At 49.4% G+C, this 72,089-nt stretch overlaps 1 protein-coding gene across 1 annotated transcript; it reads left to right on the forward strand.

The window, feature by feature from the left end:
* The first annotated feature begins 33,084 nt into the window (after window positions 1-33,084).
* Window positions 33,085-35,465, forward strand: LOC143773549 (uncharacterized). The gene is made up of 2 exons (XM_077260958.1): window positions 33,085-34,917; window positions 35,150-35,465. The coding sequence occupies exon 1, from the start codon at window positions 33,606-33,608 to the stop codon at window positions 34,818-34,820; it is 1,215 nt and encodes a 404-aa protein (XP_077117073.1). The 5' UTR covers window positions 33,085-33,605; the 3' UTR covers window positions 34,821-34,917; window positions 35,150-35,465.
* Window positions 35,466-72,089: the final 36,624 nt, after the last annotated feature.

The following is a 72,089-nucleotide window of genomic DNA, read 5'->3' on the forward strand; positions in this document are numbered from 1 at the left end:
TAAGTATTTGATACACTGCCAATTTAGCAAATTTTCCCACCTACAAAAAATTGAGAGGTCTGTAATTTTTATCTTGGATGCATTTCAACTGTGAGAGACAGACTCTTAAAAAACAATCTGAAAATCATATTGTACAATTTTTACTTAATTAATTTGCATTATATTGAATTAAATAAGTATTTGATACAACAGAAAAACAGAAATTAATGTTTGGTACAAAAATCTTTATTTGCAATTATAGAGGTCGTATGTTTCCTGTAGTTCTTGGCCAAGTTTGCACACATATCAACAGGGATTTTAGTCCACTCCTCCATACAGATCCTCTCTAGATCTTTCAGTTTTCATTGCTGTTGGTGGTCAACATTAAGTTTCAGCTCTCTCCAAAGATTTTCTACTGGGTTCAGGTCTGGAGACTGGATAGGCCACTCCAGGACCTTGAAATGTTTCTTACGGAGCCACTTGTTAGTTGATCTAGCTGTGTATTTTGAGTCATTGCCAAGTTACTATATGTAGAGTGGCCTAGTAATGGTTCTTCTAACCTGTACAGCGTATGGATGGGGTATGACACCCAATTATCAAATCCTATACGAGCAAAAAGCCACAAATAGACATGAAATGGAACCTCGCATGATCACTACTCACTTCGTCCACACTTCTTGTGATCATTTTGACCCCACGGGTTAAGATCTTGCGTGGAGCCCCAGATCGAGGGAGATTATCAGTGGTCTTGTATGTCTTCCATTTTCTTATTATTGCTTCCACAGTTGATTTCATCACACCAAGCTGCTTGCCTGTTGCAGATTCAGTCTTCCCAGCCTGGTGCAGGGCTACAATTTTGTTTCTGGTGTCCTTCGACAGCTCTTTGGTCTTCACCATAATGGAGTTTGGAGTGTGACTGTTTGAGGTTGTGGACAGTTGTCTTTTATACTGATAACAAGTTCAAACAGGTGCCATTACTACAGGTTATGAGTGGAGGACAGAGGGGCCTCTTAAAGAAGAAGTTACAGGTCTGTGAGAGCCAGAAATCTTGCATGTTTTTAGGTGACCAAATACTTATTTTCCACCATAACTTGCTAAATAAATCTTGCCAAATCAGATTAGGTGATTTTCTGTATTTGTTTTCTCATTTTGACTCCCATAGTTGTGGTCTATCTATGATGTCAATTACAGGCCTCTCTCATCTTTTTAAGTGGGAGAACTTGCACAATTAGTGGTTGACTAAATATTTTTTTCCCCACTGTAAAATTAGGGAAATATAGAAAACATACTTTAGAATGCACATGCCACTTTAAATGATTTGTTTGTTAGGGACCAGACACATATGGTTGTGCACTACTCCAAAATGGACAATAGATTGTGTTACAAGTTACCTTCTGCTGCGTATAGTTTGCCCATCTATCTACCCTCTTTCAGCATGGAGGTTTTGGCGCATGCACATGCCCTCTGCCGTAGTGTTCATGGTGCATCTCTTGCGGTGTTCAGAATTGACATGGCCGGGTTCTTGATGTCACAAGAGATTTCCCTCTTACCGGCCCCGTCACTTGAGAGGCCGCGTGAGTTGCATTTTCCGGGATCTGCGACACAGCACCATTTACAGCACTGATTATTCTGAACACTTGTCACATTTGTTCACAAACACCCAAGGGACACATATAGTCACAGCCCCCCGAGGAAGCCCAAGTGAAATGCGCATCGGGGCTGCACTGGACACACATTGGCAGGCAGTATTATGGGTAAGCTGAGCATCTTCTTTGGTCTATTTCCCCTGGGTTCTGAGACATTTGGAAACTAGCATTTTCTCTTGTATCTTTACCCATGCTGTATCTCCTTTTTGACCTGGGGTTGTTCTATATATACTGCACTTTAGATGCACTATGCATGTTTGAGTATGTTTATACTCTGAATTTTTTTGAGGTATAGTTTGCTCAGACGTGTCTATTGCACCCTTCCTGTGATATAACCAATGTTTGCTGTCCTTCACACATGAGCCTTCTATGTGCCTTTGTCATTCTAGCTGTTTACTATTATATGTGTTCTGTTTTGTAATTTATTCTTTAATAAAATTTGTTCAATTTTTTATTATGGCTTTTTGGACAATGACACTGTGAGTTCGTGTAGGATTTTTAATTTTTGGAGTGCCCTTATATACTATACTTGGTCCTTGAGATAGGCATATGGCCATTTTAATCAACTTTTAGTATGTATCAGTGGATCTTGCTCTCAATATATAGTAATATAACTTTATTCTTTCATGAGTTATTTACAAGTTTATGACCACTTATAAAATGTGTTCAAAGTGCTGCCCATTGTGTTGGATTGTCAATGCAACCCTCTTCTCCCACTCTTGATACACTGATGGCAACACTGCAGAAGAAATACTAGCACAGGCTTCCAGTATCCATTGTTGCAGATGCTGCACATCTCGTATCTTCACAGCAGAGACCATTGCCTTCAGATGACCCCAAAGATAAAAGCCTAAGGGGGTCAGATCAGGAGACCTTGGTGGCCATTCAACTGGCCCACGATGGCCAATCCACTTTCCAGGAAACTGTTCATGTAGGAATGCTCGGACCTGACACTCATAATATCTATGCTGCGAAGATACAAGATGTGCAGCAGTTGTTTTGGTCAGTTTTGCATTTTGTCATTGCTCTCACCCCCAGAGGTACTGTACAGTAGCATGAGGCGGTGTCTACAACCCACAGAAGTTGATCAGGCAGTGCAGCTCATCTAGGATGCATATCAATACAAGCTGAGGCAAGAAGGGTAGCTGTGTCTGTCAGCACAATGTCCTGAGCATGGAGCAGATACCTGAAGATGTGGAGGGGGCTGAAGAAGGGCAGCAACCCAACAACAGGACCGTTATCTCCTCCTTTTTGCAAGGAGGGACAGGAGGAACAGTGCCAGAGCCCTGCAAAATGACTCCAGCAGGACACTAACATCCATTTGTCCACTCAAACTGTCAGAAACAGACTCCATGAGGGTGTTGGGATTACAGCCTAAAACTGTGCAGGACGATTGGCATATACCAGAGAACACCAAGATTGGCGTCCTGTGCTCATCACAGATGAGAGCAGATTCACACTGAGCATTTGTGACAGAGTCTGGAGACGCTGTGGAGAACATTCTGCAGCCTGCACCATCCTGCTGCATGATTGGATTGACACATGGTCAGTAATGGTGTGGGGAGGCATTTCATTGGAGGGTCGCAAAGCTCTCCATGTGCTACACAGAGGTAGCCTGACTGCCATTCTGTACTGGGATGAGATCCTCAGACCCATAGTGACACCATATGCAGGTGCCCTGGGTTCTGTCTGATGCATGACGATGCCAGCCTTTATGTGGCTGAAGTGTGTCATCAGTTCCTGCATGATGAAGGCATTGATGCTATGGACTGGCCTGCCCATTCCCCAGACTTGAATTCAATCGAGCATATCTGGGTCACCATGTCTCTTTCCATCCACCAACGCCATGCTGCACCACAGACTGTCCTGGAATTGACTGATTCTTTATTCTAGATCTGAGAGGAGATACCACAAAAGGACTTCCGCTGCATCATCAAGATCATGGCCAGGCATTGTAGGGAGGTAATACAGGCATGTGGAGGCCACACACTACTGAGCGTCTTTTACTTGTCTTGAAGCATTTCCACTAAAGTTGGATCAGCTTGTAATTTGATTTTCCACTTTGATTTTGAGTATCATTCGAAATCCAGAGCTCCATGGAATTTATATTTTTATTTACATTGATCTTTTTTTGTTTCATTGTTCTCAACACATTACACTATGTAATGAACATAGATTTGCTATTGAAGTATTTCATTCACTGATTTCTAGGATGTGGTATTTTAGTGTTCCTTTAATTTTTTTGAGCAGTGTATATTATATATGTTATAAGTAATATATTGTATTTACCAAAAATGCTATAAACAATGTTTTATCAAACCTTATCTTATCTAACTAATTTATTAAACAGTTGTGGTTGACTACTGCTAAATAACTCTTGTAGAAATAAGGTTAAAAACAGAAATAAATTGCATGTTGCTCATTTCTTTACCTATTACACCTTGGAACTCTAAATAAAAGTACAGTTGTCGGCTGGAGGATAGGACTTTGGAGAAATCTTATTTACACAATACTAGTATAAACAGTCCTCAGTGTTTCAGGTGTCCTTTAAAACCTTAATGTCCTGTGACTTCATCCATTATTTAAGATCCCAAGATGAGTTATGCTCTTCTTGTCTTCCCAGATGGCCTATGAGCATCTGCTGCTGACATATCATTTATAACCTCAAATATTTGAAAACTACTTTATCTGTCCCTGCAATGAAGCTGTGGCCACCTGGCATTTTAGTACACGGCAGCTTCAGACCATATAATATAACAAGGACTAGTAAGTACAACAGCAAAAGCAGCCAAAGTTTAAGAAGTTAAAGGTGAATTCATTTTTTTCACTGCATTAAACAGTGTTTAATCACACTTTATGTTCCTCATGTAGTCATGTTATATCCTATGAAGTGGGATTACAGTTCAAGGGCAGCATTCATGTCTCAATGAGGAATGTTTATTTGGGAGAAGAACAAACAGTGTGCAGTGAAGATTCAGCATATGTTTACATTAAGTTAAGGCTAGATTCTCCTATTAGTTAGAGGAGGGGTGGGGAACCTTTTTTTCTGGTAGGGGCCATATGGATATTTTTTACCATCACATGTGGGAGCCATACAAAATCATTAACTTTACATTTATCCTGCTATATTTGGTCAAACATTTAATTAACTCAACCCAATGTGATGGCTGGAGCTGCTCGTTGTTGGTGCACCTGTGATGTTAGGTGGTAATGATAATACTACTTGTAACTGCTTTTCCAGAATTGCATTGGCCTGAAGTGCAATCGACTCTTTGCAATGATAGTTTTTCAAAAAGCATAAGCAAACATTTTAAACAGGTAACGCCAATTATTGACATTTTACATTTTTAGTCCCTGTAATGGGCTGGGATCTGACCTCGGGTACCACGGGTTGATATACGCAGCACAGGCACTGAGGGTGATCTGACCAGATTCACTAGGCTTGCTATCACTGGTTTTATGCACTCTCTTATGGCTACACTACTGGGGATTCTAGGTAGCACAGGTGTACCTGATCTCCTAAGAGTACTGCTGCTCACTGTGGGCATGACAGATTCACCGATAGCAGGGGGTGGATTCTCTTGCTCTACTGCTGGTGTGACGTCTGCTGCTAGAGCCCGCTGGTGTAGAGTCTCTTCTGTTTCAGGATGGTTTTGAGTCACATCTCCTTCTGGTATTTCCAACTGGGGAAAGGTCAAAACAGGCACCACTATCGCTTGATTTACCTGAGTTCATGACTAGGGAAAGTCTCCAAGAACAGTAAGGGATTCTCTTTTCCTCTTCTTCCGTGGGTTGAGAAGTACCTGGGTCTTTCTCCTTGTCTCTCAGTTTGTCAGGGCACACTTTAAGATGATCCCTTGATACCGCAGTCGAGGTTTCTCCTCCATCTTTTCTTATGAGACACACTTTAGTGTTGTTGAAGTTCGAGGTTAGAATGGTATATGATTCTGCTTCCCACTGGTCATCAAGTTTGTGCATTCTCCTTTTCCTCTTTAGAACTTTTTCACCTAGTGACAAGGGAATTGCAGGGGCACGTTGATTATAGTTTCTTTCTTGTCTTTTCTTGCCTGGGACAGGCTTCTTTCCACGCATTCTTGTACTTGACGATATTTCTGCTGCCGCTCAGTATCCCAATCTGCATCTAGTGAGGTTGTTTATGGTGTTAGGACTCCCATATCAAGGTCAACAGGTAATTTGCTAGGTCTTCCTCTCATTAAGTAAGCTGGAGTGCAGTTGGTGGAATTCACTAGGATATGATTGTACAGATCTACCAAGTCCGGCAACTTCTCTGGCCACATGTTTCTTTCCTCCAAAGGCAAGGTCTTCAACAGGTCAATTACCACCTGGTTCATCTTCTGACAGTTGTCTGTGGGTGGTACGGTGTTGTCCTGATCTTTTTACATCAATACAGGTAACAATACTCCTGGAATACTTCTGCCTCAAAGGCTGGGGCTTGGTTGGTGAGTTCCTTTTCAAGGTAACCATGTGGTCACAAAAGTGTTGTTGGAATGCCCTGGCTGCCATCTTTACTTTCTGGTCCTTAACAGGCACGACTACTAGGAATCTGGAGTAGTGATCCACTATGGTCAAAGCATAAACATAGCCTGACCACCTTGAGGTTAGCTTCACATGATCCAGAGCGACCAATTCAAGTGTATGTTTGGTGACTATGGGCTGTAGAGGAGCCCTCTGGCTGTCATGGCCCTTTCTGTGCAGGTTGCATGGGCCACACTCTCAGCACCACTTTTTAATGGCTCTTCTCATGCCAATCCAATAGAACCTCCCATGAAGTAGGACCTCTAACTTCTTCCATCCGAAGTGTTCTGCTCCATCGTGGTACGCTTCCAAGACCATTGATGCATCTTGTCTCGGGACTACCACCTGCCAGACTAGCTCGTGAGTGCTTGGGTCGATATTCCTCCGACACAGCTTAAAATCATAGATAAACAATTTGCCCTTCTCCTTCCTCAACTGCTGAGTGTCTTGTGGAGCATCTGGACCAGGGTGTGAGTCAGCCTGTGTCAACAGTTCTTTTACCAAATGGACTGCTAGGTCGCTAACCTGCACCTCTGCCCATCCATGGTAGGGCAATGTGTTCAGTGTGGCTTTACGCTTGTCATTGCGCTTATTCTTCACATATTGGGAGTACTGGGTCGCCTCGGGGTGATGGAAGGCTGGTAACTGAATTTCTTCGAGTGCTTCCAGATTTTCTCCCACCTCTGGTTATTGGGGCATCTTGGACAGCGCATCGGCATTTGCATTCTTGTGCCCTGCACGGTAATTAATGGTGAACTCGTAGTTGGACACCTGGGCCATCCATAGCTTCTCCAATGCACATAGTTTTGCCGTCTCCATGTGAGTCAGCGGATTGTTGTCCATGTAAATTGTGAACTTTGCTGAGGCCAGGTAGTGTTTGATCCATTCTGTTACCGCCTAGACTATGGCGAGGAACTCCAGCTTGAAGGAACTGTAGTTTTCGGGGGTTTCTTTCAGTGGGACGAAGTTTCCTGCTGGTGTAGGCAATTACTCTTTCCCTGCCTTTCTGTACCTGGGACAACACCGCTCCCAGTCCCACATTGCTGGAGTCTGTGTAGAGCACAAATGGTTGATCATAGTCAGGGTAGGCCAGTACCTGATCTCCAGTGAGAGCCAACTTCATCAGAGTGAAGAATCCTTCCAGCCTGCTGTTCCACTCAAATGGAGGACCCTTGTTCTTGGTCTTCTTGGATTGGCCCACTAACTAGTGTTGAGCATTCCGATAATGCAAATATCGGGTATCGGCCGATATTCGCTGTATCGGAATTCCGATACCAAGTTCCGATATTTTTGTGATATCGGAAATCGGAATCGAAAGTTCCTATAAGTTCCCAGGCGTGTGCGGTGCGTATGGTTCCCAGGGTCTGGAGGAGAGGAGACTCTCCTTCAGGCCCTGGGATCCATATTCATGTAAAAAACAAAGAATAAAAATAAAAAATATGGATATACTCACCCCTCCGACGGACCCTGGACCTCACCGGTTCAATCATCTGCCTCCGTTTCTAAGAATGCAGTGAGTGTAGGACCTGCGATGACGTCGCGGTCTTGTGATTGGTCTCATGTGACCGCTCACGTGACCGCGACGTCATCGAAGGTCCTTCACTCTCTACATTCTTAGGAACGGAGGCAGACGCTTGCAGCGGTGACAGCCTGGGTTCGTCGGAGGGGTGAGTATATCCATATTTTTTATTTTTATTCTTTATTTTTTACATGAATATGGATCCCAGGGCCTGAAGGAGAGTCTCCTCTCCTTCAGACCCTGGGAACCATCAAGGATAGCTTCCGATATTTGTGTCCCATTGACTTGTATTGGTATTGGGTATCGGTATCGGCGATATCCGATATTTTTTGGATATCGGCTGATCCAATTCGATACCGATACTTTCAAATATCGGACGGTATCGCTCAACACTAGGGTTGAGCGAAACGGGTCGATCATTTTCAAAAGTCGCCGACTTTTGGCTAAGTCGGCGTCTCATGAAACCCGATCCGACCCCTGTGCTTGTCGGCCATGCGGTACGCGACTTTCGCGCCAAAGTCGCGTTTCAATGACGCGAAAAGCGCCATTTCTCAGCCAATGAAGGTGAACGCAGAGTGTGGGCAGCGTGATGACATAGATCCTGGTCCCCACCATCTTAGAGAAGGGCATTGCAGTGATTGGCTTGCTGTCTGCGGCGTCACAGGGGCTATAAAGGGGCGTTCCCGCCGACCGCCATCTTACTGCTGCTGATCTGAGCTTAGGGAGAGGTTGCTGCCGCTTCGTCAGAAGCAGGGAGAGCGTTAGGCAGGGTCCACTAACCACCAAACCGCTTGTGCTGCAGCGATTTCCACTGTCCAACACCACCTTCGGTGTGCAGGGACTGTGGAAGCTATTTTTTTTTTTTTTCCCCTCAGCGCTGTAGCTCATTGGGCTGCCCTAGAAGGCTCCGTGATAGCTGTATTGCTGTGTGTACGCCACTGTGGAAACCAACTGCTTTTTTCAAAGCACATATCCTCTTGTTCCTTCCTTTCTGCACAGCTATCTTTTTTGTTTGTCCACACTTTTTATTTAATTTGTGCATCAGTCCACTCCTATTGCTGCCTGCCATACCTGGCTTACATTACTGCAGGGAGATAGTAATTGTAGGACAGTTTTTTTTTTTTTTTTGTTTTTTTTTTGTGGGAGATTAAGATTGGCATTTCTGCTACAGTGCCATCCCTGTGTGTGCCATCTCTCACTGAGTGGGCCATAGAAAGCCTATTTATTTTTTCCGTGATTTGTGTTCTAAAATCTACCTCAACACAGAAACACTACATCAATCAGTGGGAGAAAAATATTGGCCTCAGTCAGGGCTTGTGTGCCACTGCTGTGTGTGCGCTATCTCTCATTCAGTGGGCTATAGCAAGCCTATATTTTTTTTTTTTTTTTTTTTTTAATATTATTTGGTTTCAAAAGTCTCCCTGAAAAAAAAAAAAAACCTAAAAAAACAGTGGGAGAGTAATATTGCCCTTTCAGCTTGTGTGCCAGTCTTGACTCCTGGGTGTGCCACCTCTCTCCCTCTCATTCAGTGGGCCATAGAAAGCCTATTTATTTTTTTTTTTAAATATTATTGGGTTTCTAAAGTCTCCCTGAAAAAAACAAAAAATACATAAAAAAACAGTGGGAGAGTAATATTGCCCTTTCAGCTTGTGTGCCAGTCTTGACTCCTGGGTGTGCCACCTCTCTCCCTTTCATTCAGTGGGCCATAGAAAGCCTATTTATTTTTTTTTTTAAATATTATTGGGTTTCTAAAGTCTCCCTGAAAAAACAAAAAAAACCTAAAAAAACAGTGGGAGAGTAATATTGCCCTTTCAGCTTGTGTGCCAGTCTTGACTCCTGGGTGTGCCACCTCTCTCCCTCTCATTCAGTGGGCCATAGAAAGCCTATTTATTTTTTTTTTAAATATTATTGGGTTTCTAAAGTCTCCCTGAAAAAAACAAAAAATACATAAAAAAACAGTGGGAGAGTAATATTGCCCTTTCAGCTTGTGTGCCAGTCTTGACTCCTGGGTGTGCCACCTCTCTCCCTCTCATTCAGTGGGCCATAGAAAGCCTTTTTTTTTTTTGGTTTTTTTAATATTATTTGGTTTCTAAAGTCTCCCTGAAAAAAACAAAAAAAAACATAAAAAACAGTGGGAGAGTAATATTGCCCTTTCAGCTTGTGCGCCAGTCTTGACTCCTGGTTGTGCCACCTCTCTCTCTCTAATTGTGGGCCATAGAAAGCCTTTTTTTTTTTAAAAATATTATTGGGTTTCTAAAGTCTCCCTGAAAAAACAAAAAATACATAAAAAAACAGTGGGAGAGTAATATTGCCCTTTCAGCTTGTGTGCCAGTCTTGACTCCTGGGTGTGCCACCTCTCTCCCTTTCATTCAGTGGGCCATAGAAAGCCTATTTATTTTTTCCGTGATTTGTGTTCTAAATTCTACCTCAACACAAAAACACTACATCAATCAGTGGGAGAAAAATATTGGCCTCAGTAAGGGCTTGTGTGCCACTGCTGTGTGTGCTATCTCTCATTCAGTGGGCTATAGCAAGCCTATTTTTTTTTTTTTTTTTTTTTTTTTAATATTATTTGGTTTCTAAAGTCTCCCTGAAAAAAAAAAAAAACCTAAAAAAACAGTGGGAGAGTAATATTGCCCTTTCAGCTTGTGTGCCAGTCTTGACTCCTGGGTGTGCCACCTCTCTCCCTCTCATTCAGTGGGCCATAGAAAGCCTATTTATTTTTTTTTTTAAATATTATTGGGTTTCTAAAGTCTCCCTGAAAAAACAAAAAATACATAAAAAAACAGTGGGAGAGTAATATTGCCCTTTCAGCTTGTGTGCCAGTCTTGACTCCTGGGTGTGCCACCTCTCTCCCTTTCATTCAGTGGGCCATAGAAAGCCTATTTTTTTTTTTTTAATATTATTTGGTTTCTAATTCTCCCTGAAAAAAAAAAAAAAACCTAAAAAAACAGTGGGAGAGTAATATTGCCCTTTCAGCTTGTGTGCCAGTCTTGACTCCTGGGTGTGCCACCTCTCTCCCTCTCATTCAGTGGGCCATAGAAAGCCTATTTATTTTTTTTTTTAAATATTATTGGGTTTCTAAAGTCTCCCTGAAAAAACAAAAAATACATAAAAAAACAGTGGGAGAGTAATATTGCCCTTTCAGCTTGTGTGCCAGTCTTGACTCCTGGGTGTGCCACCTCTCTCCCTTTCATTCAGTGGGCCATAGAAAGCCTATTTTTTTTTTTTTTTTAATATTATTTGGTTTCTAATTCTCCCTGAAAAAAAAAAAAAAACCTAAAAAAACAGTGGGAGAGTAATATTGCCCTTTCAGCTTGTGTGCCAGTCTTGACTCCTGGGTGTGTCACCTCTCTCCCTCTCATTCAGTGGGCCATAGAAAGCCTATTTATTTTTTTTTTTAAATATTATTGGGTTTCTAAAGTCTCCCTGAAAAAACAAAAAATACATAAAAAAACAGTGGGAGAGTAATATTGCCCTTTCAGCTTGTGTGCCAGTCTTGACTCCTGGGTGTGCCACCTCTCTCCCTCTCATTCAGTGGGCCATAGAAAGCCTTTTTTTTTTTTGGTTTTTTTAATATTATTTGGTTTCTAAAGTCTCCCTGAAAAAAACAAAAAAAACATAAAAAACAGTGGGAGAGTAATATTGCCCTTTCAGCTTGTGTGCCAGTCTTGACTCCTGGGTGTGCCACCTCTCTCCCTCTCATTCAGTGGGCCATAGAAAGCCTTTTTTTTTTTTGGTTTTTTTAATATTATTTGGTTTCTAAAGTCTCCCTGAAAAAAACAAAAAAAACATAAAAAACAGTGGGAGAGTAATATTGCCCTTTCAGCTTGTGCGCCAGTCTTGACTCCTGGTTGTGCCACCTCTCTCTCTCTAATTGTGGGCCATAGAAAGCCTTTTTTTTTTTTTTTTTTAATATTATTTGGTTTCTAAAGTCTCCCTGAGAAAAAAAAATAAATAAATTAGGTGGGAGATTAATATTGACATTAGTGCTTGAGTGACAGTCCTGCGTGTGTGTCATCTCTGTGATTTTGTGCCACAGAAAACAGAGTGTGTAACATTGTGCCTGATTTTCCTTGTGGTCTCACCAACCTGTTAAGGGATATTGAAATCATACTGAAGTTATAGCTCACCGTGTAAGTTGTTTGATAGCAACAAATAAAGTTACTTTGGTTAAGATTTTAAAACAATGAGGAAGTCTGGTGCAAGAGGTCGTCGTGGGCGTTCATTGTCAGCTGGTAATGATGGTAGTGGTAGTGGAGCATCAGGTGGTCGTGGGGATAAAAATATTCCACCTAAGTCTGGAGCTGTGGAGCCAGTTTCGTCGTCAGGCTACACAAGGCCTCGAACGCTCTCTTTTCTGGGAGTAGGAAAACCGCTTTTAAAGGCGGAGCAGCAACAGCAAGTTTTGGCTTACATTGCAGACTCAGCCTCTAGCTCTTTTGCCTCCTCTTCCGAAACTGGTAAATGTAAAAGCAGCGCGTCGCTTGTGGATGTTCACGGTCAGGGACAAGTCGCTTCCTTGTCCTCCTCAGCAAAAACTACAACAAGAGAGAAGGATGCAGCAGGCGACACAACGGGTCACTCCATGGAGCTCTTTACACATACCGTCCCTGGCTTAGAAAGTGAAACATTTAACAGGCCATGCCCATTACAAGTATATTCTGACATGGAGTGCACTGATGCACAGCCACAGCCAGAGTACTATGCTGCTCCTTTGACTCAGACCACCACATTGCCCTCTCAGGGTACAGATCCACAATCAGACCCTGATGAGACTATGTTGCCCCGCCACGAACGCTATACCACCGACCGACACAGTGACACAGACGAAGTTGCACACGAGCTCGAAGAGGAGGTAATAGATGACCCAGTTATTGACCCCGATTGGCAGCCATTGGGGGAACAGGGTGCAGGCGGCAGTAGTTCAGAAGCGGAGGTGGAGGAGGGGCCGCAGCAGGCATCAACATCGCAACAGGTTCCATCTGCCGGGCCCGTATCTGGACCAAAACGCGTGTCAAAGCCAAAACCTGTTGGAGCACAGCGTTGCCATCCGGTTAAAGCTCAGTCTGCAATCCCTGAAAAGGGATCAGAGTCTAGGAAGAGTGCAGTCTGGCATTTTTTTAAACAACATCCAACTGATCAGCGCAAAGTCATCTGTCAAAAATGTTCAACTAGCTTAAGCAGAGGTCAGAATCTGAAAAGTCTAAATACTAGTTGCATGCATAGACACTTAACCACCATGCATTCTCAAGCCTGGACTAACTACCAAACGTCCCTCAAGGTTGTAGCACCCTCGGCCAATGAAGCTAGTCAGCAACGCAACATCCCTTCCGTCACTGTAAGGCCACCATTTTCCGCACCACCGGCAGTATCTGTGCAGGTTTCTTTGCCAGCCAAAAGCAGTCAGGGTCAGGGAATCACCAGTTTTGTAGGAGGAAATATTGCATGTAGGGCACCGGCGGAAACAATACCGTCTCCAACCGTCTCTCAGTCTGCCATGTCCACCGGCACACCCGAAAGTTCCACGATCTACAGCTCTCCAGTCCAGCTCACCCTACATGAGACTCTGGTTAGAAAAAGGAAGTACTTATCCTCGCATCCGCGTACACAGGGTTTTAACGCCCACATAGCTAGACTAATCTCGTTAGAGATGATGCCCTACCGGTTAGTTGAAAGCGAAGCTTTCAAAGCCCTGATGGAGTACGCTGAACCACGATACGAGCTACCCAGTCGACACTTTTTTTCCAGAAAAGCCATCCCAGCCCTGCACCAGCATGTTAAACAGCGCATCGTCCATGCACTTAGGCAATCTGTGAGTACAAAGGTGCACCTGACTACAGATGCATGGACCAGTAGGCATGGCCAGGGACGTTATGTGTCCATCACGGCACACTGGGTGAATGTGGTGGATGCAGGGTCCACAGGCGACATCAATTTAGGGACAGTTGTGCCTAGCCCACGGTCTAGGAAACAGTTGGCTGTAGGCGTTCGCACCCCCTCCTCCTCCTCCTCGTCCTCCTGCAGAAGCTACAGCTCTTCCACAGAACGCAGTCGGCCAACCACTCCATCGGCAGATGACACTGTTGCACACCAGTTGTCCCATTATGGGCCAGCTACTGCCAAGCGTCAGCAGGCTGTATTGGCTATGAAGTGTTTGGGCGACAACAGACACACCGCGGAAGTTCTGTCCGAGTTCTTGCAACAAGAAACGCAGTCGTGGCTGGGCACAGTAGATCTTGAGGCAGGCAAGGTAGTGAGTGATAACGGAAGGAATTTCATGGCTGCCATCTCCCTTTCCCAACTGAAACACATTCCTTGCCTGGCTCACACCTTAAACCTGGTGGTGCAGTGCTTATTGAAAACTTATCCTGGGTTCTCCGACCTGCTCCTCAAAGTGCGTGCACTTTGCTCACATATCCGACGTTCGCCTGTACACGCCAGCCGTATGCAGACCTATCAGCGGTCTTTGAACCTTCCCCAGCATCGCCTAATCATAGACGTTGCAACAAGGTGGAACTCAACACTGCACATGCTTCAGAGACTGTGCGAACAGAGGCGTGCTGTTATTTATTTGTGGGAGGATACACGGGCAGGCAGTAGGATGGCAGACATGGAGTTGTCAGGTGTGCAGTGGTCGAAGATACAAGACATGTGTCAAGTCCTTCAGTGTTTTGAGGAATGCACACGGCTGGTTAGTGCAGACAACGCCGTAATAAGCATGAGCATCCCCCTAATGCGTCTGCTGATGCAAAGTTTGACGCACATAAAGGAGCAGGCGTCTGCACCAGAGGAAGAGGGAAGCCTTGATGACAGTCAGCCATTGTCTGGTCAGGGCAGTGTACAGGACGAGGTAGCGGGCGAAGAGGAGGTGGAGGACGAGGAGGATGATGGGGATGAGTATATTTTTAATGCGGAAACTTTCACGGGGGCACAGGAAATTGGTTGCGTGTCACGGCCGGGTTCTGGTTTTTTGAGGGACACAAGTGACGTAGATTTGCCTGCAACTGCCCCTCAACCAATCACAACCGGAGATTTGACAAGTGGAACTTTGGCCCACATGGCGGATTATGCCTTACGTATCCTACAAAGGGACACACGCATTACGAAAATGATGAACGATGACGATTACTGGTTGGCCTGCCTCCTTGATCCACGCTATAAAGGCAAATTGCAAAATATTATGCCACATGAGAACTTGGAACTAATATTAGCAACCAAACAATCAACTCTTGTTGACCGTTTGCTTCAGGCATTCCCAGCACACAGCGCACGTGATCGTTCTCACACGAGCTCCAGGGGGCAGCAGACTAGGAGTGTTAGGGGTGCACACATCAGAAGTGGCGTTGGACAGAGGGGTTTTCTGACCAGGTTGTGGAGTGATTTTGCTATGACCGCAGACAGGACAGGTACTGCTGCATCAATTGAAAGTGACAGGAGACAACATTTGTCCAGTATGGTTACTAACTATTTTTCATCCCTTATCGATGTTCTCCCTCAACCGTCATTCCCATTTGATTACTGGGCCTCCAAATTAGACACCTGGCCAGAATTGGCAGAATATGCATTGCAGGAGCTTGCTTGCCCGGCAGCAAGTGTCCTATCAGAAAGAGTATTCAGTGCTGCAGGGTCAATATTAACCGAAAAAAGGACTCGTCTGGCTACCCAAAATGTTGACGATCTAACATTCATTAAAATGAACCACAACTGGATTTCAAAATCTTTTGCCCCACCTTGCCCGGCCGACACCTAGCTTTCCTATGAAAAGCTCTTGCCTGTGAATTACTTTTCTAATGTCTAATTTGCTGCTGCAGATTGTACAGCATACGACATGTTTACACCTCCCTAAATGGCCAAACTCCCCACACGGGGCCGTGGTATCGCGACTTGGCGCAAGCACCCGTGAGACTGCTGTTTGTCTGAAGAGGTGGGTGTGCTCGCTTTTGGTTGACGGCATTGCTACTGGGTCCCTCATAGTACAATGTAGTGTCTCTGGCGGTGGTGGTGCGCACCCAACGTCAGACACACCGTTGTAACATGAGTGGCCCTGGGGCGGTCCCGCCGGCCTCAAGAGAGTTCCCCCCTACCCCAGCTCAAACTGGGCTCTACTACGTGCAAAATTATGTCGCACAGCTCCACCAATCTTTAGTCTATTCGCTGACATCATTCAATGTCTGGCACTGACAATACAAATTTGTAGACATCTATGATGCAACTTAAAGTAGTCTGTGTCTGTGTCCTATATTGGCACCATTAAATAGTTACTGCCAAATTACTATGTCAGAAACACAGCAGATGAGCCCACCCCTGTACCTAAGTATGCCATCTTTTTTTTTGTTTTGGTTGTTTTGCGAGACATTAACATCTATTTATATTTTGGGAGTACTGGGACAGACACTCCTTGCACTACTCCTCCACTCAGCACCAAGCTGCCTGCCCGTGTATCCATGTAACCGCTGTAAAACTGCCATGAGCCTATTGTTTGTTATTTTAGGCCTTTGATAGCCTGTCTGCGGTCCCTACTCCTCCACTGACCACCAAGCTGCCTGCCCGTGTATCCATGTAACCGCTGTAAAACTGCCATGAGCCTATTGTTTGTTATTTTAGGCCTTTGAAGCCTTTCTGCGCTCCCTCCTTCCACTAGTCCTCCACTGACCAGACCACTGCTGCCCGTGTACCCCTGGAACCAATTTTAAAGTGCCTACAGCCAGCCCATTTTATTGTGTTAGGCCTTCGAAGCCTGTCTGCGGTCCCTCCTTCCACTAGGCCTCCACTGACCAGACCACTGCTGCCCGTGTACCCCTGGAACCAATTTTAAAGTGCCTACAGCCAGCCCATTTTATTGTGTTAGGCCTTCGAAGCCTGTCTGCGGTCCATACTTCCACTAGTCCTCCACTGACCAGACCACTGCTGCCCGTGTACCCCTGGAACCAATTTTAAAGTGCCTACAGTCAGCCCATTTTATTGTGTTAGGCCTTCGAAGCCTGTCTGCGGTCCATACTTCCACTAGGCCTCCACTGACCAGACCACTGCTGCCCGTGTACCCCTGGAACCAATTTTAAAGTGCCTACAGCCAGCCCATTTTATTGTGTTAGGCCTTCGAAGCCTGTCTGCGGTCCATACTTCCACTAGTCCTCCACTGACCAGACCACTGCTGCCCGTGTACCCCTGGAACCAATTTTAAAGTGCCTACAGCCAGCCCATTTTATTGTGTTAGGCCTTCGAAGCCTGTCTGCGGTCCCTCCTTCCACTAGGCCTCCACTGACCAGACCACTGCTGCCCGTGTACCCCTGGAACCAATTTTAAAGTGCCTACAGCCAGCCCATTTTATTGTGTTAGGCCTTCGAAGCCTGTCTGCGGTCCATACTTCCACTAGGCCTCCACTGACCAGACCACTGCTGCCCGTGTACCCCTGGAACCAATTTTAAAGTGCCTACAGCCAGCCCATTTTATTGTGTTAGGCCTTCGAAGCCTGTCTGCGGTCCATACTTCCACTAGTCCTCCACTGACCAGACCACTGCTGCCCGTGTACCCCTGGAACCAATTTTAAAGTGCCTACAGCCAGCCCATTTTATTGTGTTAGGCCTTCGAAGCCTGTCTGCGGTCCCTCCTTCCACTAGGCCTCCACTGACCAGACCACTGCTGCCCGTGTACCCCTGGAACCAATTTTAAAGTGCCTACAGCCAGCCCATTTTATTGTGTTAGGCCTTCGAAGCCTGTCTGCGGTCCATACTTCCACTAGTCCTCCACTGACCAGACCACTGCTGCCCGTGTACCCCTGGAACCAATTTTAAAGTGCCTACAGCCAGCCCATTTTATTGTGTTAGGCCTTCGAAGCCTGTCTGCGGTCCCTCCTTCCACTAGGCCTCCACTGACCAGACCACTGCTGCCCGTGTACCCCTGGAACCAATTTTAAAGTGCCTACAGCCAGCCCATTTTATTGTGTTAGGCCTTCGAAGCCTGTCTGCGGTCCATACTTCCACTAGGCCTCCACTGACCAGACCACTGCTGCCCGTGTACCCCTGGAACCAATTTTAAAGTGCCTACAGCCAGCCCATTTTATTGTGTTAGGCCTTCGAAGCCTGTCTGCGGTCCATACTTCCACTAGTCCTCCACTGACCAGACCACTGCTGCCCGTGTACCCCTGGAACCAATTTTAAAGTGCCTACAGCCAGCCCATTTTATTGTGTTAGGCCTTCGAAGCCTGTCTGCGGTCCCTCCTTCCACTAGGCCTCCACTGACCAGACCACTGCTGCCCGTGTACCCCTGGAACCAATTTTAAAGTGCCTACAGCCAGCCCATTTTATTGTGTTAGGCCTTCGAAGCCTGTCTGCGGTCCATACTTCCACTAGGCCTCCACTGACCAGACCACTGCTGCCCGTGTACCCCTGGAACCAATTTTAAAGTGCCTACAGCCAGCCCATTTTATTGTGTTAGGCCTTCGAAGCCTGTCTGCGGTCCATACTTTAAATACTCCTCCACTCACCACCAAGCTGCCTGCCCGTGTATCCATGTAACCGCTGTAAAACTGCCATGAGCCTATTGTTTGTTATGTTAGGCCTTTGATAGCCTGTCTGCGGTCCTTACTTTAAATACTCCTCCACTCACCACCTAGCTGCCTGTGTATCCATGTAACCGATGTAAAACTGCCATGACTGCCTACTGTTTGTTATTTTAGGCCTTTGATAGCCTGTCTGCGGCCCCTACTTGCAATACTCCTCCACTGACCACAATGCTGCCTGGAGTGCCTGCCTGTGTATCCATGTAACCGATGTAAAACTGCCATGACTGCCTACTGTTTGTTATTTTAGGCCTTTGATAGCCTGTCTGCGGCCCCTACTTGCAATACTCCTCCACTGAGCACAATGCTGCCTGGAGTGCCTGCCTGTGTATCCATGTAACCGATGTAAAACTGCCATGACTGCCTACTGTTTGTTATTTTAGGCCTTTGATAGCCTGTCTGCAGCCCCTACTTGCAATACTCCTCCACTGACCACACCAATGCTGCCCGTGTACCCCTGGAACCTATTTAAAAGTTCATAGAGCCTAGTTATATATTTTATTTACTATTAATAAGGCCATGATGGACTACGCTGTACCACGCTACAAGCTAACCAGTCGACACTTCTTTTGCGAGAAAAGCCATCCCAACCCTCCACCAGCATGTAGAAGACCGCATTGTCCATGCACTCTGGCAATCTGTGAGTACAAAGGTGCACCTGACAACAGACGCATGGACCTGTAGGCATGGCCACGGAAGATTACTTGTCCATTACGGCGCAATGGGTTAATGTGGTGGATGCATGGTCCACAGGGGACAGCCTACTAAGTCTGTCTGCAGTCCCTAATTCAAATTGTCCTCCACTGTCTAAATCGGAACTTCCACCTTCTGGCTTTCGGCCTATAGTATCAGAAATTAAACTGCATTTGGCCTTCAACTTTGGTTAGGGCCTACTAACGGCTTCTGCCCCTCCCTGGTGTTGCCCTCAACTAAATAAAGCTGAGCTTCAACCTTCCGGCTCTCATTATGTGGTTTTAAAAAAAAAAATGGTGGTTAGGGCCTACTAACGGCTTCTGCCCCTCCCTGGTGTTGTCCTCAACTAAATAAAGCTGAGCTTCAACCTTCCGGCTCTCATTATGTGGTTTAAAAAAAAAAAATGGTGGTTAGGGCCTACTAACGGCTTCTGCCCCTCCCTGGTGTTGTCCTCAACTAAATAAAGCTGAGCTTCAACCTTCCGGCTCTCATTAAGTGGTTTTAAAAAAAAAAAAAAATGGTGGTTAGGGCCTACTAACGGCTTCTGCCCCTCCCTGGTGTTGTCCTCAACTAAATAAAGCTGAGCTTCAACCTTCCGGCTCTCATTAAGTGGTTTTAAAAAAAAAAAAAATGGTGGTTAGGGCCTACTAACGGCTTCTGCCCCTCCCTGGTGTTGTCCTCAACTAAATAAAGCTGAGCTTCAACCTTCCGGCTCTCATTAAGTGGTTTTAAAAAAAAAAAAATTGGTGGTTAGGGCCTACTAACGGCTTCTGCCCCTCCCTGGTGTTGTCCTCAACTAAATAAAGCTGAGCTTCAACCTTCCGGCTCTCATTATGTGGTTTAAAAAAAAAAAATGGTGGTTAGGGCCTACTAACGGCTTCTGCCCCTCCCTGGTGTTGTCCTCAACTAAATAAAGCTGAGCTTCAACCTTCCGGCTCTCATTAAGTGGTTTTAAAAAAAAAATGGTGGTTAGGGCCTACTAACGGCTTCTGCCCCTCCCTGGTGTTGTCCTCAACTAAATAAAGCTGAGCTTCAACCTTCCGGCTCTCATTAAGTGGTTTTAAAAAAAAAATGGTGGTTAGGGCCTACTAACGGCTTCTGCCCCTCCCTGGTGTTGTCCTCAACTAAATAAAGCTGAGCTTCAACCTTCCGGCTCTCATTATGTGGTTTTAAAAAAAAAAAAAATGGTGGTTAGGGCCTACTAACGGCTTCTGCCCCTCCCTGGTGTTGTCCTCAACTAAATAAAGCTGAGCTTCAACCTTCCGGCTCTCATTAAGTGGTTTTAAAAAAAAAATGGTGGTTAGGGCCTACTAACGGCTTCTGCCCCTCCCTGGTGTTGTCCTCAACTAAATAAAGCTGAGCTTCAACCTTCCGGCTCTCATTATGTGGTTTTAAAAAAAAAATGGTGGTTAGGGCCTACTAACGGCTTCTGCCCCTCCCTGGTGTTGTCCTCAACTAAATAAAGCTGAGCTTCAACCTTCCGGCTCTCATTAAGTGGTTTTAAAAAAAAAATGGTGGTTAGGGCCTACTAACGGCTTCTGCCCCTCCCTGGTGTTGTCCTCAACTAAATAAAGCTGAGCTTCAACCTTCCGGCTCTCATTATGTGGTTTTAAAAAAAAAATGGTGGTTAGGGCCTACTAACGGCTTCTGCCCCTCCCTGGTGTTGTCCTCAACTAAATAAAGCTGAGCTTCAACCTTCCGGCTCTCATTAAGTGGTTTTAAAAAAAAAAAAAATGGTGGTTAGGGCCTACTAACGGCTTCTGCCCCTCCCTGGTGTTGCCCTCAACTAAATAAAGCTGAGCTTCAACCTTCTGCTCCAAATTACCATTTTAAAAAATGCAATAGGCTTTTCCGGCCTACTAAAGGTGTCTGCCCCTCCCTGGTGTTGTCCTCAACTGAACAAAGCTGAGCTTCCACATTCTGGCTTTCGCCCTATACTATCAGATATTAAACTGCATTTGGCCTACTAGTGTGGTTAGGCCCTTGAAACAGTGTCTGCTGCTCTTGGGTTTGCTACTCCACTGAACAAAGCAATGCCGCCTGTTTAGTCCTGTTACCAATTTTGAACTGCATGTAGCCTACTTTATTCTTTGGCCCTATATCTGTTTCCTCCTCATCCTGCCCATTGCCCAGCCACTGCTAAATGAGTCTGCTGGTACATTGACCTAGACCACTACATTCCCCTTGTACTCTACACAGCCAGAATCTGTCCCTGCTGAAAGTAAGGTTCCCCTTCCCGCATGTTATACCACCTTACACAGGGACAAAGAGGAAGGTGCAGATGAAAGTGCAGGTTCCTTCATCAGGTGGGGGGGCATACTCGTTGGCGACGTCACTGGCACAGGGCCCCTCAGAGTACGCAAAAGTGTCGCTGCTGGTGGGAGGCGCCCCCGCCATGCAAACACACCGCCGTACTTTGAGGGGCCCTGTGCCAGTGGCAATGCGAACGAGTGGGCCCCCCCCCTGCTTGCTCAGGATCACAGCACTTGCAACTTTTAAATACTTACCTTTCCCTGCAACACCGCCGTGACGTAGTCCGCATTTCCTGGGCCCACGAAAAACTTGAGCCAGCCCTACTCCCCCCACAACTTTCACCCAATTCCCTATGCCCAACTATTATTATACAGTTAATTAAGATTGGCAAGCTTCAGAAACAAGAATGGATGTTTTTGGCATTAAAATGGGCACTGTAGGTGTTTTCCTGGCCTCCACTCACTGCCGACTATGCTTCCCCATTGACTTGCATTGGGTTTCGTGTTTCGGTCGATCCCCGACTTTTAGCGATAATCGGCCGACTGCACTCGACTCGACTCTGGACAAAATCGGGTTTCCCAAAACCCTACTCGATCTTAAAAAAATGAAAGTCGCTCAACCCTACTCAACACTACCACTAACAGGTCTTGAGGGGTGCGGCTATCTTAGTGAAGTCCTTAATGAACCTTCGGTAGTAGCCTACCTACCTGAGGAACTGCCAGACTTTGTGGATGTTGCTGGGTTTTGGCCAGTCCCTGATTACTGTGACCTTGTCAGGGTCTGGTGCCACTCCTTCATTGCTTACCACATGGCCCAGGTACTGTACTTTGGGCTTTAACAGGTGGCACTTGGATGGCTTTACCTTCACCCCAAAGTTAGACAGAGATTCAAACACCTCTTCCAGGTGCTTCAGGGGGTCTTTATATGTCTTGGAGAAGATGATGACATCATCCAGGTACAACAGGACGGTTTCAAAATCCTTGTGCCCGAGACAGCACTCCATCATCCTCTGGAACATCCCTGGTGTGTTACAAAGTCCAAACGGCATATAGTTGGTTTCGGAGAGGCCCATTGGTGTTGTGAAGGCAGTCTTTTCCTTATCCGCCTCTGCCATGGGAACCTGCCAATACCCACTAGTGAGATCTAATGTGGAGAAATAGTTAGCAGATTTTAAAGCAGCTAATGATTCTTCAATTCTGGGCAATGGGTAGGCATCCTTGTGTGTTAATGTTATCGAAGCAAGCATATTGGAATAGCATACATAAATACAACTCCACAAAAATGGGGCTAATCAATATAGAATATGCGTAAAGGACCAATAGGGGCCAGATACCAAGCATAGCTCAAAAGACAAAAAGAAAGACAAAGCAGCCATAAAGTCCCATATAAAATACCAAATTTTATTAAATAGTGTTAAAACCACCAGATGCAGTACAGTACAGTGATGCATAAAGGGAGGATAGGTGTGATCCTAACAGCCAAAACGGACAAGATCACCCATACTCAGCCTGCCTGAGTGTCACAATATGCCTCTATAATGGGAGAAACCTAGCTGCTAGACATGACAAAATTGGAACAGTGCGACAGCATAGGACACGGTAACACCTCAGCATGAGAACATACCTGGCATATGCAAGACCGACAGGGTGGATGGGTGACCGAGCCCGACCCATGTTTCGGAGTGGGCAGCTCCTTCCTCAGGGGGTAGCTGCCCGCTCCGAAACGCGCGTCGGCGTCAGGCTCGGTCACCCATCCACCCTGTCGGTCTTGCATATGCCAGGTAAGTTCTCATGCTGAGGTGTTACCGTGTCCTATGCTGTTGCACTGTTCCAATATTGTCATGTCTAGCAGCTAGGTTTCTCCCATTATGGAGGCATATTGTGACACTCAGGCAGGCTGATGATCTTGCCTGTTTTGGCTGTTAGGATCACACCTATCCTCCCTTTATGCATCACTGTACTGTATCTGGTGGTTTTAACACTATTTAATAAAATTTGGTATTTTATATGGGACTTTATGGCTGCTTTGTCTTTCTTTTTGTCTTTTGATCCTTGTGTGTTATATGGTTTATCTGTCTGTAGCCAACACACATCCTCATTGTACCATCCTTCTTTCTAACTAGGACTAACTGAGCTACCCAGGGGCTACAACTGTCTCTGATTACCACAGCCTCCTTCATCTCTCGTAACATACCCTTGGCACATTGGTAGTGAGCTGGAGGTACAGGCCAGTAACTCTCTTTAATGGGCGGATTACCTCCAGTGGGGATATGACATTGAACCCATTTTACCTGCCCAAAATCTAGTGGGTGTTTGCTGAATACCCGCTCATACACATGGACCCCCTGTTTTTGGTGTGAAGGGGTAGAGTAAGTGCCCACATGTTACTTCTGGCACCAGTCCTCCAACTGTTCTGTATTACCAGTGAACAGTTTAGCAAGTGTGGCATATCTGAGTAATTGGGCCTATTTCTCCCCACAATTAAGGACACGCACTGGTACCCTCCCCTTGTGGACATCAACCACCCCTCTGGCTATCAGGATGGTGGGCCTATTATCTGAATACACAGGTTCTACCAGGGCCTGGTAGTCTTTACCTCTGAGGCCTATGGCTGCCCAACACCAGATTAACATTTTACTCCTGGGGGGTACTGCAATGGTGATCGGATCACTCACTGTGACACGGCCAACTTCTCCACCAGACAATTCTACCTATTGTCTCTGCATCAGGGCTCTGATTTCATTTTGCTGGACACGTTGCTCACTGGAACAGCAGTTTTGGCCACCTGTTGTAACAAGACAATACCCTCAGCAAGACAGTTTTCTATGATATTAGTACCTAAGGTCATCATGGGGTTACATTCTCGCCGGCCAATATCAACAATCACCAGTCCTTGGGCCTTCAATTCTACCCGCCCCACCTTAATGGTTACCTCCTTGTACGCCACCTGTGGCAAAGGCTGACCATTACTGGCTACTATTATCAAACCACTATCTGGGTCATGGGTAATATCAGGGTCAACTCAGTACCATTTGTAAAGAATGTAAGGAATAGTCATCACCTGAGAGCCGATGTCCAGTAAAGCATTGATCGGGATACCGTTGATCACAATGGGGAGGACCTGTCATCCTCCGATATACTTGGCTTGCCAGTTTTGTGGGCCTCCTGGTCGTCTTACTCCTGGGGGTTTGCACTCATTTAAATGACAGAACCTTGCGATGTGTCCCGCCTGGTTGCAGTGGTGACAGATTGCTCATCCATCCTGATGAAAGCGGTCGCTGTCTCCTAATCTGATCGGTGGGATCCTCTTTTGTTGGAAGCCAGCTCCTTTAGGGATTTCTGCAGGAACTGCACGGTTCTGGCTAGTGCAGCTACATTTTTAGTCAGTTCCTGGACCTGGATGCACAGTTCTGTTGAGGGATCATCATCCAGGATCTGTGTGTCAGCATCAACGGTGGCCTGATGAAAGGATGCCACCTCCTGGTGGTCCGTGATTGCTGGACGCCTAGGAGGTATTTTGCGGCTGGGCGGTGGTTCATGCAGCACCCGGATGGCCCTGTCTTTAAAATCTTCAAAGTCCAGGTCAGAGTTTTCCAAGAAGTGTAGCAAAAAACTCGGCACTCAAACTTAGCTTTATAAGTGGTTTAATTGTATCCACGTTTAGTTGCAAGAAAAGTTTCGGTCCTATTAGCCGGACCTTCATCAGTCACAGCGGTAAGTTGTGAGTAAAAACAGATGGACCCAGAGGATTGTGGGTTCTCAGTAAAGTCGTAGCAGAAGGTGGACGCAGTCCATGTCTCTGTCTTGGAGTGTAGCCAAATCCGGCAGATAACCTTAGAAGATCTAGAGTCTGCGTGTCTGGTCTGAAGGGGATGCGGCATCCACCGCAAGTCCATCATGGTAAGTTTTAGTGCTGAGTTTTTTGCTACACTTCATGGTATTGGTACCTACTCTGGCACCTTATATACGGCTGTGCATGCGCTTATCTTTCTAATAGGGTTTTCCAAGGCCAGGATGAACAACTGTGTCCTGTGGGTGCTGGTCAGGAGTCCCTCAATGAACTGCTTCTTTAATAGCTATTCCCCATCCTGCACGCTGTTAGGGTCAACCTGTTTAATGGTCCGTAGTGCCTCCTGGAGATTAAGGGCATAGTCCCATATGCTATCCTGTGCTCTTTGTTTGCACCCAAAAAACCCCATTTTGATTTCTGCCGCAGTGCGGGTGTCAAAAATGTTTTTAACTTTGGCAAGTTTCTGCTTAATAGTTCATTTTTCAATGTCCGGCCAGGATTTCACTTCTCCTTGTGCTGTGCCAATTAATTGTCCAGTTAGAATATTGACCTTTTGATGTTCAGTCATTCAGCACATGGGACTCCCTGAATATTGTGGTAGCCAGGCTGCACCCGGTATATAGGGCATGGGAGCGGCATTATTGGAGCTGTGGTGGGGTCTGGCCAGTTCATAGAGGCTACGGCCACCGCTGGGTCTGGTGGCATCATGGGGCCTACGGCTGCGTCCGTTGCTGGGCCTGGTAGCATCGTGGGGGCTGCAGCTGTGACCCCCGCCAAATCCCCTTACTGGTCAGACATATCCCTTTCCCCCATGCTAACCTCAATCAGGCCTGACGTCTCACCACCGGAGTCTGCAGCGGTTCCTCCTGCGCTTGGCAAGGTGCTCCTCCCGGGGCTTCCGGCTTCCTCACCTGCGGATCTCTCTGCTCAGCGTCCACTTCCTCTTCGTGCTCTTTTTCCAGGCTCCGCCCATGAAGGTATGCCCCCTTCTTTTCCTCACACTCTACACGGCGCAGCAATGGTGGCTCACATACAAATTCAATTCAGTCTATGGTACACAGTACCCGGTGACGTCGGGGCATGAATCCTGTTCGTGACTCCATGTTGGAATGCCCGCCAGGGCCATGGGGTACTCAGTACCGGGTCTGGTCGTTATTAAAGGGGTGGTCACGGTGGCAGTGACCTGGTCCCTGGCCCTGGGATCCCAAGTAAAAGGGATAGTCTTTAAAGGGATTTGAATAAAGATTGTTGAAATAGGAAATGTTTGTGACGCCATCTGTGGTACTTGGTCAGGAGTGACCGATGCTGCTTAAAGGGGTCCTCTGGGGGTGATAGTACTGCAGCAAAGATGGTATTGCTTCCCACAGGTGAAGCTGGGTCCCCAGGGCTCCCGCTGTGTTTGGACAAGGATGGTGTGGTGCCGGAAGTAAACGGAGGACACAGGGTTGCAGTCTCTGTACCTCGTTTACTGTTGGTAGACAGTCTCAGTCCAGGGTACTGGCAACAGGTGATGGTGAAGTCCAGGCAGCCTGGAAACTAATTGAACCCCCTTTGTCAGGTCAGATTTGGATCCTTCCACTATGCGCTGAATGTTAGTCCCTTGCTGCCTGTGGTTTCCTGAAAAGGTCCTCTTTCTCTCTTGTCCTGGGACAGTACCTACACAGTAGACAACTCGAGCCTTTTTCCTTGGGGTCTCTATCCACAGTGTCTCTGGGCTCTGTTTGTTGCTGTACCTCAGCGTTTAATGTGGACAAGTCACTTTCAGCTTCCTGCCCTCCGGTTCTGCCATGGGACATGTAGTTCCACACAGCATCGGGCTCCCGATGCCCGGTTTCTGCACTCTAGCTTAGAGGGAGCCCACTCGCAGCTCTCCTCTAGCTCCTGACTTCTCCTGTACTCCTTCACTATTCCTTGTCTGCACCAGACTTCTAGCTTCTACTCCAGACCATAATGTATATTATCTAGGGAAGCTCCCCTGAAAACTGGGTTCAGAGCTCCCCCTTCTGGCCTGGAGTCAGAAAGTGTTGCATGTACAGATTACCTGCCATAGGGATCCTCCTCGTTTCCAGGCATAGCATCACCCTCACAAGAGGAAAGCAGTACCACTGTGGTACCTGAACTCCTGGGGTGCCACAGATTTCTCAGACAATCTCTGGATATGACGCTGAGCATGTGCGCTCAACTTGTCTGGTCAACCATGGCAAGGCCATTTCTGAGTGGAACCTGCCTTGTTATGTTCTTGACCACGGTGCTGCACCTCTGTTTCAGGGTTTTAGCAATCTCCTTATAGCTTAGACCATACTTATGTAAAGCAACAATTTTTTTTTCAGAGCCATAGAGAGTTCTTTGCCATGAGGTGCCATGTTGAATTTCCAGACACCAGTTTAACCCCTTAATGACAGCCAATACGTCTTTTAACTGACCTGAGATATAAGAGAATAGCATCCCCATATAGGTGACAATCCAGCAGCTGTCGACTGTACACTATAGCTGACAACTTGCTGCATTAGCCACAATCAGTGTTTGCCCCGTCCAAATCTGTTTAACCCCTTAGATGCTGCTGTCAATAGTGACTACATCATTATAAATGGTTAACAGAGTGTGGGGGCTTCCTCTTTATCCCAATTGGTGCCCTCCGATCATGATTTTGTGATCCTGATGTTTGAGATGGCAATTCACGACCAAATAGCGGCCTTAGAGTCTGACGGCTGTTGTAACCTGTTCAGAAGTTAGAGGCATTTAGGTGGTAAAAATACACTTTTTCATTTCTATCATACCACTTTGCATTAATTCCTGTAAAGCACCTGAAGGATTAATAAACTACCTGAAAGCTGTTTTCAATATGTCAGGGGATGCTGTTTTTAAAATGGTATCACTTTTGGGGGTTTCCCAATATATGGGACCCCTAAAGTCACTTCAAACATGGATAGGTCCCTAAAAGCATAAATTTTGTAAATTTCCTTGAAAAAATGAAAAATTACTGCTACATTTTTAAACCTCCTAAAATGCTAACAAAATAAAATAACATTTTACAAATGGTGCTGATGTAAAGCAGACACGAGGGAAATGTTATTTATTAATGTTTTGCTGTGGTATGACTATCTGGATTAAAGGGATAATCATTCAAAGTTTGAAAATTGCAAATTTTTTTACATTTTTCTCAAATTTCTGATATTTTTCATAAATAAACACAAAACATATCTACCTAAATTTACCATTATCATAAAGTATAATGTGTCACGAAAAAACAATCTCAAAATCACTGGGATTTGTTGACGTAATCCAGAGTTATTACCACATAAATTGACACTGGTCAGATTTCAAAAATTTGGCTCCGTCACTACGGGGTTAAGAGACTGATTGCAATAGCACCAAATTTACCACACGTGCTTAACATTCACATCTGAGACCTTGTAACAGTAATGAGTCACATGACACCGGGGAGGGAAAATGGCTAATTTGGCACATTTTGGCCACTTTGACTTAGAGGTGTACTCACGTTCATTGCCAATGGTTTAGACATTAATGGCTGTGTGTTGAGTTATTTAGAGGGATGAACACTGACTACTTTACATTGCATCAGTGTCATATCTTTAGTGTTGTCATGAAAAGATATAATAAAACATTTACAAAGTTGTAAGGGGTGTACTTAGCTTTGTGATGTACTGTATATCACAGGACATATTGGGGCTGCAGAATATACATCACATAGTAGACGCTTATACATATACATCACTAGAGGCGCAGCAATACATATATCACAGGAGTCATTGCAACTAGCAGCACATATCACAGGACACACTGGGACTGGGTCATGTGCGTCACAGGAGACACTAGAGCATATACATCACAGGAGATTCTGCAACACATAAATCACAAAAGACTGCAACACATACATCAGAGGAGATGCTGGGGCTCTTTCATATACATCACAATAGACACTGGGGCATATACATCACAGGAAATTCTGAAGCATACAGTATATGTAAGTTACCCAGGGTGGTAGTCACTGGCGAGCTGCTGCTTCTCTGGCACCCCACAAACAGAGTTCCAATCCATTAGGGTCATGCTTCGTACAGTGCATTGTACTCACTTGCAGGCCGGAGGTCTTCACTGTCTCAATGTCTTTAAGTCAAGGATCAGCTTCATACACATCAGGGGACACCCAGTTCAATATAAAAAGTTCAATTTTACTGGACAGTTTAAGTACATCAATCTTTAACATGCAGTATCAGGCACAGCACCCTCCAGTTCCATTTTCATCATCACAGTATATTTCAAGATCTTGATTACATTCAGCGTGAATTATACCTATGCTTGATCCTCCTGTCTGCCCCAAGGATTTCCTGTTCAGTACCACAGCACTTTCGAGATCCGTTTCATTTCTCTAATGCGGTTCCACATCCAGCTTCCATGAAAAGGATTAAGGCACACTCCCCAATGACTAATTTGGTCATAGGCTACAGACATTATAGTAATGTCTGCAGGAAATCTGGTATGACCTCATGCTGCCAGAATGATATGTACTCCACATGCCTCCAGTCCACTGCGCCTTGAACTTCCACTTATCAAGAACCTCACACCTTTACTAAGTGTCTAGCTTACTAAAGGTACCTTCACACGAAACGACTTTGTAACAATATCGCTAGCGATCCGTGACGTTGCAGCGTCCTGGCTAGCGATATCGTTTAGTTTGACACGCAGCAGCGATCAGGATCCTGCTGTGATGTCGCTGTTCGCTGAATAAAGTTCAGAACTTTATTTGGTCGTCCGATCGCCGTGTATCGTTGTGTTTGACAGCAAAAGCAACGATACCAGCGATATTTTACACTGGTAACCAGGGTAAATATCGGGTTACTAAGCGCAGGGCCGCGCTTAGTAACCTGATGTTTACCCTAGTTACCAGTGTAAAATGTAAAAAAAACTAACAGTACATACTTACATTCGCATCCCCCGCCGTCTGCTTCCCACACTGACTGAGCGCCGCAAAGTGAAAGGTAAAGCACAGCACAGCGGTGACGTCACCGCTGTGCCCTGCTACTGCCGGCGCTCAGTCAGTCAGTCAGTGCAGGAAGCGGACGCCGGGGGACGCGAATGTAAGTATGTACTGTTTGGTTTTTTTACATTTTACGCTGGTAACCAGGGTAAACATCGGGTTACTAAGCGCGGTCCTGCGCTTAGCAACTCGATGTTTACCCTAGTTACCCAGGGACCTCGGCATCGTTGGTCGCTGGAGAGCAGTCTGTGTGACAGCTCTCCAGCGATCAAACAGCGACGCTGCAGCGATCGGCATCGTTGTCGCTATCGCTGCAGCGTCGTTTCGTGTGAAGGTACCTTAAAACCAGGAAGTGTTTTCCCTTTTGAGCCCCTCCAATGCTGGGCTAGTGCCAAATATTTATCTATATCCTACACTATTCTTTTTTACTGTATACTAATAAGGTCTTCCACTGCCTTATCATAGAATCGTAGAATGTTAGATCTGTAAGGGACCTCCAGGGTCATCATGTAAAATCCCCTGCTCATCATGTCCAATCCCCTGTTCAATGCAGGATTCACTAAACCATCTCAGACATCTACAACAGAAAAATGCGGCAGCACTCACCCAATTGTGGTCCAGTTCTTTATTTAGAACATGAGTAAATACAGCTTTTCGGTCCGATGGAGTGCAGTTGGATGGGAGGTGAGCAGGTGAATGACGACAGCTGTTTCGCGCTGATCCAAGCGCTTCTACAGGTCTGGAGACAGGGGAAGTGACGCCGGCTTAAGACAGGTGAGTTAGAACAACCCACTCCTGCCTCGCTGTACGCCCACAAACCCTGTTCCAATAGAAACAGGTGCATATTAAACAACATGTGAATTAAAATAAAACAAAATGCAAATACAAAAACCCTGGATGACGGACCCTAGGACGAGCCCCAGGAAGGACAAAACATCATATCTATCAAACTTTTGTTCTAAACACATATTCCACTTTATCAGGATTAATATCCACTACCTAAACACAGAAATAACCAATTATATAGACATATTGGTGTCCCTGATACTCACGGCAGCAGATCTCTCCAAAGAGAAAGAAAGGGAGACATAGCACCAAAATGACAGAGTACTCCAGACTCCTGCGATAAAATACAGGGGAGGGGGGATTTTACAAGAACACAGCCATATCGATTCTGTCATTGAAGCCAGCAGGGCCGGTCGCGTTAGTGCGCATGATCCACCTGGCTTCTGCTCTCAATAACAGTTTATGCAAATCCCCTCCTCCCGCTGGTAATACCACTCGCTCTATACCAGCAAACGTGAGGACATCCGCATTACCTTCGTGTATTTCCCTTACATGATTGATAAGTCTGGGGACGCCTTTTCCTGTCTGAATGGAGCGGACATGTTCCCTAAACCGCACGTACATCTGACGTATTGTTTTGCCAATATAAAATCTTCTGCAAGGACAGAAGACGACATAAACTACATAGTCAGTCTTACAGGAAATAAACTGGCTTATCGTGTGTGTAATGGGACCTATATTCATCCTCCGTCCAATGACATGTCGTGCACAAAAGTGACAATGGCCACAACGGTAATTACCTTTCAGAGTCGATTTCTCTAACCAATTATTCTGCGTACCTACTAACCTATTGCGAACCAGAATATCTCTGATCCGTGTGCTCCTCCTATTCGAAATTAACGGCCCTCCCGACGCCTTGCCTGTGAGATCTCTATCCCTTTCAAGAACGTGCCAATGACGTCTCAATGATGCACGGATCTCCTGGTCTAACGGACCATATTTAAAGCAAAAGGTAAAACGGGGTTCAACTGGACTCTGTCTACTTCTATTGCACTCATCAGTAGTGGAGCTCACTCTTTCCATGGCTGTATCTAGCAGAGTTTTCGGATACCCCCTCTCCATCAGACGTTGGCGGAGTTCCCCAGCTTGTCTTGTAAATCCCCTCTGAGTATTGTTCACCCTTCGTGTGCGTAATAACTGACTATAAGGGAGTGAGCGTTTGACATGTTTCGGATGGAAGCTATTGAAGTGCAGAATCGAATTTGTGGCAGTGGGTTTGCGATAAACCGATGTACAGATATCACCTTCCTCAATAGTGACCAGCACGTCCAAAAACTCTAACCGACTTCCCCCAAATACTGAAGTGAATGACATGCCCATCTGATTAGTAGTGTTAAGATGACTAAACAGAACCAGTAATAACAAAAAACGTAGATTTAGAAAACGTAATCAACGCCGCCAAGGTGATTATCTAACCACCGACTCTGATTCCAGCTTAAGTGAGGGAGGAGGCATGAACCTCGAACCAGCGGAGGGATCAACATCTGAATCCTCTTTAGCAATGGCACCCCCTTTAGGAGAAGAACTCGTAGGGGGAAGAGTAAGCGGAGGTCAGACCCCCAGCTGGGGACGCAAGAGGAAGAGCGTCTCTTGGAGGCAGGGGCACTAACCTCTATCGCACCTGAAGAATTTGTCATTAATTTAACCAACCGGGTGTTAAAACCAGCACACCTAAACCTACTAGCAAAGGGCCTTAATTATTGCATTCCGGAGGACTTTGATTTTACAGAATTTCGGACTGATTTATTTAAGTCAATAAGGAAAATCCATCTATACAAGACGTTTTCATCGGATTCTACCACAGTGACTCCCCTGGAAGGCGAACGTCCCTGCCGTATTGGATCTTTGGGCTTTTTGGCCGGTTCATCAGGAGAAACGTTGGCGGACTACCGTGATGATGCCGCTTTATTGTTGAGCCTGACTGATGTTGATTGTTCACCTAACGTTAGAGTACCATCTGAGTTCACCCCCTTCATGGGAGGGGTTTCATCTTCTTACATACCACCCGTCTCACCAGGGAACATGATAGATTTGTTCGAGACCCTCGTGTTAAGGGACGTGGAAGCCCTTATTTATAAGAAGGCTCCCTCTAATCTAGCTAACTCCGAGAGGATGGCGTTGAGAGAAATGGCGGGGTGGTCTGATGTAATTCTGCGTCCAGCGGATAAAGGTGGAAAAACAGTTTTGTTGTCTAGGGAGGCGTACGAGAGGGAAGCGTTACGGCAGCTTTCGGATGGGGGCACATATCGGAGATTGTTGAAAGATCCCACTAATAAATTTAAGAATGAATTGCAGTCATTTTTGAGGGTTTCAGTTTTGAAAGGAGTGATTACTCAGAAAAAAGCAGAAAAACTTTTTCCACCCTTTCCTACCAAACCTCATTGGTATTATCTTCCCAAAGTTCATAAATCGGTCACCCAGCCTCCTGGAAGACCGATTGTCTCAGGGGTTGGGTCACTAACTGAACCCCTCTCGCAATACCTGGAATGGCTGCTACATCCCTTACTTGCCTCTGTCCCTTCCCACACCCGGGACACCAAGTCGTTTTTGCAAAGCATTCATGGGTTTGCATGGCAGCCGGGGTTCTCCTTGGCGTCCATTGACGTGGTCAATCTGTATACCAGTATCCCCCAATCACTTGGGGTCGACTGCATCAGGCGTGTTTTAGACACTACTGATAGGAGCCGGCCCTTTGTTGATTTTGTGTGCGATGGGTTGAGTTTTATACTCACCCATAACGCCTTCACTTTTTTGGACACATGGTATCAGCAGACCACTGGGACCGCCATGGGGACCCCGGTTGCATGCACTTTCGCCAATTTGTTTTTGGCGGTGTTTGAGGAGAATTATGTATACTCGGCTAAAAACGCCTTCCTCAAACACATTAGACTATTTTTGAGATATGTCGACGATGTGTTCCTGGTGTGGGACGGCACAGAGGAGGAGTTTGAGGATTTTGTTAGTCATCTTAACACTACTAATCAGATGGGCATGTCATTCACTTCAGTATTTGGGGGAAGTCGGTTAGAGTTTTTGGACGTGCTGGTCACTATTGAGGAAGGTGATATCTGTACATCGGTTTATCGCAAACCCACTGCCACAAATTCGATTCTGCACTTCAATAGCTTCCATCCGAAACATGTCAAACGCTCACTCCCTTATAGTCAGTTATTACGCACACGAAGGGTGAACAATACTCAGAGGGGATTTACAAGACAAGCTGGGGAACTCCGCCAACGTCTGATGGAGAGGGGGTATCCGAAAACTCTGCTAGATACAGCCATGGAAAGAGTGAGCTCCACTACTGATGAGTGCAATAGAAGTAGACAGAGTCCAGTTGAACCCCGTTTTACCTTTTGCTTTAAATATGGTCCGTTAGACCAGGAGATCCGTGCATCATTGAGACGTCATTGGCACGTTCTTGAAAGGGATAGAGATCTCACAGGCAAGGCGTCGGGAGGGCCGTTAATTTCGAATAGGAGGAGCACACGGATCAGAGATATTCTGGTTCGCAATAGGTTAGTAGGTACGCAGAATAATTGGTTAGAGAAATCGACTCTGAAAGGTAATTACCGTTGTGGCCATTGTCACTTTTGTGCACGACATGTCATTGGACGGAGGATGAATATAGGTCCCATTACACACACGATAAGCCAGTTTATTTCCTGTAAGACTGACTATGTAGTTTATGTCGTCTTCTGTCCTTGCAGAAGATTTTATATTGGCAAAACAATACGTCAGATGTACGTGCGGTTTAGGGAACATGTCCGCTCCATTCAGACAGGAAAAGGCGTCCCCAGACTTATCAATCATGTAAGGGAAATACACGAAGGTAATGCGGATGTCCTCACGTTTGCTGGTATAGAGCGAGTGGTATTACCAGCGGGAGGAGGGGATTTGCATAAACTGTTATTGAGAGCAGAAGCCAGGTGGATCATGCGCACTAACGCGACCGGCCCTGCTGGCTTCAATGACAGAATCGATATGGCTGTGTTCTTGTAAAATCCCCCCTCCCCTGTATTTTATCGCAGGAGTCTGGAGTACTCTGTCATTTTGGTGCTATGTCTCCCTTTCTTTCTCTTTGGAGAGATCTGCTGCCGTGAGTATCAGGGACACCAATATGTCTATATAATTGGTTATTTCTGTGTTTAGGTAGTGGATATTAATCCTGATAAAGTGGAATATGTGTTTAGAACAAAAGTTTGATAGATATGATGTTTTGTCCTTCCTGGGGCTCGTCCTAGGGTCCGTCATCCAGGGTTTTTGTATTTGCATTTTGTTTTATTTTAATTCACATGTTGTTTAATATGCACCTGTTTCTATTGGAACAGGGTTTGTGGGCGTACAGCGAGGCAGGAGTGGGTTGTTCTAACTCACCTGTCTTAAGCCGGCGTCACTTCCCCTGTCTCCAGACCTGTAGAAGCGCTTGGATCAGCGCGAAACAGCTGTCGTCATTCACCTGCTCACCTCCCATCCAACTGCACTCCATCGGACCGAAAAGCTGTATTTACTCATGTTCTAAATAAAGAACTGGACCACAATTGGGTGAGTGCTGCCGCATTTTTCTGTTGTTGATCTTCTGGATTGCTTCTATTTTCTCATGCGAGCACCTCCTATATTTCATTCAGCTTGTCACCACTCACCGCTGTCGACCTTCGGTCTGCACACACAGGCTGTGCAGCTTACTTTTTTCTTTTTGTATCGGACATCTCAGACATCTGTTTGAAGAATTCCATTGAGGGAGAACTCAGAACCTCTTGTGGCAGCCTGTTCCACTCATTGATCACCCTCACTGTCAAAAAGTTTTTTTTTTTAATATCTAAACTGTATCTTTTCCCTTTCAGTTTCATTCCATTGCTTCTCGTATTACCATGTGCAAATGAGAGTAAGGATGATCCCTCTACACTGTTACATCCCTTCAGATATAATAGCTATTAGGTCTCCTCTTAGCCTTCTTTTTTGCAAGCTAAACATTCCCAGATCCTTTAACTGTTCCTTGTAGGACATACTTTGTAGTCCACACTTACCATCATGGTAGCCCTTCTCGTTGTGCTCAAAATGTGTAGCTGCTACACATGATTGTGTGAACATTTTATGCCTTTTTACTTTTATCCGTGATTCAAAAAATGTTGGACTTTTTTGGAAGCTGGAGCAATTTTTTATTTTCTATATACATCAGGGGAGGCACTGAAGCTAGGGCATATACATATCACATGAGATGCTGATGCTGAGATGAGATGAAAGTATCAGTATCAGAAAGTATCGGCCGATACCGTCAAAGTATCGGATCTAATCCGATACCGATACCCGATCCCAATGCAAGTCAATGGGACGAAAATATCGGAATTAAAATAAACCCTTTCTTTCCTTGTAGGTTCATTCTACATGAAGGAAAACAACTAAGAATAATGTAGGATGTATTGGGGGAGGTGGCGGAGACATTAAAGGCACAGAGGTTTAGCCCAATCAAATAGAATAGCAGGAATTTTATTTTTTTTTATGACGTTCGGCGTTAGAAAGATTTTGACTATGTTATTTTTTTTTTTTTGTCAGATATTGATGTTTCACTACTTCCACGCCCTTCACCTTCTTTTTTACTTCTCCCACACTTTCTTCTTCATTATCCTCATCATCAGCTTCTTTGACATCAACTTCTTCACCTTATTCATCTTCTTCTTCATCTTCTACCTATTATTTTTTTTGTTACATTGTTCATATTCTTTTTATTTTACTATTATCTTCTTCATATTCAACTTCTTCATCATATTCTTATTTGTGACAGGCATTCCCGTAGTTGTTATCTATAAAAGTTTGAAGATTACACCTTCCGTTCTGCCTGTCACAAAAGAGTTACATTTGTCCGCGTTCAGTTTGGCCTGCAGCATCAGGCTTTATCCAGGGGCACCACGAGGAGGAACGGACTCACCCCCATACACTGCTTAGCCTTCTTCTGCTTATAATTTAGATAATATCTTTTGCTCTGATATTTAGTCTTATGCTTAATGTTCTTCTGCTCTTTGTTCTGCAGCCTCTTGTTCTTCTGCTTCTCGGTCTTCCAGGTCGTCGTCGTCTCCAGGGTCGTCGTCTCCGGGGTCGTCGTCATCGGGGTGGTCTTCAGGGTCATCGTCTCCAGGGTCGTCGTCATCTCAGTGGTTGTCGTCTCTGGTGTCGTCGTCATCTTAGGGGTGGTCTTCCGGGTCATCGTCTTTAGTCTCTTGAACTTGGAAATGTAGCAGAAGGTACAAGAAGGCTGAGAAAATGCCGAGAAACAGCTGATGGAACTGGAACTCGGATGGCTACCCGAAGGTCCAAGAGCCAATGGAACTACCGAGGACCAGCTGACGTTACTGGAACCCGGTTACTAAGCAGGAGGTACCCGTGCCTGAAAGCACTACCAAGGACCACCTGACGTTGGTGGAACTCGGATACCCAGAGGGAGGCACCTAAGCCAAAGGCTCTGCCCAGAACCAGCTGACGGTACTGGAACCAGGATGGGGAGCAGAAGGTACAAGAGCAAAAGACACTGCCGAGAACCAGCTGACGGTACTGGAACCCGGATGGGTAGCCGAAGGTCCAAGAGCCAATGGAACTACCGAGGACCAGCTGACGTTACTGGAACCCGGTTACTAAGCAGGAGGTACCCGTGCCTGAAAGCACTACCAAGAACCACCTGACGGTGGAACTCGGATACCCAGAGGGAGGCACCTAAGCCAAAGACTCTGCCCGGAACCAGCTGACTGTGCTGGAACCAGGATGGGGACCTATTCAAGCTTGTCTTCCTAGAGCCCCAACTAGCAGTGTTGGAGCAAAGGGTCAGCAGGAGGAGCAGAGTGTAGGCCAAAGCCTGCACTGGCGGCAGCTTTGGGTCTGTTGTGTCTGCGTGGCAGTTGCAGGACACGTTGCCGGCTACACAGCAGGGGAACAGCTGGCGGTGCTGAACCCCACTGAAAGAGTTGCGGGTGTTTTGCTCTGTGCAGCCAGCACTTCCGGACAGCAACTAGCGGTGTTGGAGCCCAGGGTCAGCAGGAGGAGGAGAGGGAGCAGAGTGTAGGCTGAAGCCTAATTGAACCAATTTCAATGGTAACCTTTAACCCCCCCTCAGGTATTACAAACTAGAAGAGCCACACCTTATGCAGCAGTAGTGCTGCACAAGTCAAAGGTTGCTCTTTTAATTTTTCTCCTTGCACACGCTGAATGAAACACGTATAACATTTAGCCCTTTATACAGTCAAACTGTGTTGGAGGCGAGAGTTCCCTTCGTAATGAGACGCAGCACAGCTGTCAAAAATCCCACCTTGGTGCTGGGCGCGGCCTCCTGAGCGTCGTTATTTGCTGCACAGGAGTCTGCGCTGTCGTGTTATCCCTTGGCCTTGCGCTGTTAGCGCTGCCCGTCTTCTGACATCATTTCATGTCGGCCGGTGCGGTTCGCGATGACCATGAATCCCAGCCCCGCAGTGTCTTTACATTGTTAAAACACTGCGGGGCTGGAATTCATGGCCTGGCGCAGTACATATGTTCGCCTCTCACACTCGGGTCCTTACACCTGCTTCAGACTGTGCGGCGTCAGCTGATCCCTTATCGCATGCCACGGCCATGAAGCCGCACAGTCTGAAGAAGGCAGATGGAGATGAGGGACAGGCGAACATATGCACTGCTCATGCCCATCAATCACACCCTCGCAGTCAAAATAAATAAGACACTGAGGGGCGTTGTGTGGGCCATGGCGGCCGCAGAGACGCAGCCAGCCAAACAATGATGCCAGAAGACGGGCAGCGCTACCAAGGGGGTTAGAGCGTGTCATTACAAAGGAAAGTCACACCTCAGGGACGGTTTAATGGTCACAGAGGACACATTTTAGATGTGTTCAGTTCCACATGTGCAAGGGGAATAAGTTTATGAGCCACCTTGCACACATGCAGCATTACTGCTGTACAAGGTGGCTGTGAAACATACAAACGCTTGGGGGAGGGGGGACAGGTTCCCTTCAATTTCAGTTCTTGTGTCTGCGTGGCTGTTGCAGGACATGATGCTGGCTACACAGCAGGGGAACAGCTGGCGGTGCTGAACCCCACTGACACATTGGCTGGTGTTTTTCTCTGTGCAGCTAGCACATCTGGGCCCCAACTGGCGGTGTTAGAGCCCAGGGGCAGCAGGAGGAGCAGGGGGAGCGGAGTGTAGGCCGAAGCCTGCACTGGCGGCAGCTTTGGGTCTGTTGTGTCTGCGTGGCTGTTGCAGGACACGATGCCGGCTACACAGCAGGGGAACAGCTGGCGGTGCTGAACCCCACTGACACATTGGCGAGGTGTTTTTCTCTGTGCAGCTAGCACATCTGGGCCCCAACTGGCGGTGTTAGAGCCCAGGGTCAGCAGGAGGAGTAGAGGGAGCGGAGTGTAGGCCGAAGCCTGCACTGGTGGCAGCTTTGTGTCTGCGTGGCTGTTGCAGGACACGTTGACGGCTACACAGCAGGGGAACAGCTGGCGGTGCTGAACCCCACTGACACATTGGCTGGTGTTTTGCTCTGTGCAGCCAGCACTTCCGGACAGCAACTAGCGTTGTTGGAGCCCGGGCTCTGCAGGTGGAGCAGAGTGTAGGCCGAAGCCTAATTGAACCGATTTTAAAGTTAACCTTTAACCCCCCCTCAGGGGTTACAAACTACAAGAGCCACAGCTTGGGCAGCAGTAATGCTGCACAAGTCTAAGGTTGCTCTTTTAATTTTTCTCCTTGCACACGCTGAATGAAACACGTATAACATTTAGCCCTTTATACAGTCAAACTGTGTTGGAGGCGAGAGTTCCCTTCGTAATGAGACGCAGCACAGCTGTCAAAAATCCCACCTTGGTGCTGGGCGCGGCCTCCTGAGCGTCGTTATTTGCTGCACAGGAGTCTGCGCTGTCGTGTTATCCCTTGGCCTTGCGCTGTTAGCGCTGCCCATCTTCTGACATCATTTCATGTCGGCCGGAGCGGTTCGCGATGACCATGAATCCCAGCCCCGCAGTGTCTTTACATTGTTAAAACACTGCGGGGCTGGGATTCATGGCCTGGCGCAGTACATATGTTCGCCTCTCACACTCGGGTCCTTACACCTGCTTCAGACTGTGCGGCGTCAGCTGATCCCTTATCGCATGCTACGGCCATGAAGCCGCACAGTCTGAAGAAGGTGGAAGGAGATGAGGGACAGGCGAACATATGCACTGCTCATGCCCATCAATCACACCCTCGCAGTCAAAATAAATAAGACACCGAGGGGTGTTGTGTGGGCCATGGCGGCCGCAGAGGCGCCGCCAGCCAAACAATGATGCCAGAAGACGGGCAGCGCCACCAAGGGGGTTGCAGCGTGTCATTACAAAGGAAAGTCACACCTCAGGGACGGTTTAATGGTCACAGAGGACACATTTTAGACGTGTTCAGTTCCACATGTGCAAGGGGAATAAGTTTATGAGCCACCTTGCACACCTGCAGCATTACTGCTGTACAAGGTGGCTGTGAAACATACAAACGCCTGGGGGAGGGGGGACAGGTTCCCTTCAATTTCAGTTCTTGTGTCTGCGTGGCTGTTGCAGGACACGATGCCGGCTACACAGCAGGGGAACAGCTGGCGGTGCTGAACCCCACTGACACATTGGCTGGTGTTTTTCTCTGTGCAGCTAGCACATCTGGGCCCCAACTGGCGGTGTTAGAGCCCAGGGGCAGCAGGAGGAGCAGGGGGAGCGGAGTGTAGGCGGAAGCCTGCACTGGCGGCAGCTTTGGGTCTGTTGTGTCTGCGTGGCTGTTGCAGAGACGATGCCGGATACACAGCAGGGGAACAGCTGGCGGTGCTGAACCCCACTGACACATTGGCGAGGTGTTTTTCTCTGTGCAGCTAGCACATCTGGGCCCCAACTGGCGGTGTTAGAGCCCAGGGTCAGCAGGAGGAGTAGAGGGAGCGGAGTGTAGGCCGAAGCCAGCACTGGTGGCAGCTTTGTGTCTGCGTGGCTGTTGCAGGACACGTTGCCGGCTACACAGCAGGGGAACAGCTGGCGGTGCTGAACCCCACTGACACATTGGCTGGTGTTTTTCTCTGTGCAGCCAGCACTTCCGGACAGCAACTAGCGTTGTTGGAGCCCGGGCTCTGCAGGTGGAGCAGAGTGTAGGCCGAAGCCTAATTGAACCGATTTTAAAGTTAACCTTTAACCCCCCCTCAGGGGTTACATACTACAAGAGCCACAGCTTGGGCAGCAGTAATGCTGCACAAGTCTAAGGTTGCTCTTTTAATTTTTCTCCTTGCACACGCTGAATGAAACACGTATAACATTTAGCCCTTTATACAGTCAAACTGTGTTGGAGGCGAGAGTTCCCTTCGTAATGAGACGCAGCACAGCTGTCAAAAATCCCACCTTGGTGCTGGGCGCGGCCTCCTGAGCGTCGTTATTTGCTGCACAGGAGTCTGCGCTGTCGTGTTATCCCTTGGCCTTGCGCTGTTAGCGCTGCCCGTCTTCTGACATCATTTCATGTCGGCCGGTGCGGTTCGCGATGACCATGAATCCCAGCCCCGCAGTGTCTTTACATTGTTAAAACACTGCGGGGCTGGGATTCATGGCCTGGCGCAGTACATATGTTCGCCTCTCACACTCGGGTCCTTACACCTGCTTCAGACTGTGCGGCGTCAGCTGATCCCTTATCGCATGCCACGGCCATGAAGCCGCACAGTCTGAAGAAGGCGGAAGGAGATGAGGGACAGGCGAACATATGCACTGCTTATGCCCATCAATCACACCCTCGCAGTCAAAAATAAATAAGACACCGAGGGGCGTTGTGTGGGCCATGGCGGCCGCAGAGGCGCAGCCAGCCAAACAATGATGCCAGAAGACGGGCAGCGCTACCAAGGGGGTTGCAGCGTGTCATTACAAAGGAAAGCCACACCTCAGGGACGGTTTAATGGTCACAGAGGACACATTTTAGACGTGTTCAGTTCCACATGTGCAAGGGGAATAAGTTTATGAGCCACCTTGCACACATGCAGCATTACTGCTGTACAAGGTGGCTGTGAAACATACAAACGCCTGGGGGAGGGGGGACAGGTTCCCTTCAATTTCAGTTCTTGTGTCTGCGTGGCTGTTGCAGGACACGATGCCGGCTACACAGCAGGGGAACAGCTGGCGGTGCTGAACCCCACTGACACATTGGCTGGTGTTTTTCTCTGTGCAGCTAGCACATCTGGGCCCCAACTGGTGGTGTTAGAGCCCAGGGGCAGCAGGAGGAGCAGGGGGAGCGGAGTGTAGGCCGAAGCCTGCACTGGCGGCAGCTTTGGGTCTGTTGTGTCTGCGTGGCTGTTGCAGGACACGATGCCGGCTACACAGCAGGGAAAAAGCTGGCGGTGCTGAAACCCACTGACACATTGGCGAGGTGTTTTTCTCTGTGCAGCTAGCACATCTGGGCCCCAACTGGCGGTGTTAGAGCCCAGGGTCAGCAGGAGGAGTAGAGGGAGCGGAGTGTAGGCCGAAGCCTGCACTGGTGGCAGCTTTGTGTCTGCGTGGCTGTTGCAGGACACGTTGCCGGCTACACAGCAGGGGAACAGCTGGCGGTGCTGAACCCCACTGACACATTGGCTGGTGTTTTTCTCTGTGCAGCCAGCACTTCCGGACAGCAACTAGCGTTGTTGGAGCCCGGGCTCTGCAGGTGGAGCAGAGTGTAGGCCGAAGCCTAATTGAACCGATTTTAAAGTTAACCTTTAACCCCCCCTCAGGGGTTACAAACTACAAGAGCCACAGCTTGGGCAGCAGTAATGCTGCACAAGTCTAAGGTTGCTCTTTTAATTTTTCTCCTTGCACACGCTGAATGAAACACGTATAACATTTAGCCCTTTATACAGTCAAACTGTGTTGGAGGCGAGAGTTCCCTTCGTAATGAGACGCAGCACAGCTGTCAAAAATCCCACCTTGGTGCTGGGCGCGGCCTCCTGAGCGTTGTTATTTGCTGCACAGGAGTCTACGCTGTCGTGTTATCCCTTGGCCTTGCGCTGTTAGCGCTGCCCGTCTTCTGACATCATTTCATGTCGGCCAGTGCGGTTCGCGATGACCATGAATCCCAGCCCCGCAGTGTCTTTACATTGTTAGAACACTGCGGGGCTGGGATTCATGGCCTGGCGCAGTACATATGTTCGCCTCTCACACTCGGGTCCTTACACCTGCTTCAGACTGTGCGGCGTCAGCTGATCCCTTATCGCATGCTACGGCCATGAAGCCACACAGTCTGAAGAAGGCGGAAGGAGATGAGGGACAGGCGAACATATGCACTGCTCATGCCCATCAATCACACCCTCGCAGTCAAAATAAATAAGACACCGAGCGGTGTTGTGTGGGCCATGGCGGCCGCAGAGGCGCAGCCAGCCAAACAATGATGCCAGAAGACGGGCAGCGCTACCAAGGGGGTTGCAGCGTGTCATTACAAAGGAAAGTCACACCTCAGGGACGGTTTAATGGTCACAGAGGACACATTTTAGACGTGTTCAGTTCCACATGTGCAAGGGGAATAAGTTTATGAGCCACCTTGCACACCTGCAGCATTACTGCTGTACAAGGTGGCTGTGAAACATACAAACGCCTGGGGGAGGGGGGACAGGTTCCCTTCAATTTCAGTTCTTGTGTCTGCGTGGCTGTTGCAGGACACGATGCCGGCTACACAGCAGGGGAACAGCTGGCGGTGCTGAACCCCACTGACACATTGGCTGGTGTTTTTCTCTGTGCAGCTAGCACATCTGGGCCCCAACTGGCGGTGTTAGAGCCCAGGGGCAGCAGGAGGAGCAGGGGGAGCGGAGTGTAGGCGGAAGCCTGCACTGGCGGCAGCTTTGGGTCTGTTGTGTCTGCGTGGCTGTTGCAGAGACGATGCCGGATACACAGCAGGGGAACAGCTGGCGGTGCTGAACCCCACTGACACATTGGCGAGGTGTTTTTCTCTGTGCAGCTAGCACATCTGGGCCCCAACTGGCGGTGTTAGAGCCCAGGGTCAGCAGGAGGAGTAGAGGGAGCGGAGTGTAGGCCGAAGCCTGCACTGGTGGCAGCTTTGTGTCTGCGTGGCTGTTGCAGGACACGTTGCCGGCTGTTATGACCCCAGTGGACAGGGTCTCAGAGGAACGTGTAAGTCTGCGAGATTCAAAAATCCAGCTCATAGGGCTGTGGTAACTGGGTTGACCAAATAGCTACTCCTAACGCAAACACTAGAAGTAGCCGGGGATCATGCCTACGGTGATCGCTAGATGACTCGCGCCAGCCGGAGAATCTAACTACCCCTAGGAGAAGAAAACAAAGACCTCTCTTGCCTCCAGAGAAAGGGACCCCAAAGCAAGATACAAGCCCCCCACAAATAATAACGGTGAGGTAAGAGGAAATGACAAACACAGAAATGAACCAGGTTCAGCAAAGAGAGGCCAGCTTACTAATAGCAGAATATAGCAAGATAACTTATCTGGTCAACAAAAACCCTATAAAAATCCACGCTGGAGATTCAAGAACCCCCGAACCGTCTAACGGTCCGGGGGGAGAACACCAGCCCCCTAGAGCTTCCAGCAAAGGTCAGGATACAGATTGGAACAAGCTGGACAAAAATACCAAACAAAACAAAAGCAAAAAGCAAGGAAGCAGACTTAGCTTGAAATACAGGAACCCGGATCATAGGACAAGAGCACAACAGATTAGCTCTGATTTCAACGATGCCAGGCATTGAACTGAAGGTCCAGGGAGCTTATATAGCAACGCCCCTGAACTAACGGCCCAGGTGAGGATATAGGAAAAGACAGAAGCTCCAGAGTCAAATCACTAATGACCACTAGAGGGAGCAAAAAGCAAAATCACAACAGTACCCCCCCCTTAGTGAGGGGTCACCGAACCCTCACCACGACCACTAGGGCGATCAGGACGAGCGGCGTGAAAGGCACGAACTAAATCGGCCGCATGAACATGAGAGGCGACCACCCAGGAATTATCTTCCTGACCATAGCCCTTCCACTTGACCAGGTACTGAAGCCTCCGCCTGGAGAGACGAGAATCCAAGATCTTCTCCACCACGTACTCCAACTCGCCCTCAACCAACACCGGAGCAGGAGGCTCAGCAGAAGGAACCATAGGCACAACGTACCGCCGCAACAAGGACCTATGAAACACGTTGTGGATAGCAAACGACACAGGAAGATCCAGGCGAAAGGATACAGGATTAAGGATTTCCAATATCTTGTAAGGACCAATAAAACGAGGTTTAAATTTGGGAGAGGAAACCTTCATAGGAACAAAGCGGGAAGAAAGCCACACCAAATCCCCAACACGTAGTCGGGGACCCACACCGCGGCGGCGGTTGGCAAAGCGCTGAGCCCTCTCCTATGACAACTTCAAGTTGTCCACCACAAGATTCCAGATCCGCTGCAACCTATCCACCACAGAATCCACCCCAGGGCAGTCAGAAGGTTCCACATGACCCGAAGAAAAACGAGGGTGGAAACCAGAGTTGCAGAAAAACGGCGAAACCAAAGTGGCGGAACTAGCCCGATTATTAAGGGCAAACTCAGCCAACGGCAAGAAGGTCACCCAATCGTCCTGATCAGCAGAGACAAAACACCTCAAATAAGCCTCCAAAGTCTGATTAGTTCGCTCCGTCTGTCCATTAGTCTGAGGATGGAAAGCAGACGAAAACGACAAGTCAATGCCCATCCTACTACAAAAGGATCGCCAGAATCTGGAAACGAACTGGGATCCTCTGTCTGACACAATATTCTCAGGGATGCCGTGCAAACGAACCACGTTCTGGAAAAACACAGGAACCAGATCGGAAGAGGAAGGCAGCTTAGGCAAAGGAACCAAATGGACCATCTTGGAGAAGCGATCACATATCACCCAGATAACAGACATGCCTTGAGACACAGGAAGATCAGAAATGAAATCCATGGAGATATGTGTCCAAGGTCTCTTAGGGACAGGCAAGGGCAAGAGCAACCCGCTGGCACGAGAACAGCAAGGCTTAGCTCGAGCACAAGTCCCACAGGACTGTACAAATGACCGCACATCCCTAGACAAGGAAGGCCACCAAAAGGATCTAGCCACCAGATCTCTGGTGCCAAAAATTCCTGGGTGACCTGCCAACACCGAGGAATGAACCTCGGAAATGACTCTGCTGGTCCACTTATCAGGCACAAACAGTCTGTCAGGTGGACAAGAATCAGGCCTATCAGCCTGAAATCTCTGCAACACACGTCGCAGATCTGGAGAAATAGCTGACAAGATAATACCATCCTTAAGAATACCAACCGGTTCAGCGACTCCAGGAGCATCAGGCACAAAGCTCCTGGAAAGAGCATCGGCCTTCACATTTTTTGAACCTGGTAAATACGAGACAACAAAGTCAAAATGGGAGAAAAACAATGACCAGCTGGCCTGTCTAGGATTCAGGCGTTTAGCAGACTCGAGATACATCAGATTTTTGTGATCAGTCAAGACCACCACACGATGCTTAGCACCCTCGAGCCAATGACGCCACTCCTCAAATGCCCATTTCATGGCCAACAACTCCCGATTGCCCACATCATAATTTCGCTCCGCAGGTGAAAACTTCCTAGAGAAAAAGGCGCAAGGTCTCATAACAGAGCAACCAGGGCCTCTCTGCGACAAAACGGCCCCTGCTCCAATCTCTGAAGCATCCACCTCAACCTGAAAGGGAAGCGAGACATCAGGCTGGCACAAAACAGGCGCCGAAGTAAACCGACGTTTCAACTCCTGGAAAGCCTCCACGGAAGCAGGAGCCCAATTAACCACATCGGAGCCCTTCTTGGTCATATCCGTCAAAGGTTTCACAATGCTAGAAAAGTTAGCGATAAAACGACGGTAGAAGTTAGCGAAACCCAAGAACTTCTGAAGACTCTTAACTGACGAGGGCTGAGTCCAATCAAGAATAGCTCGGACCTTGACTGGGTCCATCTCCACAGCAGAAGGGGAAAAAATGAACCCCAAAAAGGGAACCTTCTGTACACCAAAAAGACACTTTGAGCCCTTGACAAACAAAGAATTTTCACGCAAAATTTTAAAGACCATCCTGACCTGCTCCACATGCGAGTCCCAATTATCAGAAAAAAACAGAATATCATCCAGATAAACGATCAAAAATTTATCCAGATAGTTCCGGAAAATGTCATGCATAAAGGACTGAAAAACTGAAGGGGCATTAGAGAGCCCAAAAGGCATCACCAAGTACTCAAAATGACCTTCGGGCGTATTGAATGCGGTTTTCCATTCATCCCCTTGCTTAATGTGCACAAGGTTGTACGCACCACGAAGGTCTATCTTGGTAAACCACTTGGCACCTTTAATCCGGGCAAACAAGTCAGACAACAGCGGCAAAGGATACTGAAATTTGACAGTGATCTTATTTAAAAGCCGATAGTCAATACAAGGCCTCAAAGATCCGTCCTTTTTAGCCACAAAAAAGAATCCTGCACCAAGAGGGGAAGAAGACGGACGGATGTGTCCTTTCTCCAGAGACTCCTTGATATATGAACGCATAGCGGTATGTTCAGGTATCGACAGATTAAACAGTCTTCCCCTAGGAAATTTACTGCCTGGAATCAAATCTATTGCACAGTCACATTCCCTATGAGGAGGCAATGCACTGGACCTGGACTCGCTAAAGACATCCTGATAATCAGACAAATACTCAGGAACTTCCGAAGGCGTAGAAGAAGCAATAGACACAGGCAGGGAATCCTCATGAATACCACGACAGCCCCAACTAGACACTGACATAGCCTTCCAGTCAAGGACTGGATTATGGGTCTGTAACCATGGCAGCCCCAAAACAACCAAATCATGCATTTTATGTAGAACGAGAAAACGTATCACCTCGCGGTGTTCAGGAGTCATGCACATGGTAACCTGTGTCCAATACTGCGGTTTATTTTCTGCTAATGGCGTAGCATCAATACCCCTAAGAGGGATAGGATTTTCTAATGGTTCAAGAATAGTGTTGAGCATTCCGATACCGCAAGTATCGGGTATCGGCCGATACTTGCGGTATCGGAATTCCGATACCGGGATTCCGATACTTGGCGCGTATCGGATACCGGAATCGGAAGTTCCATGATTCAAAATTCAGAAATTCAGCCAATGAGAAAGATTCCAAGTGTGGGCACATCCTGTTTAGCATGGAGGGCATGAAACTACTGGCAAGGCTGTGATTGGCTGCTTAAATGATGTCATGATGCAGTTTAAAAGTCGCTGGCGCCATTTTGCGATCACTCTGCTGTGAATTCAGTTAGTGACAGGACGCTGTTTGCTGACTGAGGGACAGTTTAGAGATAGCGATTTGCTTCTTTGTGCTTTCCAAAGGCTAATTTAGCAACCGCTGTGTTCACCTACTAATCACCTTCCTTTTGCCTTGTAGCGCTGTTTTCACAGCGATCTGCAAGGTCTCTCTGTGTGTGTGTGTGAGTGCAGCCCACTCTCTAGTCTGAGTGCAGCCACATAGGCCATCCATAGCTGGTTGTATTCAGTTCAGGGAGGGTGGTTCATTGCCTCATACTGTCCTTTTTTTTTTTTTTTTTGAAGTAGTGCAGGCTGCTGCACATTTTTTCCAAAAATTCCTATTAGTGTCTTTCCACCCGTCTCCAGCTAATTTGTGGAAAAACACTACATAGGATAAAGTAGAGGAGGGTTTTTGGGCCTTGCAGCGCCGTTTACGGCTGTCTGCACGGTCTCCGTGTGACTGCAGCTCGCCCTGTAGTCTGTGAGCAGCCGTAGCTTGGTTGTCTCCAGCTCAGGGTTGTTCACTGCGTCATACCGCCAAATCAATTTTCATTTTGTTTTCAAGTAGTGTAGTCTGCTGCTAATTAATTTAAAAAAATCCTATTAGTGTCTTTCCACCCGTCTCCAGCTAATTTGTGGAAAAACACTACATAGGATAAAGTAGAGGAGGGTTTTTGGGCCTTGCAGCGCCGTTTACGGCTGTCTGCACGGTCTCCGTGTGACTGCAGCTCGCCCTGTAGTCTGTGAGCAGCCGTAGCTTGGTTGTCTCCAGCTCAGGGTTGTTCACTGCGTCATACCGCCAAATCAATTTTCATTTTGTTTTCAAGTAGTGTAGTCTGCTGCTAATTAATTTAAAAAAATCCTATTAGTGTCTTTCCACCCGTCTCCAGCTAATTTGTGGAAAAACACTACATAGGATAAAGTAGAGGAGGGTTTTTGGGCCTTGCAGCGCCGTTTACGTCTGTCTGCACGGTCTCCGTGTGACTGCAGCTCTATCCGTTGTCAGTTCAGCCCCAAAAAAATAAATAAATAATAAAGTTCACCAAACACACCAGTTACACCACTTTACATTTGTGTAGGCCACATTAGCTCATATTCAAGTCTAGTCCACACTTTAGAAAATTAGTGTGTCTTATACCTGTTAGGAGGAGTTGCTCAGGAATAAGCACACAAAGCCGTTAGTACTTTTCTGCTTATCTTTATCAGTCAACCAAGATGAAGAAGGCAGTGAGTAAGGCACGTGGGCGTGGGCGTGGGCGCGGAGCAGGGAGGGGACGTGGGGATTCTGTGCCTGCTGCGGGCACCGGTGAGTCATCAGCACCCACTTTCACAAGGGAACAGTCGTTCATGCGCAGCTTTGTCGCCGAGCTCCGTACACCGCTGCTGCGTCAAGACCAAATTGAAGCCGTTGTGGGATGGATGGCAGCTAATGCATCAACTTCCATTAGTGCCACATCCTCTCAGACACAGAGCACTGGAGAGCAGCCATCTGTCTCTTCACCACCTGCAAAATTGCCCAGGCAGACAGAGATCCCAGGACAGGAGCAGTCTCTACTTCTGTTCTCTGAATCATCTCTTGGCTTGGAAACAGGGGGCCAGCCAAGCAGCATTGGAGAAATGGAAGAAGAGGCAGGGTGCAGTGATGCCCAACCGCTTTTTCTGTCTTCCTCTGAAGAGGCGGGTGGGCCAGTGGCTCCGGTCACCACCTCGCAGGCCGCATCAGCTGATGATGACACTCAGGTGCCACTTACTGGTGCGTGCTCTGCTGCTGAGACTACCCAGGAGGAGCAGTTGGGGGCAGAGGGTAGTGTAGATGATGAGGTCCTTGACCCATCTTGGCGTCAGGGACAGGAAGGTGGTGGGAGCAGCTCTGAGGAAGAGATTCCCCGTACGGCCCAAAGAGGGAGAGGGAGGGGGAAGACTGCGGATCCTGCAGCCTCCGCTTTGGCACCCGTAAGGAGCATGTCTCTTCCAAAAGTCAAAAGGGGGGCTCCCAAGACTTGCAGTGCCTGGTCCTTTTTTGACACAGTTGCAGATGACATTTGCTATGTCAGATGCAAGGTGTGTCATCAAAAAATCAAAAGAGGTCAAAAAGTCGCCAACCTCAATACCTCCAACATGTGGAAACATGTGCGCAACAGGCACCCGGCGGAGTTAGACAAACACACTGAAGAGCTAGGCCAACCAACAGCGGCAGCTACCACCTCTTCAGCTCGTGTTGCCTCTTCCTCTAGCTCACACGCAGCTGGTTCGGCTTCCTCCCAGGATCGCCGTGGAAGAACCTCTGGCCCTGTTGTCCAGAGACCCGCTGTCATTCCACCCGCAGCACCACTTTCCCAGTCAACCACACACTCCCAGCCCAGTCTACAGCCATCGGTAGTACAGGCATGGGAGAAAAGGCGGCCTTTCTCGTCAAACCACCCACGAGCACAGGCTCTGACTGCAGGCATTGCCAAACTTCTGTCACTGGAAATGCTGTCATTCAGGCTGGTGGAGACTGACAGCTTCCGTGACTTGATGTCATTGGCAGTCCCACAGTACAGTGTGCCCAGCCGCTTTTACTTCAGCAGGCAAGCCATCCCTGCCCTGCACAAGCATGTTGAGGGACACATAAAACACGCGCTACTGAACGCCGTCGGTAGCAAGGTCCACCTCACCACCGATGCGTGGACCAGTCAACATGGACAGGGGCGATACCTTTCCCTCACTGCCCATTGGGTTAATGTAGTTGAGCCGGGTACAGACCGTGCGAGTGGCACAGGACGTGTCCTGCCCACTCCAAGGATTGCAGGAATCCATTCTGTACGCATTGACTCCTCCTCTTACACCAGTTCCTCAGAATCATCGCTGCAGGAGCCGTCACAGTCCACCTCCACATGGACCCGTGATGAACGTGTACCTGTTACGACCGACATGAGCACAGCCGTGGCCAAACGTCAACAGGCCGTCTTGAAATTAATTTTTTTGGGGAATCGTAGCCACACAGCGCAGGAGCTCTGGAATGCCATCAAGCAGGAGAGCGATGTGTGGTTTGAGCCAGCGAATCTCCAGCCAGGCATGGTAGTGTGTGATAATGGCCGAAATCTGGTGGCAGCCCTGGGCCTCGGCAACCTCACTCACATCCCATGTCTGGCACATGTGCTCAATTTGGTCGTGCAGAGTTTTTTGAGGGACTATCCGGATCTTGATGCACTGCTGCACAAGGTCCGCCTAGAGTGTGCTCACTTGCGGCGTTCCAGCACGGCAAAAGCGCGCATTGCGGCTCTGCAGCGCCGACACCTCCTGCCGGAACATCGCATCATATGTGACCTACCTACCAGGTGGAATTCCACGTTACATATGTTGGAGCGGTTGTGTGAGCAGCAGCAAGCTGTAATGGAGTACCAGCTGTATCAGGCGCAAAAAAGTCGCAGTCAGCGCCGTACAGACTTCACAACCACAGAGTGGGCCACTATGAAGGATGTCTGCCAGGTTTTGCGTCCCTTTGATTATTCCACGCGGATGGCGAGTGCAGATGATGCACTAGTCAGCATGACTGTCCCCCTTATCTGCCTGCTTGAAAAATCACTGCAAGCGCTAAGGGATGATGTTGTGGAAGAGGTGGAGGATGAGGATTCACCACTTCCATCATCTTCTGGACAGTCAGCGCCACGTGGTTCCTCACAAACGCGTAGGCAGGGGACAGTTTGTGAGGAGGATGAGGAGGAGTCAATGGAGGAGGAAGACATCCGTCCAGAGGAGGGAGTTCCCGAATTGTCCAGTACTCAGTGTGTACAGCGAGGGTGGGGTGATGACGAGCGGGCAGAGATCACGCCTCCAGCTGGGGACAGCGTTTCTTGGGCAGTTGGCAGTCTGCAGCACATGGTGGATTACATGCTGCAGTGCCTGAGAAACGACCGCCGCATCGACCACATTCTCAACATGTCTGATTATTGGGTGTTCACCCTCCTCGATCCTCGCTACCGGGACAACGTAGAAAGCCTCATCACACCGTTGAACCGGGAGCGAAAAATGCGGGAGTACCAAGACACACTGGTCAGTTCCATCATCTTCTCCATTCCAACTGAGAGAAGTGCTGCTACTGCATTCCAAAGCAGCTCAGTGCGTCCAGGCAGTGGTGGAGGCTCTGCACAAAGAGGGAGCAGAAGCAGTGCCTCTGCCCAAGGCAAGACCAGTATGGCCCAACTGTGGCACAGTTTTGTGTGCCCCCCACAAAAGTCTACACCATCACAGACGGCTCCAGTCAGCAGGAGGCAACGGTTCCGTCAGATGGTGACAGACTACATGTCTTGCCCTCTTGCTGTACTCCCAGACGGCTCTTCCCCTTTCAAGTTTTGGGTCTCAAAGCTGGATACATGGCCAGAGCTAAGCCAGTATGCATTGGAGGTGCTGTCTTGCCCTGCGGCCAGTGTATTATCAGAACGTGTCTTTAGTGCTGCAGGTGGTGTACTAACTGACCGTCGCATGCGACTATCCTCCGATAACGTTGACCGGCTTACTTTCCTGAAAATGAACAAGGCCTGGATCTCGCAGGAATTTGCCACTCCTCCTCCTGATTAAAAAATTAGGTCACTGTATACGTTATCCAGGTCTCCTGTTGTGTTCATCTTTCTACCACCTGAACTTAAATTCCTGGGCTCCAACACCGCCAGTTGAGGCTCAGACGTGCCGTCTGCACAGTGAAAACATACGACCCAGTGTTATTGGGTTTCAGTAACGTCAGCTGATCCCCAGCTGTGTAGCCGGCAATGTGTCATGCGACCGCCACGCTGACACAACAACTGAAATGTAAGGGAATCTGTCCCCCCCCCCCCCAAGGCGTTTGTTACTGAAAGAGCCACCTTGTGCAGCAGTAATGCTGCACAAGGAAAAAGGTAGCTATTTTGGTTTTGCTCCTTGCACACGCAAAACTTAACACTTATAAAATGTGTCCACTGATACCGTAAAACCGTCCCGGAGGTGGGACTTTCCTTCGTAATATGATGCAGCACAGCCGTCATTCCTACCCCCCCGGCGCCGCGCCCCGGCTCCTCAGCGTTGTTTGATTCCGTCCCGGAGCCTGCGCTGTTATGTTATCCCGTGGCCAGGCACACTTAGCGCTGCCCGTCTTCTGGCATCATTTGGTGTCAGGCTGGCTGCGCCTGTGCGGCCACGCTGGCCGAGAGCCCGCCTCGCAGTGTCTTCTGATTTAATCCCACTGGGGGCCTGGGATCTATGGACATGCGCAGTGCATATCTGAACCTCCACCTCTCACTCATCTCCCTATGGCTTCTTCAGACTGTTCGGTGTCAGCTGGTCCCTAATAGCATGCCACGGCCGTGACACCGCACAGTCTGGAAAAGAAGCCGTAGGGAGGGGAGTGAGAGGCGAGGATATGCACTGCGCATGGCCATGGATCCCAGGCCCCCAGTGGGATTACATCAGAAGACACTGCGAGGCGGGCTCTCGGCCAGCGCGGCCGCACAGGCGCAGCCAGCCTGACACCAAATGATGTCAGAAGATGGGCAGCGCTAAGTGTGCCTGGCCACGGGATAACATAACAGCGCAGGCTCCGGGACGGAATCAAACAACGCTGAGGAGCCGGGGCGCGGCGGCGGGGGGGTAGTAATGATGGCTGTGCTGCGTCATATTACGAAGGAAAGTCCCACCTCCGGGACGGTTTCACGGCTTCAGGGGACACATTTTATAAGTGTTTAGTTCTGTGTTTGCAAGGAGCATGATGAAAAGAGCCACCTTTTCCTTTTGCATCTTTTGTGCTGCACAAGCTGGCTCTTTCAGCTACAAACGCCTTGGGGGGGGGGGGTTAAAGGTTCCCTTTCGACTTTCTCAGGCTTCGGCCTACATTGTGTTCCTCTGCTTTTCCACCTGCCCCTGGGCTCCAACACCGCTAGTTGCCGTCCAGAAGTGCTGTACGCACAGTCAACAGTCGCTCCTCTGTTATTGGGGTTCAGTAACGTCAGCTGTTCCCCTGCTGTGTGTGTGGCAATCCCTCCTACCTCCTCCAACCTCCTCCTCCTCCACCTGTCCCTGGGCTCCAACACCGCCAGTTGCCGTCCAGAAGTGCTGTACGCACAGTCAACAGTCCCTCCTCTGTTATTGGGGTTCAGTAACGTCAGCTGTTCCCCTGCTGTGTGTGTGGCAATCCCTCCTACCTCCTCCAACCTCCTCCAACCTCCTCCTCCTCCACCTGTCCCTGGGCTCCAACACCGCCAGTTGCCGTCCAGAAGTGCTGTACGCACAGTCAACAGTCCCTCCTCTGTTATTGGGGTTCAGTAACGTCAGCTGTTCCCCTGCTGTATGTGTGGCAATCCCTCCTACCTCCTCCAACCTCCTCCAACCTCCTCCTCCTCCACCTGTCCCTGGGCTCCAACACCGCCAGTTGCCGTCCAGAAGTGCTGTACGCACAGTCAACAGTCCCTCCTCTGTTATTGGGGTTCAGTAACGTCAGCTGTTCCCCTGCTGTGTGTGTGGCAATCCCTCCTACCTCCTCCAACCTCCTCCAACCTCCTCCTCCTCCACCTGTCCCTGGGCTCCAACACCGCCAGTTGCCGTCCAGAAGTGCTGTACGCACAGTCAACAGTCCCTCCTCTGTTATTGGGGTTCAGTAACGTCAGCTGTTCCCCTGCTGTGTGTGTGGCAATCCCTCCTACCTCCTCCAACCTCCTCCAACCTCCTCCTCCTCCACCTGTCCCTGGGCTCCAACACCGCCAGTTGCCGTCCAGAAGTGCTGTACGCACAGTCAACAGTCCCTCCTCTGTTATTGGGGTTCAGTAACGTCAGCTGTTCCCCTGCTGTGTGTGTGGCAATCCCTCCTACCTCCTCCTACCTCCTCCAACCTCCTCCTCCTCCACCTGTCCCTGGGCTCCAACACCGCCAGTTGCCGTCCAGAAGTGCTGTACGCACAGTCAACAGTCCCTCCTCTGTTATTGGGGTTCAGTAACGTCAGCTGTTCCCCTGCTGTGTGTGTGGCAATCCCTCCTACCTCCTCCAACCTCCTCCAACCTCCTCCTCCTCCACCTGTCCCTGGGCTCCAACACCGCCAGTTGCCGTCCAGAAGTGCTGTACGCACAGTCAACAGTCCCTCCTCTGTTATTGGGGTTCAGTAACGTCAGCTGTTCCCCTGCTGTGTGTGTGGCAATCCCTCCTACCTCCTCCAACCTCCTCCAACCTCCTCCTCCTCCACCTGTCCCTGGGCTCCAACACCGCCAGTTGCCGTCCAGAAGTGCTGTACGCACAGTCAACAGTCCCTCCTCTGTTATTGGGGTTCAGTAACGTCAGCTGTTCCCCTGCTGTGTGTGTGGCAATCCCTCCTACCTCCTCCTACCTCCTCCAACCTCCTCCTCCTCCACCTGTCCCTGGGCTCCAACACCGCCAGTTGCCGTCCAGAAGTGCTGTACGCACAGTCAACAGTCCCTCCTCTGTTATTGGGGTTCAGTAACGTCAGCTGTTCCCCTGCTGTGTGTGTGGCAATCCCTCCTACCTCCTCCAACCTCCTCCTCCTCCACCTGTCCCTGGGCTCCAACACCGCCAGTTGCCGTCCAGAAGTGCTGTACGCACAGTCAACAGTCCCTCCTCTGTTATTGGGGTTCAGTAACGTCAGCTGTTCCCCTGCTGTGTGTGTGGCAATCCCTCCTACCTCCTCCAACCTCCTCCTCCTCCACCTGTCCCTGGGCTCCAACACCGCCAGTTGCCGTCCAGAAGTGCTGTACGCACAGTCAACAGTCCCTCCTCTGTTATTGGGGTTCAGTAACGTCAGCTGTTCCCCTGCTGTGTGTGTGGCAATCCCTCCTACCTCCTCCAACCTCCTCCTCCTCCACCTGTCCCTGGGCTCCAACACCGCTAGTTGCCGTCCAGAAGTGCTGTACGCACAGAGCCAAACACCTCGCCAATGTGTTAGTGGGGTTCAGCACCGCCAGCTGTTCCCCTGCTGTGTATACGGCAACGTGTACTGCGACCGCCACGCAGACACAACAAGTTAAATGTAAGGGAACCTGACCCCCCCCCCCCCCAGGCGTTTGTTACTGAAGGAGCCACCTTGTGCAGCAGTAATGATGCAAAGGGAAAAAGTGCCTCTTTTCGTGATGCTCCTTGCACATGCTGAACCTAACACTTATGAAATGTGTCCCCACACAGCGTTAAACCGTCCGGTAGGTGGAACTTTCCTTTGTCGTGTGACGCAGCACAGCCATCATTTTTACCCCCTTGGCGCCGTGCGCCCCCTCCTCAGCGTTGTTTGAATCTGTCCCGGAGCCTGCGCTGTTAGGTTAGCCCTTGGCCATGCACACATGTTGCGCTGCCCGTCTTCTGACCTCATTTGGTGTCAGGCTGGCTGCGCCTGTGCGGGTGCGCTGGCCGAGATCCCGCCTCGCAGTGTCGTCTAATGTAATCCCACCGCGGGCCTGTGATCCGTGCCCGTGCGCAGTGCATATCCTCTCCTCTCACTCCCCTCCCTACGGCTTCTTCAGACTGTGCGATGTCAGCTGGTCCCTAATAGCATGCCACGGCCGTGACACCGCACAGTCTGAAAAAGCCGTAGGGAGGGGAGTGAGAGGAGAGGATATGCACTGCGCACGGGCACGGATCACAGGCCCGCGGTGGGATTACATTAGACGACACTGCGAGGCGGGATCTCGGCCAGCGCACCCGCACAGGCGCAGCCAGCCTGACACCAAATGAGGTCAGAAGACGGGCAGCGCAACATGTGTGCATGGCCAAGGGCTAACCTAACAGCGCAGGCTCCGGGACAGATTCAAACAACGCTGAGGAGGCGGCGCACGGCGCCAAGGGGGTAAAAATGATGGCTGTGCTGCGTCACACGACAAAGGAAAGTTCCACCTACCGGACGGTTTAACGCTGTGAGGAGACACATTTCATAAATGTTAGGTTCCGCATGTACAAGGACCATAATTAAAAGAGCTAAGTTTACCTTTTCCAGCATTAGTGCTGTACACAATGGCTCTTTCAGCTACAAACGCCTGGGGGGGGTTAAAGGTTTCCTTTCAACTTGCTCGAGTGCAGGCTTCGGCCTACACTCCGCTCCCCCTGCTCCTCCTGCTGACCCTGGGCTCTAACACCGCCAGTTTTTGCCCAGATGTGCTAGCTGCACAGAGAAAAACACCAGCCAATGTGTCAGTGGGGTTCAGCACCGCCAGCTGTTCCCCTGCTGTGTAGCCGGCAACGTGTCCTGCGACTGCCACGCAGACACAAGAACTGAAATTGAAGGGAACCTGTCCCCCCTCCCCCAGGTGTTTCTATGTTTTACAGCTACCTTGAACAGCAGTAATGCTGCATGTGTTCAAGGTGGCTCAGAAACTTATTCTCCTTGCCCATGTTGAAGTGAACACGTCTAAAATGTGTCCTCTGTGACCATTAAAACGTCCCTCAGGTGTGATTTGACTTTGTATTGACACACGCAACAAGCTCCTTGGTAACGCTGCCCGTCTTCTGGCATCATTGTTTGGCTGGCTGCGCCTCTGCGGCCGCCCTGACCCACACAATGCCCCTCGTTGTCTTATTTATTGGGACTGCGAGGGTGTGATTGATGGGCAGGATCAGTGCATCAGTTCGCCTGTCCCTCCTCTCCTTCCGCCTTCTTCGGACTGTGCGGCTTCATGGCCGTGGCATGCGATAAGGGATCAGATGACGCCGCACAGTCTGAAGCGGGTGTAAGGACCCGAGTGTGAGAGGCCAACATATGTGCTGCGCCAGGCCCTGAATCCCAGCCCCGCAGTGTTTTAACAATGTTAAGACACTGCGGGGCTGGGATTCATGGGCATCGCGAACCGCACCGGCCGACATTACATGATGCCAGAAGATGGGCAGCGCTAACGGCGCTAGGCCAGGGGATAACACGACAGCGCAGACTCCTGTACAGCAAATAACAACGCTCGGGAGGCTGCACCCAGCACCAAGGTGGGATTCTTGACACCTGTGCTGCGTCTCATTACAAAGGGAACTCTCGCCTCCATTACACAGTTTGACTGTATAAAGGGCTGAATGTTATACGTGTTCCATTCAGCGTGTGCAAGGAGAAAAATTACAAGAGCAACCTTTGACTTGCGCAGCACTGCTGCTGCATAAGCTGTGGCTCTTCTACTTTGTAACCCCTGAGGGGGGGTTAAAGGTGACTTTTGAAATCGGTTCAATTAGGCTTCGGCCTACACTCTGCTCCACCTGCAGAGCCCGGGCTCCAACAACGCTAGTTGCTGTCCGGAAGTGCTGGCTGCACAGAGCCAAACACCTCGCCAATGTGTCAGTGGGGTCCAGCACCGCCAGCTGTTCCCCTGCTGTGTAGCCGGCAACGTGTCCTGCAAAAGCCACGCAGACACAACAGACCCAAAGCTGCCGCCAGTGCAGGCTTCGGCCTACACTCCCCTCCCCCTGCTCCTCCTCCTCCTGCTCCTCCTCCTGCTGTCCCTGGGCTCTAACACACCGCCAGTTGGGGCCCAGATGTGCTAGCTGCACAGAGAAAAACACCAGCCAATGTGTCAGTGGGGTCCAGCACCGCCAGCTGTTCCCCTGCTGTGCAGCCGGCAACGTGTCCTGCAAAAGCCACGCAGACACAAGAACTGAAATTGAAGGGAACCTGTCCCCCCTCCCCCAGGCGTTTTTACGTTATCCAGCCACCTTGTACAGCGGTAATGCTGCATGTGTGCAAGGTGGCTCAGAAACGTATTCTCCTCGCACATGTGGAACTGAAAACACGTCTGAAATGTGTCCTCTGTGTGACCATTTAACCGTCCCGGTGGTGTGACTTTCCTTTGTAATGACACGCTGCAACCCCCTTGGTAGCGCTGCCCGTCTTCTGGCATCATTGTTTGGCTGCCTGCGCCTCTGCGGCCGCCCTGACCCACACAACGCCCCTCGGTGTCTTATTTATTGGGACTGCGAGGGTGTGATTGATGGGCAGGATCAGTGCATCAGTTCGCCTGTCCCTCCTCTCCTTCCGCCTTCTTCGGACTGTGCGGCTTCATGGCCGTGGCATGCGATAAGGGATCAGATGACGCCGCACAGTCTGAAGCGGGTGTAAGGACCCGAGTGTGAGAGGCCAACATATGTGCTGCGCCAGGCCCTGAATCCCAGCCCCGCAGTGTTTTAACAATGTTAAGACACTGCGGGGCTGGGATTCATGGGCATCGCGAACCGCACCGGCCGACATTACATGATGCCAGAAGATGGGCAGCGCTAACGGCGCTAGGCCAGGGGATAACACGACAGCGCAGACTCCTGTACAGCAAATAACAACGCTCGGGAGGCTGCACCCAGCACCAAGGTGGGATTCTTGACACCTGTGCTGCGTCTCATTACAAAGGGAACTCTCGCCTCCATTACACAGTTTGACTGTATAAAGGGCTGAATGTTATACGTGTTCCATTCAGCGTGTGCAAGGAGAAAAATTACAAGAGCAACCTTTGACTTGCGCAGCACTGCTGCTGCATAAGCTGTGGCTCTTCTACTTTGTAACCCCTGAGGGGGGGTTAAAGGTGACTTTTGAAATCGGTTCAATTAGGCTTCGGCCTACACTCTGCTCCACCTGCAGAGCCCGGGCTCCAACAACGCTAGTTGCTGTCCGGAAGTGCTGGCTGCACAGAGCCAAACACCTCGCCAATGTGTCAGTGGGGTCCAGCACCGCCAGCTGTTCCCCTGCTGTGTAGCCGGCAACGTGTCCTGCAAAAGCCACGCAGACACAACAGACCCAAAGCTGCCGCCAGTGCAGGCTTCGGCCTACACTCCCCTCCCCCTGCTCCTCCTCCTCCTGCTCCTCCTCCTGCTGTCCCTGGGCTCTAACACACCGCCAGTTGGGGCCCAGATGTGCTAGCTGCACAGAGAAAAACACCAGCCAATGTGTCAGTGGGGTCCAGCACCGCCAGCTGTTCCCCTGCTGTGCAGCCGGCAACGTGTCCTGCAAAAGCCACGCAGACACAAGAACTGAAATTGAAGGGAACCTGTCCCCCCTCCCCCAGGCGTTTTTACGTTATCCAGCCACCTTGTACAGCGGTAATGCTGCATGTGTGCAAGGTGGCTCAGAAACGTATTCTCCTCGCACATGTGGAACTGAAAACACGTCTGAAATGTGTCCTCTGTGTGACCATTTAACCGTCCCGGTGGTGTGACTTTCCTTTGTAATGACACGCTGCAACCCCCTTGGTAGCGCTGCCCGTCTTCTGGCATCATTGTTTGGCTGCCTGCGCCTCTGCGGCCGCCCTGACCCACACAACGCCCCTCGGTGTCTTATTTATTGGGACTGCGAGGGTGTGATTGATGGGCAGGATCAGTGCATCAGTTCGCCTGTCCCTCCTCTCCTTCCGCCTTCTTCGGACTGTGCGGCTTCATGGCCGTGGCATGCGATAAGGGATCAGATGACGCCGCACAGTCTGAAGCGGGTGTAAGGACCCGAGTGTGAGAGGCCAACATATGTGCTGCGCCAGGCCCTGAATCCCAGCCCCGCAGTGTTTTAACAATGTTAAGACACTGCGGGGCTGGGATTCATGGGCATCGCGAACCGCACCGGCCGACATTACATGATGCCAGAAGATGGGCAGCGCTAACGGCGCTAGGCCAGGGGATAACACGACAGCGCAGACTCCTGTACAGCAAATAACAACGCTCGGGAGGCTGCACCCAGCACCAAGGTGGGATTCTTGACACCTGTGCTGCGTCTCATTACAAAGGGAACTCTCGCCTCCATTACACAGTTTGACTGTATAAAGGGCTGAATGTTATACGTGTTCCATTCAGCGTGTGCAAGGAGAAAAATTACAAGAGCAACCTTTGACTTGCGCAGCACTGCTGCTGCATAAGCTGTGGCTCTTCTACTTTGTAACCCCTGAGGGGGGGTTAAAGGTGACTTTTGAAATCGGTTCAATTAGGCTTCGGCCTACACTCTGCTCCACCTGCAGAGCCCGGGCTCCAACAACGCTAGTTGCTGTCCGGAAGTGCTGGCTGCACAGAGCCAAACACCTCGCCAATGTGTCAGTGGGGTCCAGCACCGCCAGCTGTTCCCCTGCTGTGTAGCCGGCAACGTGTCCTGCAAAAGCCACGCAGACACAACAGACCCAAAGCTGCCGCCAGTGCAGGCTTCGGCCTACACTCCCCTCCCCCTGCTCCTCCTCCTCCTGCTCCTCCTCCTGCTGTCCCTGGGCTCTAACACACCGCCAGTTGGGGCCCAGATGTGCTAGCTGCACAGAGAAAAACACCAGCCAATGTGTCAGTGGGGTCCAGCACCGCCAGCTGTTCCCCTGCTGTGCAGCCGGCAACGTGTCCTGCAAAAGCCACGCAGACACAAGAACTGAAATTGAAGGGAACCTGTCCCCCCTCCCCCAGGCGTTTTTACGTTATCCAGCCACCTTGTACAGCGGTAATGCTGCATGTGTGCAAGGTGGCTCAGAAACGTATTCTCCTCGCACATGTGGAACTGAAAACACGTCTGAAATGTGTCCTCTGTGTGACCATTTAACCGTCCCGGTGGTGTGACTTTCCTTTGTAATGACACGCTGCAACCCCCTTGGTAGCGCTGCCCGTCTTCTGGCATCATTGTTTGGCTGCCTGCGCCTCTGCGGCCGCCCTGACCCACACAACGCCCCTCGGTGTCTTATTTATTGGGACTGCGAGGGTGTGATTGATGGGCAGGATCAGTGCATCAGTTCGCCTGTCCCTCCTCTCCTTCCGCCTTCTTCGGACTGTGCGGCTTCATGGCCGTGGCATGCGATAAGGGATCAGATGACGCCGCACAGTCTGAAGCGGGTGTAAGGACCCGAGTGTGAGAGGCCAACATATGTGCTGCGCCAGGCCCTGAATCCCAGCCCCGCAGTGTTTTAACAATGTTAAGACACTGCGGGGCTGGGATTCATGGGCATCGCGAACCGCACCGGCCGACATTACATGATGCCAGAAGATGGGCAGCGCTAACGGCGCTAGGCCAGGGGATAACACGACAGCGCAGACTCCTGTACAGCAAATAACAACGCTCGGGAGGCTGCACCCAGCACCAAGGTGGGATTCTTGACACCTGTGCTGCGTCTCATTACAAAGGGAACTCTCGCCTCCATTACACAGTTTGACTGTATAAAGGGCTGAATGTTATACGTGTTCCATTCAGCGTGTGCAAGGAGAAAAATTACAAGAGCAACCTTTGACTTGCGCAGCACTGCTGCTGCATAAGCTGTGGCTCTTCTACTTTGTAACCCCTGAGGGGGGGTTAAAGGTGACTTTTGAAATCGGTTCAATTAGGCTTCGGCCTACACTCTGCTCCACCTGCAGAGCCCGGGCTCCAACAACGCTAGTTGCTGTCCGGAAGTGCTGGCTGCACAGAGCCAAACACCTCGCCAATGTGTCAGTGGGGTCCAGCACCGCCAGCTGTTCCCCTGCTGTGTAGCCGGCAACGTGTCCTGCAAAAGCCACGCAGACACAACAGACCCAAAGCTGCCGCCAGTGCAGGCTTCGGCCTACACTCCCCTCCCCCTGCTCCTCCTCCTCCTGCTCCTCCTCCTGCTGTCCCTGGGCTCTAACACACCGCCAGTTGGGGCCCAGATGTGCTAGCTGCACAGAGAAAAACACCAGCCAATGTGTCAGTGGGGTCCAGCACCGCCAGCTGTTCCCCTGCTGTGCAGCCGGCAACGTGTCCTGCAAAAGCCACGCAGACACAAGAACTGAAATTGAAGGGAACCTGTCCCCCCTCCCCCAGGCGTTTTTACGTTATCCAGCCACCTTGTACAGCGGTAATGCTGCATGTGTGCAAGGTGGCTCAGAAACGTATTCTCCTCGCACATGTGGAACTGAAAACACGTCTGAAATGTGTCCTCTGTGTGACCATTTAACCGTCCCGGTGGTGTGACTTTCCTTTGTAATGACACGCTGCAACCCCCTTGGTAGCGCTGCCCGTCTTCTGGCATCATTGTTTGGCTGCCTGCGCCTCTGCGGCCGCCCTGACCCACACAACGCCCCTCGGTGTCTTATTTATTGGGACTGCGAGGGTGTGATTGATGGGCAGGATCAGTGCATCAGTTCGCCTGTCCCTCCTCTCCTTCCGCCTTCTTCGGACTGTGCGGCTTCATGGCCGTGGCATGCGATAAGGGATCAGATGACGCCGCACAGTCTGAAGCGGGTGTAAGGACCCGAGTGTGAGAGGCCAACATATGTGCTGCGCCAGGCCCTGAATCCCAGCCCCGCAGTGTTTTAACAATGTTAAGACACTGCGGGGCTGGGATTCATGGGCATCGCGAACCGCACCGGCCGACATTACATGATGCCAGAAGATGGGCAGCGCTAACGGCGCTAGGCCAGGGGATAACACGACAGCGCAGACTCCTGTACAGCAAATAACAACGCTCGGGAGGCTGCACCCAGCACCAAGGTGGGATTCTTGACACCTGTGCTGCGTCTCATTACAAAGGGAACTCTCGCCTCCATTACACAGTTTGACTGTATAAAGGGCTGAATGTTATACGTGTTCCATTCAGCGTGTGCAAGGAGAAAAATTACAAGAGCAACCTTTGACTTGCGCAGCACTGCTGCTGCATAAGCTGTGGCTCTTCTACTTTGTAACCCCTGAGGGGGGGTTAAAGGTGACTTTTGAAATCGGTTCAATTAGGCTTCGGCCTACACTCTGCTCCACCTGCAGAGCCCGGGCTCCAACAACGCTAGTTGCTGTCCGGAAGTGCTGGCTGCACAGAGCCAAACACCTCGCCAATGTGTCAGTGGGGTCCAGCACCGCCAGCTGTTCCCCTGCTGTGTAGCCGGCAACGTGTCCTGCAAAAGCCACGCAGACACAACAGACCCAAAGCTGCCGCCAGTGCAGGCTTCGGCCTACACTCCCCTCCCCCTGCTCCTCCTCCTCCTGCTCCTCCTCCTGCTGTCCCTGGGCTCTAACACACCGCCAGTTGGGGCCCAGATGTGCTAGCTGCACAGAGAAAAACACCAGCCAATGTGTCAGTGGGGTCCAGCACCGCCAGCTGTTCCCCTGCTGTGCAGCCGGCAACGTGTCCTGCAAAAGCCACGCAGACACAAGAACTGAAATTGAAGGGAACCTGTCCCCCCTCCCCCAGGCGTTTTTACGTTATCCAGCCACCTTGTACAGCGGTAATGCTGCATGTGTGCAAGGTGGCTCAGAAACGTATTCTCCTCGCACATGTGGAACTGAAAACACGTCTGAAATGTGTCCTCTGTGTGACCATTTAACCGTCCCGGTGGTGTGACTTTCCTTTGTAATGACACGCTGCAACCCCCTTGGTAGCGCTGCCCGTCTTCTGGCATCATTGTTTGGCTGCCTGCGCCTCTGCGGCCGCCCTGACCCACACAACGCCCCTCGGTGTCTTATTTATTGGGACTGCGAGGGTGTGATTGATGGGCAGGATCAGTGCATCAGTTCGCCTGTCCCTCCTCTCCTTCCGCCTTCTTCGGACTGTGCGGCTTCATGGCCGTGGCATGCGATAAGGGATCAGATGACGCCGCACAGTCTGAAGCGGGTGTAAGGACCCGAGTGTGAGAGGCCAACATATGTGCTGCGCCAGGCCCTGAATCCCAGCCCCGCAGTGTTTTAACAATGTTAAGACACTGCGGGGCTGGGATTCATGGGCATCGCGAACCGCACCGGCCGACATTACATGATGCCAGAAGATGGGCAGCGCTAACGGCGCTAGGCCAGGGGATAACACGACAGCGCAGACTCCTGTACAGCAAATAACAACGCTCGGGAGGCTGCACCCAGCACCAAGGTGGGATTCTTGACATCTGTGCTGCGTCTCATTACAAAGGGAACTCGCGCCTCCAACACAGTTTGACTGTATAAAGGGCTAAATGTTATACGTGTTTCATTCAGCGTGTGCAAGGAGAAAAATTAAAAGAGCAACCTTTGACTTGTGCAGCACTACTGCTGCATAAGCTGTGGCTCTTCTACTTTCTAACCCCTGAGGGGGGGTTAAAGGTGACCTTTGAAATCGGTTCAAGTAGGCTTCGGCCTACACTCTGCTCCCCCTGCAGAGCCCGGGCTCCAACACCGATCGTTGCTGTCCGGAAGTGCTGGCTGCACAGAGCCAAACACCTCGCCAATGTGTCAGTGGGGTCCAGCACCGCCAGCTGTTCCCCTGCTGTGTAGCCGGCAACGTGTCCTGCAAAAGCCACGCAGACACAACAGACCCAAAGCTGCCGCCAGTGCAGGCTTCGGCCTACACTCCCCTCCCCCTGCTCCTCCTCCTCCTGCTCCTCCTCCTGCTGACCCTGGGCTCTAACAAACCGCCAGTTGGGGCCCAGATGTGCTAGCTGCACAGAGAAAAACACCTCGCCAATGTGTCAGTGGGGTCCAGCACCGCCAGCTGTTCCCCTGCTGTGCAGCCGGCATCGTGTCCTGCAAAAGCCACGCAGACACTTGCTCTTGTACCTTCTGCTCCCCATCCTGGTTCCAGTACCGTCAGCTGGTTCCGGGCAGAGCCTTTGGCTTAGGTGCCTCCCTTTGGTATCCGAGTTCCACCAACGTCAGGTGGTCCTTGGTAGTGCTTTCAGGCACGGGTACCTCCTGCTTAGTAACCGGGTTCCAGTAACGTCAGCTGGTCCTCGGTAGTTCCATTGGCTCTTGGACCTTCGGCTACCCATCCGGGTTCCAGCACCGTCAGCTGGTTCTCGGCAGTGTCTTTTGCTCTTGTACCTTCTGCTCCCCATCCTGGTTCCAGTACCGTCAGCTGGTTCCGGGCAGAGCCTTTGGCTTAGGTGCCTCCCTCTGGGTATCCGAGTTCCACCAACGTCAGGTGGTCCTTGGTAGTGCTTTCAGCACAGGTACCTCCTGCTTAGTAACCGGGTTCCAGTAACGTCAGCTGGTCCTCGGTAGTTCCATTGGCTCTTGGACCTTCGGGTAGCCATCCGAGTTCCAGTTCCATCAGCTGGTTCTCGGCATTTTCTCAGCCTTCTTGTACCTTCTACTACATTTACAAGTTCAAGAGACTAAACACAATGACCCAGAAGACCACCCCTAAGATGACGACGACACCAGAGACGACAACCACCGTGATGACGACGACCCTGGAGACGATGACCCCGAAGACCACCCCGATGACGACGACCCCGGAGACGACGACAATGAAGACCACCCCGATGACGACGACCCCGGAGACGACGACCCTGGAGACGACGACGACCTGGAAGACCGAGAAGCAGAAGAACAAGAGGCTGCAGAACAAAGAGCAGAAGGACATTAAGCATAACACAAAATATCAGAGCAAAAAATATTATGTAAATTATAAGCAGAAGAAGACTAAGCAGTGTATGGGGGTGAGTCCGTTCCTCCTCATGGTGCCCCTGGATAAAGCCTGATGCTGCAGGCCAAACTGAACGCGGACAAATGTAACTGTTTTGTGACAGGCAGAACGGAAGGTGTAATCTTCAAACTTTTATAGATAACAACTACGGGAATGCCTGTCACAAATAAGAATATGATGAAGAAGTTGAATATGATGAAGATAATAGTAAAATAAAAAGAATATGAACAATGTAACCCAAAAAATAATAGGTAGAAGATGAAGAAGAAGATGAATAAGGTGAAGAAGTTGATGTCAAAGAAGCTGATGATCAGGATAATTAAGAAGAAAGCGTGGGAGAAGTAAAAAAGAAGGTGAAGGGCGTGGAAGTAGTGAAACATCAATATCTGACATAAAAAAAAAAAAAAAACATAGTCAAATTCTTTCTAACGCCGAACTTCATAAAAAAAAATAAAAAATCCTGCTATTCTATTACATTGGGCTAAACCTCTGTCCCTTTAATATCTCCGCCACGTCCCCCAATACATCCTACAATATTCTTAGTTGTTTTCCTTCATGTAGAATGAACCTACAAGTGTATAAAGGGTTTATTTTGATTCCGATATTTTCGTCCCATTGACTTGCATTGGGATCGGGTATCGGTATCGGATTGGATTCCGATACTGTGACGGTATCGGCCGATACTTTCCGATACCGATACTTTCCGATATCGGAAAGTATCGCTCAACACTATTCAAGAATAAAACCACAGCGCTTAGCAAATGAGAGATCCATAAGACTCAGGGCAGCACCTGAATCTACAAACGCCATGACAGGATAAGATGACAGTGAGCAAATCAAAGTTACAGACAGAATAAACTTAGGATGCAAATTACCAACGGTGACAGGACTAACAACCTTAGATATACGTTTAGAGCATGCTGAGATAACATGTGTAGAATCACCACAGTAGTAGCACAAGCCATTCCGGCGTCTATGAATTTTCCTCTCATTTCTAGTCAGGATTCTATCACATTGCATCAAATCAGGTGTCCGTTCAGACAACACCATGAGGGAATTTGCGGTTTTTCTATCACATTGCATCACATCAGGTGTCTGTTCAGACAACAACATGAGGGAATTTGCGGTTTTGCGCTCCCGCAACCGCCGGTCAATTTGAATAGCCAGGGACATGGTATCATTCAGACCTGTGGGAATGGGAAAACCCACCATAACATTCTTAATGGCCTCAGAAAGGCCATTTCTAAAATTAGCGGCCAGTGCACACTCGTTCCAATGTGTCAGCACGGACCATTTCCGAAATTTTTGGCAATACACCTCAGCCTCGTCCTGGCCCTGAGACATAGCCAGCAAGGCTTTCTTTGCCTGAATCTCAAGATTGGGTTCCTCATAAAGTAAACCGAGCGCCAGAAAAAACGCATCAATATCAGCCAATGCCGGATCTCCTGGCGCCAACGAAAAAGCCCAATCCTGAGGGTCACCCCGTAAGAATGAAATAACAATTTTTACTTGTTGAGCAGAGTCTCCAGACGAACAAGGTTTCAGGGACAAAAACAATTTACAATTATTCCTGAAATTCCTAAACTTAAATCGGTCTCCTGAAAACAGTTCAGGAATCGGAATCTTGGGTTCAGACCTAGGATTTCGTATACCCTGCACACAAGCGGCAAGCTGGTCCACACTTGTAATCAAGGTCTGGACATTCATGTCTGCAGCAAGCTTAAGCCACTCTGAGGTAAAGGGGAAAAGAAAAAAAAAAAAAAATGAGAGAGGAAAAAAAAAACTCAAAATTTTATTTCTTATAATCCCACTTCTGCAATGCATTAAACATTTAATACTGGCCTGGAATACTGTTATGACCCCAGTGGACAGGGTCTCAGAGGAACGTGTAAGTCTGCGAGATTCAAAAATCCAGCTCATAGGGCTGTGGTAACTGGGTTGACCAAATAGCTACTCCTAACGCAAACACTAGAAGTAGCCGGGGATCATGCCTACGGTGATCGCTAGATGACTCGCGCCAGCCGGAGAATCTAACTACCCCTAGGAGAAGAAAACAAAGACCTCTCTTGCCTCCAGAGAAAGGGACCCCAAAGCAAGATACAAGCCCCCCACAAATAATAACGGTGAGGTAAGAGGAAATGACAAACACAGAAATGAACCAGGTTCAGCAAAGAGAGGCCAGCTTACTAATAGTAGAATATAGCAAGATAACTTATCTGGTCAACAAAAACCCTATAAAAATCCACGCTGGAGATTCAAGAACCCCCGAACCGTCTAACGGTCCGGGGGGAGAACACCAGCCCCCTAGAGCTTCCAGCAAAGGTCAGGATACAGATTGGAACAAGCTGGACAAAAATACCAAACAAAACAAAAGCAAAAAGCAAGGAAGCAGACTTAGCTTGAAATACAGGAACCCGGATCATAGGACAAGAGCACAACAGATTAGCTCTGATTTCAACGATGCCAGGCATTGAACTGAAGGTCCAGGGAGCTTATATAGCAACGCCCCTGAACTAACGGCCCAGGTGAGGATATAGGAAAAGACAGAAGCTCCAGAGTCAAATCACTAATGACCACTAGAGGGAGCAAAAAGCAAAATCACAACAGCCGGCTACACAGCAGGGGAACAGCTGGCGGTGCTGAACCCCACTGACACATTGGCTGGTGTTTTTCTCTGTGCAGCCAGCACTTCCGGACAGCAACTAGCATTGTTGGAGCCCGGGCTCTGCAGGTGGAGCAGAGTGTAGGCCGAAGCCTAATTGAACCGATTTTAAAGTTAACCTTTAACCCCCCCCTCAGGGGTTACAAACTACAAGAGCCACAGCTTGGGCAGCAGTAATGCTGCACAAGTCTAAGGTTGCTCTTTTAATTTTTCTCCTTGCACACGCTGAATAAAACACGTATAACATTTAGCCCTTTATACAGTCAAACTGTGTTGGAGGCGAGAGTTCCCTTCGTAATGAGACGCAGCACAGCTGTCAAAAATCCCACCTTGGTGCTGGGCGCGGCCTCCTGAGCGTCAATATTTGCTGCACAGGAGTCTGCGCTGTCGTGTTATCCCTTGGCCTTGCGCTGTTAGCACTGCCCGTCTTCTGACATCATTTCATGTCGGCCGGTGCGGTTCGCGATGACCATGAATCCCAGCCCCGCAGTGTCTTTACACTGTTAAAACACTGCGGGGCTGGGATTCATGGCCTGGCGCAGTCCATATGTTCGCCTCTCACACTCGGGTCCTTACACCTGCTTCAGACTGTGCGGCATCAGCTGATCCCTTATCGCATGCCACGGCCATGAAGCTGCACAGTCTGAAGAAGGCGGAAGGAGATGAGGGACAGGCGAACATATGCACTGCTCATGCCCATCAATCACACCCTCGCAGTCAAAAATAAATAAGACACCGAGGGGCGTTGTGTGGGCCATGGCGGCCGCAGAGGCGCAGCCAGCCAAACAATGATGCCAGAAGACGGGCAGCGCTACCAAGGGGGTTGCAGCGTGTCATTACAAAGGAAAGTCACACCTCAGGGACGGTTTAATGGTCACAGAGGACACATTTTAGACGTGTTCAGTTCCACATGTGCAAGGGGAATAAGTTTATGATCCACCTTGCACACATGCAGCATTACTGCTGTACAAGGTGGCTGTGAAACATACAAACGCCTGGGGGAGGGGGGACAGGTTCCCTTCAATTTCAGTTCTTGTGTCTGCGTGGCTGTTGCAGGACACGATGCCGGCTACACAGCAGGGGAACAGCTGGCGGTGCTGAACCCCACTGACACATTGGCTGGTGTTTTTCTCTGTGCAGCTAGCACATCTGGGCCCCAACTGGCGGTGTTAGAGCCCAGGGGCAGCAGGAGGAGCAGGGGGAGCGGAGTGTAGGCCGAAGCCTGCACTGGCGGCAGCTTTGGGTCTGTTGTGTCTGCGTGGCTGTTGCAGGACACGATGCCGGCTACACAGCAGGGGAACAGCTGGCGGTGCTGAACCCCACTGACACATTGGCGAGGTGTTTGGCTCTGTGCAGCCAGCACTTCTGGGCCCCAACTGGCATTGTTAGAGCCCAGGGTCAGCAGCAGGAACAGAGTGTAGGCCGAAGCCTGCACTGGAGCAAGTTGAAAGGGAACCTTTAACCCCCCCAGGCGTTTGTAGCTGAAAGAGCCATCTTGTACAGCACTAATGCTGGAAAAGGTAAACTTAGCTCTTTTAATTATGGTCCTTGCACATGCTGAACCTAACACTTATGAAATGTGTCCCCTCACACCCTTAAACCGTCCGGTCGGTGGAACTTTCCTTTGTCATGTGACGCAGCACAGCCATCATTCATACCCCCTTGGCGCTGTGCGCCGCCTCCTCAGCGTTGTTTGAATCTGTCCCGGAGCCTGTGCTGTTAGGTTAGCCCTTGGCCATGCACATATTTTGCGCTGCCAGTTTTCTGACATCATTTGGTGTCAGGCTGGCTGCTCCTGTGCGGCCGCGCTGGCCGAGAGCCCGCCTCGCAGTGTCGTCTAATGTAATCCCACCGCGGGCCTGGGATCCGTGGCCATGCGCAGTGCATATCCTCGCCTCTCACTCCCCTCCCTATGGCTTCTTCAGACTGTGCGGTGTCACGGCCGTGGCATGCTATTAGGGATCAGTTGACACCGCACAGTCTGAAGAAGCCGTAGGGAGATGAGTGAGAGGTGGAGGTTCAGATAAGCACTGCGCATGTCCATGGATCACAGGCCCCCAGTGGGATTAAATCAGAAGACACTGCGAGGCGGGATCTCGGCCAGCGCGGCCGCACAGGCACAGCCAGCCTGACACCAAATGATGTCAGAAGACTGGCAGCGCAAAATGTGTGCATGACCAAGGGGTAACCTAACAGCGCAGGCTCCGGGACAGATTCAAACAACGCTGAGGAGGCGGCGCACGGCGCCAAGGGGGTAAGAATGACGGCTGTGCTGCGTCACATGACAAAGGAAAGTTCCACCTACCGGACGGTTTAACAGTGTGAGGGGACACATTTCATAAGTGTTAGGTTCAGCGTGTGCAAGGAGCACCACAAAAAGAGCCACTTTTTCCTTTTGCATCATTACTGCTGCACAAGGTGGCTCTTTCAGTAACAAACGCCTTGGGGGGGGGACAGGTTCCCTTAAATTTAAGTTGTTGTGCCTGCGTGGCGGTCGCATGACACGTTGCCGTATACACAGCAGGGGAGCAGCAAGCATTACTGAACCCCACTAACACATTGGCGAGGTGTTTGGCTCTGTGCGGACAGCACTTCTGGACAACAACTAGCGGTGTTGGAGCCCAGGGACAGGAGGAGGAGGAGGTGGAGGAGATTGGAGGGATTGCCACACACACAGCTGGGGAACAGCTGACGTTACTGAACCCCAATAACAGAGGAGCGACTGTTGACTGTGCGTACAGCACTACCAGGCAACAACTAGCGGTGTTGGAGCCCAGGGACAGGAGGAGGAGGAGGTGGAGGAGATAGGAGAGATTGCCACACACACAGCTGGGGAACAGCTGACGTTACTGAACCCCAATAACAGAGGAGCAACTGTTGACTGTGCGTACAGCACTACCAGGCAACAACTAGCATTGTTGGAGCCCAGGGACAGGAGGAGGAGGAGGTGGAGGAGATAGGCGGGATTGCCACACACACAGCTGGGGAACAGCTGACGTTACTGTACCCCAATAACAGAGGAGCGACTGTTGACTGTGCGTACAGCACTACCAGGCAACAACTAGCGGTGTTGGAGCCCAGGGACAGGAGGAGGAGGAGGTGGAGGAGA

The sequence above is a fragment of the Ranitomeya variabilis genome, chromosome 5, assembly GCF_051348905.1.
Source record: "Ranitomeya variabilis isolate aRanVar5 chromosome 5, aRanVar5.hap1, whole genome shotgun sequence".
Lineage (NCBI taxonomy): Eukaryota > Metazoa > Chordata > Amphibia > Anura > Dendrobatidae > Ranitomeya > Ranitomeya variabilis.

Bases quoted from the DNA above. Each gene is read 5' to 3' on its own strand.
- LOC143773549 (XM_077260958.1), top strand. From the start codon at position 33,606: ATGGGGACCCCGGTTGCATGCACTTTCGCCAATTTGTTTTTGGCGGTG.